Source organism: Rana temporaria, chromosome 1 (genome assembly GCF_905171775.1).
Source record: "Rana temporaria chromosome 1, aRanTem1.1, whole genome shotgun sequence".
In the NCBI taxonomy this organism is placed as follows: Eukaryota; Metazoa; Chordata; class Amphibia; order Anura; family Ranidae; genus Rana; species Rana temporaria.
In genome coordinates, this window is record NC_053489.1 from 646,638,299 (window position 1) to 646,710,387 (window position 72,089).

The window sequence follows — 72,089 nt, forward strand, 5'->3', positions numbered from 1 at the left end:
CTGACAAACTATGTAACACTGGCCCAAATTCGCAAAGCACTTACGCCAACGTATCTCGAGATACGCCGCGTAAGTGCAAATATGCGTCGTCGTATCTATGCGCCGTGCCCACAAACTGTGATGTACGCCTAAAAATAGGCTTTATCTGACCGACGTAACCTGCCTACGCCGGCGTATCGTGGGTGCATATTTACCTTGAACGCATGTGGCGCTCCCATTGATTTCCTATTCAAATATGGAAATGAGGGAGATACGTCGATTCACAAACGTACTTGCGCCCGGCGCATAATATACGCGGTTTGCGTAAGTCGTACGTCCGGCGTAAAGTTATTCCCAATATATGAGCCGCAACCCATGCAAAGTTATGGACCAGGGAACACAAGCCGTCGTATCTTTTGTCGTTTGCGTAGTTCGTGAATATGGCTAGGTGTAGGTTACGTTCACGTCGTAGGCAGTGATCCGGCGTATTTTAGGGAGTAGTTCTGACGTGATTCTGAGCATGCGCACTGGATGCGTCCACGGGACGGCGCATGCACCGTTCGTTATTTGTATCTTTATGGCGCTCGGCCCATCATTTGCATGGGGTCACGACTCATTTGCATGGCTAATGTCCACTTCCACTTACGATGACTTACGCCTAAGAAACCCAGCGCAGATTTGGTGGCAAGTGCTTTGTGAATTCGGTGCTTGCCTCTCTGCGCTGCGTCGGCGTAGCGTAAAGAAGATACGCTACGGCGGCATAAATATGCGCCGATGTATGTGAATCCGGGCCTATATGTTTGTTATTTTTTTTTTTTTTAATACAAAAATCCCATTACAATCTCTTTAATGCTGCATTTAGATAGCGCCATCCACTGTTTGTGTTCTTATGTTCTGATTCAGACATTTTTTCCATCTCTCTGGAAGTACTGCATCTTGTGATGGGAAGCTTACCGCAGTAATTCCTGATAAAGGCTGGTTTATTGGACTCTTGGTTATGCGTCCCGTTGTTTTTTCTCTGCTATCAGAAGGTTACCCATACACTACTTGTGCTATAAAGACATTTATTTTTTTTACCATGGATTTATTCAAGATTTATCTTGAAAAGATAAATGTCAGTTTAAAAATTGGACAGGTATGGTTGCTTGCTCAAAGTTAGTTCCAATACAATATTTTCATGTTTGACTCGAAATGTATTTTTAGTACAAGATAAAGCTAGAACAGAATAAAATCCCAAAGTAATAATCCAGACAGAACATTTAAATGGAGTCTGTTTGCATTCCATGTTGTGCAGTTATGGCTAATCAATAATGCATCCCATTGCGTTATGTTTTGTTCAGAAAAGCTTGCTCAATTGCCATTCTACACAGTAAATTAATTGGTCACAATAATGCACACTCCGGCCTTTTTTTTGGGGGGGTAATAAAGTATTTTTTCTATTCTTGCTCTTCTGTGATTTGGGGAATTCGGGGATGTTGTGCTCTTGATTACGGTGCTAAAACACAAGTCTCAGCTGCCGTATCTAGACAGCAATAACAATTATTGTAGTGAAAGATTGCTGTGTGGGCTAGCCTGGCCGTTCAGATTTCAGAGCAAAACAGAAAGAGGGAGAGCCGACATCTGGTGTGGGACACCCATATACAACCAGCATCTTGTAAAAACCCGCCTGGTGTCTTCATTCTCCAGCAACAATCCTGTAACAGCTCTCCATTGACGTTTCACTAAAAAAAAGTTAAAGAACTTTTGTCAAACTGCAGTCTTCTTGTAATCGAGCGTTGACCACTATTAACTGCCAGCAGCGGTGGCTGGTTCTTAACCACTTGCTTACTGGGCACATAAACCCCCTTCGTGCCCAGGCGAAATTTCAGCTTCCGGCACTGCGTCTCTTTAACTGACATTTGCGCGTTCGTGCGACGTGGCTCCCAAACAAAATTGGCGTCCTTTTTCCCCCACAAATAGAGCTTTATTTTGGTGGTATTTGATCACCTCTGCGGTTTTTATTTTTTGCGCTATAAACAAAAAAAGAGCGACAATTTAAAAAATATATATCTTTTTTTTACTTGTTGCTATAATAAATATCCCATTTTTAAAAAAAAAAAAACTATTTTTTTTCTTAGTTAAGGCCGATACGTATTTTTCTACGTATTATTGTATAAAAAAAAAAAATCGCAATAAGCGACTGGTTTGCGCAAAAGTTATAGCGCCTACAAAATAGGGGACAGAATTATGATTTTTTTTATGATTTTTTTTTTTACTAGTAATGGCGGCGATCTGCGATTTTTATTGGGACTGCGATATTGTGGCGGACAAATCGGACACTTTTGACACAAATTTGGGACCATTCACATTTATATAGCGATCAGTGCTATAAAAATGCACTAATTACTGTATAAATGTGACTGGCAGGGAAGGGGTTAACACTAGGGGGTGAGGAAGGGGTTAAATGTGTAGCCTGGGTGTGTTCTAACTGTGTGGGGGGAGGGGGCTGACTGGGGGAGGTAACCGATGCGGTGTCCCTATGTACAAGAGACACAGATCGGTCTCCTCTCCTCTAACAGCACGTGGAGCTCTGTGTTTACACACAGAGCTCCACATCCCTGCTGTCACCTGCTGTGTCACCGCCGATCGCGTGTACCCGGACGACATCGCGGCCGCCAGGTACACGCATCGGCTCTTCAGCAATACGCCGGGACAGTGGCGCGCGTCTTTTAAAAAGACGTCCAAAGACGTCCACTTGGCACTTGACAGCCGTGCTGTTGACCTCTTTTGTCAATAGCGCGGGTCTCAAGTGGTTAATATTTTTTTGGTTGTCTTTATTTAAAAAAAAAGGAAAACTGCACTACAAGTCACAGCACACAACACGGGAGTAAAACAGTTGACGCGTTTCGCACTATAAATTAGTGCTTAATCATAGTGCGAAACGCGTCAGTGGTTTTACTCCCATGTTGTGTGCTGTGACTTGTAGTGCAGTTTTCCTTTTTTTTTAAATAAAGACAACCATCAAGGTTTTGAGTACGGCTGTTCATATTTTCTTTTTCCATTTGTTGCCTTGTGCATTGCCAGCACCCTTGATCTCCTGAGACCATACTGATCATCCTAACACAATCCACCTGGAGCGGTAACTTTCCTTCTTTCTCTAATATTTTTTTGGGGTGGGAGCAGCAAACATGGAAGATGCTGTGGGTGCCACAGACCGAAATTGAAGCGGGCAAACTGGCGGCAGCATAGATAGACTGGATGCCTGGATGGATCAGGAGTAGGTAACATGCATACTTCAGGAGTCCTGAATGAGCAATGCTTAACATGCAGGGGTCTGGAGTATGTAACATACAGAGTGCAGGGGTCAGGAGGGCGTAACAGGCAAAAGCAGCAAATGGGGTATACAAAACGTATCCCTCTGTGTTGCATTTGATGGCCAAAAGCAACCCATACTATTGAAGGAAGGGAGTTTAACAAGACACTTGGACACATTAAAATTAGAAGAAAAGAGGTTTAACTTTAACCACTTAAGCCCCGATCCTGTTTTTCAGACTCAGGCCCAGATTCTCAAAGGGCTTATAATGGCGCAACGCCATTTGCGCCGTCGTAAGTCCTAATCTGGGCCGTTGTATCTATGCGACTGATTCTTAGAATCAGTTACGCATAGATATCCCCTTAGATCTGATAGGCGTAAGGCTCTTACGCTGTCAGATCTTAAATGCAATTTTTTTTCCGCCGCTAGGTGTCGCCTCATCGTTTTCCCCGTCGTCTATGCAAATTAGCTATTTACGCGAGATTCCCGAACGTACACGCGGACGACGCAGTGAATTTACGACGTTTCAGTAAGCGTAAACTTGCCCCTGCTATATGAGGGGCAAGTTTACGAAGGTCCCTCGTATACCATGTTAAGTATGGCGTCGGGACAGCGTCGGCTTTTTCCATCGTTTACGTCGTTTTCCTAAGTCGTCTGCGAATACGACTTTATGTCAATGACGCTCACGTCGGCGTCATTGACGTTTTCCGTCGTGAGCTGGAGCATGCGCACTGGGCTATTTTTCCGCCTGGCGCATGCGCAGTTCGATCGGCGCGGGGGTGCGCTTAATTTAAATACAAGCCGCCCCCTTTGAATTACGCGGCCTTACGCCGGGCCATTTACACTACGCCGCCGCAAATTACGGAGCAAGTGCTTGGAGAATACGGCACTTGCTCCAGTAATTTGCGGCGGCGTAGTGTAAATGGCTTACGCTACGCCGCCGCGGAATCTACAAGAATCTGGCCCTCAGTGTTTACACGTTAAAAACAACTTTTTTTGCTAGAAAATTACTTAGAACCCCCAAAAGTTATATATTGTTTTTTTTCTAAAACCCAAGAGAATAAAATGGCAGTCATTGCAATACTTTTTGTCACACCGTATTTGCGAAGCTGTCTTACAAGCGCACTTTTTTTGTAAAATATTCACTTTTTTAAGACAACAGTAAAGTTATCCCAATTTTTTTTGATTGTGTGAAAGATAATGTTACGCCGAGTAAATTGATACCCAACATGTCATGCTTCAAAATTGCGCCCGCTCGTGGAATGGCGTCAAACTTTTACCCTTAAAAATCACCATAGGCCATGTTTAAAAAATTCTTAAGGTTGCATCTTTTGCAATACAGAGGAGGTCTAGGTCTTGAATTATTGCTCTCGCTCTAACGATTGTGGCGATACCTCACTGTCGTTTGAACACTGTTTTGATATGCGGGCGCTACTCGCGTATGTGTTCGCTTCTGCCCGCGAGCTCGTCGGGACGGGGAGCTTTAAAAAAAAAAAAACATTTGTTCTCTTATTTATTGTACTTGATTTTATTTATTCTTACACTGTTTAAAAAAAAATGGGTCACTTTTATTCCTATTACAAAGAATGTTAACATCCCTTGTAATAAAAAAAAGCATGACAGGTCCTCTTAAATATGAGATCTGGGGTCAAAAAGACCTCAGATCTCATATTTATACTAAAATGCAATAAAAATAAAAAAATGACAACAAAAAAACGTGCCTTTAAGAGGTATGGGCAGAAGTGACGTTTTGACGTTGCCTCGCATGCTATGGTATGGAGACAGGTGGGGGCCATCTTGTCCTCACTCTTATCCATGCCACAGAGGAAGAAGGATCCGATTATATAGTCGTGTGGCAGGGCTTACGTGGTTAAACTACGTAGAGGATTCTTTACTGTAATGCCGCGAACACACGGTCGTTTTTTGGCATGAAAAAAAAAAATGTGTTCAGCATGTCCAAAAAACGACGTTTTTCCAACTTCATCATTAAAAACGATGTTGCCCACACACCATCGTTTTTGAAAAATGATGATCAAAGCGCGGTGACGTACAACACGTACGACGGCACTCTGAAGAGGAAGTTCTTTTCGCCTTTGGGCTGCTTTTAGCTGATCCCTTGTAAGGAAAAGACGATTCACGCTTTTTTGTCTGTTACAGCGTGATGAATGTGCTTACTCCATTATGAACGGTCGTTTTACCAGAACGAGCGCTCCCGTCTCATAACTCGCTTCTGGGCATGCGCGGGTTTAAAACGTCGTTTTAGCCCACACACGATCATTTTTTACAACACGAAAAACGACATTTTGAAAAAACGACGTTAAAAAATGCAGCATGTTAGAATTTTTTTTCAGAAGCCGAAAAACAATGTGAAGGCCACACACGATGATTTTAAATTAAGTTTTTAAAAACGACATTTTTTTTCATGCCGAAAAACGACCGTGTGTACGCGGCATAGGAGCAGCAAGAATGTGGAATTCCCTTTCGTTTCCCTTCCCTTCGATGTGGTCTCAGCCGGGAAGCATCGATAGTTTAAAAAAACGATTAGATAAGCACCTGAGCGACCACAACATACAAGGATATACAATGTAATACTGACATATAATCACACACATAGGTTGGACTTAATGGATTTGTGTCTTTTTCCAGCCTTACCTACTATGTAACTATGGGCCAGATTCACAGAGCAGATATGACGGTGTTTCTCCTGATACGCCGTCATATCTGTTGTCCTATCTATGCGGCTGATTCATAGAATCAGTTACGCATAGATAGCCATAAGATCCGACAGGTGTAATTGTTTTACACTGTCGAATCTTAAGATGCAATACCGCGGCCGCCGCTGGGGGGAGTTCGCGTCGTAAACCAGCGTCGGGTATGCAAATTAGGAGTTACGGCGATCCACGACAGATTTTTCGCGTTCGCTACGTCGCCGCTAGTCTAGTTTCCCGTCGCAAAGTTAGTCGTCGTTTTGGGTGCCCTAACTTTAGTCAGCAATCGTATTGCTGTCTAAAGTATGGCCGTCGTTCCCGCTTTGAAATTTAAAATTTAACGTCGTTTGCGTAACACGTCCGGGAATACGGAAGTACGCTACGCGCGTCGCCGTTCAAAAAAATGACGTCACGGCGCACAAAGCACGACTGGAATTGCGAAACTGAGCATGCGCAGTAGGTCCGGCGAGGGAGCGCGCCTAATTTAAATGGCACACGCCCATTTGAATTGGCCCGCCTATACTGACATATAATCACACACATAGGTTGGACTTAAAGGACTTGTGTCTTTTTTCAGCCTCACCTTCTATGTAACTATGGGGCAGATTCACGTAGAAATCTGTTACGCTGCGGGGGCGTAACGTATCCCATTTACGTTACACCGCCGCAAGTTTACAGCGTAAGTGCCTGATTCACAAAGCACTTACCTGTAAACTTGCGGCGGCATAGCATAAATCCGCTCGGCGCAAGCCCACCTAATTCAAATGGGGCGGGCACCATTTAATTAGGCACGTTCCCGCGCCGAACGTACTGCGCATGCTCCGTCCGTAAAATTACCCGACGTGCATTGCGCTAAATGACGTCGCAAGGACGTCATTGGTTTCGACGTTAACGTAAATGGCGTCCAGCGCCATTCACGGACGACTTACGCAAACGGCGTGAATTTTCAAATTTCGACGTGGGAACGACGGCCATACTTAACATTGGCTAGGCCACCTAGAGGGCACCCTTAGTTTTACGCCACGTATCTCTACGTAAATGACGTAAATTTAGAGCGACGGGCAAAGCGGACGTTCGTGAATCGGCGTAACTAGTCATTTGCATATTCTATGCCGACCGCAATGGAATCGCCACCTAGCGACCGGCCTACAATTGCAGCCTAAGATCCGACGGTGTAAGTCAATTACACCTGTCGGATCTTAGGGCTATCTATGCGTAACTGATTCTATGAATCAGGCGCATAGATACGACAATCGTACCTCAGAGATACGACGGCGTATCAGGAGATACACCATCGTATCTCTTTTGTGAAACTGGCCCTATGTCTACAATGAATGTAGTTGCAGCAAGGTGGTGCAGGTTTTTAGGGATTAAAAGAGGTGGTGAGGAGGCAATATATTGCATTCATACCGCTTGGCAAACACCCTCTGCAAAGAAAAAAAAAGAAAAAGATAAAGCAACTACAAGATGAGGGGGTGTATAAAGAAAAAGAATGTTCATAGGGAGACTATAAATTCCTTTGAATTTTACAGTTCTGACGTTGGTGACATCATACTTCCTTCACTCTACTTAAAACCCAAAAAAGAAATAAAAGTTCATCTTTAATGTTATTATGCCCACAGTCAGTGAGGTCAAGAATCGGACAGTCATGTCCGGAAATCCAAGACCGTTGAGATTCCATGCCGAGAATGTGACTCTTTGTGAAGGCATGCTTGTCGTGTAGCCAGCACGAGGTCATTCCATTGAGAAAGGTCAGCCAGTGAGAGACAAAGGCAGAGGGCAGCGGATGGGGAGGGTGAACAGGCCACAATGGACAGCGAAGGCAGGAGATGATTGTCTATGAAGGACACCGGCGTCTATTGTTAGACTTTGGTGCACAATGAGGAGGAAAGTCTAAAAGTGACTCGGAAATAGATGTAGAATGTTACAGATCTGCACATGGAACAACCCATAGAAAGCTACGTATAACACTTATGTAATTATCCTCTCCTTATCCTAATTACAAGGAGTAAATCAGTATTTGAACTCCCCGTGTAGAGATTGAATAAGGTTTTTTTAAAGTTACAATGTCACTTTTCCTACTATAGGTGAAGTGACAGTATCTCATACTCCCAATCTACGTCTAGTCACATTCCCCGTGCTGCTATTGACACGGTGATACTCAGCCTAATGTCTAATCCAGGAACCATAGCTTGCAAGAATGACTTCCCCCTTGAGCAGCCCATATTCCCTTAAGGCAAGCAGGTCTACCAGGACTTGGGTCCCCCCCCCCCCCCATCCCCAAGTTTTACTATGCAATGCTATAGTTCCTGGCCAGATGGCACAAAGACTGATAACAGTAAAGGGTACCTGTAGTCTAGGTTGGTCCGGCAAGGGCCAAGGTCACTGCAGAAGAGCATCTGTGCCACAGCCCAGAAGCTGGTAATGGTCTGGGAAGGCACTAGCCAACGGGTTGACGAAATTTCGAAGGAAAAATCCAAGTTCGAAGCATATTTTTATATTTTTCACTGCCTTACTTGGATTATGTGTGTTTACGGCCTGACCCACCACTCTGCACCTTGCCCTCAACCTGTCATCAAAATGTACCGGTGTTCAGCTACAGTGGGGATCGAAAGTTTGGGCACCCCAGGTAAAAATTTGTATTAATGTGCATTAAAGGCAAGGAAAGATGGAAAAATCTCCAAAAGGCATCAAATTACAGATTAGACATTCTTATAATATGTCAAAAAAAGTTAGATTTTATTTCCATCATTTACACTTTCAAAATCACAGAAAACAAAAAAAAGTTTGGGCACCCTGCAGAATTTATAGCATGCACTGCCCCCTTTTGCAAAGCTGAGACTTGCCAGTGTCATGGATTGTTCTCAATCATCGTCTGGGAAGACCAGGTGATGTCAATCTCAAAGGTTTTAAATGCCCAGACTTATCTGACCTTGCCCCAACAATTAGCACCATGGGTTCTTCTAATCAGTTGTCTAGAAAACTGAAACTGAAAATAGTTGACGCTCACAAAGCTGGAGAAGGCTATAAGGAGATAGCAAAACGTTTTCAGATATCAATATCCTCTGTTCGGAATGTAATTAAGAAATGGCAGTCATCAGGAACAGTGGAAGTTAAAGCAAGATCTGGAAGACCAAGAAAAATATCAGACAGAACAGCTCGCAGGATTGTGAGAAAAGCAATTCAAAACCCACGTTTGACTGCACGATCCCTCCAGAAAGATCTGGCAGACACTGGAGTTGTGGTACACTATTTCTCTATAAAGAGATACTTGTACAAATATGGTCTTCATGGAAGGGTCATCAGAAGAAAACCTCTTCTACGTCCTCACCACAAAAATCAGCGTTTGAACTTTGCAAATGAACATATAGACAAGCCTGATGCATTTTGGAAACAAGTTCTGTGGACCGATGAGGTTAAAATAGAACTTTTTGGCCGGAATGAACAAAGGTATGTTTGGAGAAGAAAGGGCACAGAATTTAATGAAAAGAACCTCTGTCCAACTGTTAAGCATGGGGGTGGATCAATCATGCTTTGGGGTTGTATTGCAGCCAGTGGCACAGGGAAAATTTCACGAGTAGAAGGAAAAATGGATTCAATAAAATTTCAGCAAATTTTGGATGGTAACTTGATGCCATCTGTGAAAAAGCTGAAGTTAAAGAGAGGATGGCTTCTACAAATAGATAATGATCCTAAGCACACCTCAAAATCTACGGGGGATTACATCAAGAGGCGTAAACTGAAGGTTTTGCCATGGCCTTCACAATCTCATGACCTCAACATACCGTATTTTCCGGCGTATAAGACGACTTTTTGGATGCAAAAAAATGCATCCAAAGTCGGGGGTCGTCTTATACGCCGGGTACGGTCTCCGTGCAGCTGCAATCGTTCATAATTTCAAAGCCGCGCCGTCTTCTTAGCTTGTCCTGTGATTGGCGGAACACAAAACTTCCCAGCAGCGCCTCTGTTCTGTGTTCCGCCTATCAGAGATGCCTTCTCATCCTCGGATGAGATGAGAAGGCATCCGTGATTGGCGGGAACACAGAACAGAGGCGCTACTGGGAAAATTTGTGTTCCGCCAATCACAGGACACGCTGAGAAGACGGCGCGGCTTTGAAATCATGGACGCTCGCAGCAGATGGAGACTGTCACAGCCTGCAAAACGTGAGTGATGGCACAGTGGGGGGGGGAAGTGGGGGCAAGTGATGGCACTGTGGGGGCAAGTGATGGCACTGTGTGGGCAAGTGATTGCACTGTGGGGGCAAGTAATGTGATGGCACTGTGGGGGCAAGTAATGTGATGGCACTGTGGGGGCATGTAATGTGATGGCACTGTGGGGGCATGTAATGTGATGGCACTGTGGGGGCATGTAATGTGATGGCACTGTGGGGGCATGTAATGTGATGGCACTGTGGGGGCAAGTAATGGCACAGTGGGGGCATGTAATGGCACAGTGGGGGCATGTAATGGCACAGTGGGGCATGTAATGGCACAGTGGGGCATGTGATGGCATAGTACGGCATGTAATGGCATAGTGAGGCTTGAAAAAAACCTGTTTCTGTCAGCGGTTGTTTCTGTCAGCGGTTGTTCTGGCTAACTAGTAGGAAGGGGGTAGTCTTATACGTCGAGTATATCCCAAAACCAAAACCAAAATTTTTCCTGGAAAATTAGGGGGTCGTCTTATACGCCGAGTCGTCTTATACGCCGGAAAATACGGTAATTGAAAATCTATGGATAGACCTTAAAAGAGCAGTGCGTGACAGACAGCCCAGAAATCTCAAAGAACTGGAAGACTTTTGTAAGGAAGAATGGGCAAAGATACCTCAAACAAGAATTGAAAGACTCTTGGCTGGCTACAAAAAGCCTTTACAAGCTGTGATACTTGCCAAAGGGGGCAGTACAAGATATTAACTCTGCAGGGTGCCCAAACTTTTGCAGACGCCATTTTTTTGTTTTCTGTAATTTTGAAAGTGTAAATGATGGAAATAAAATCTAACTTTTTTTGACATATTATAAGAATGTCTAATCTGTAATTTGATGCCTTTTGGAGATTTTTCCATCTTTCCTTGGCTTTGTTATGCACATTAATACAAATTTTTACCTGGGGTGCCCAAACTTTCGATCCCCACTGTAATAGATAAAGTAGGATGTTTTAAAGCGGTTGTAAACCGCATAAACTTTTTTTTTTTCCCCCCAAACCTGCAATGCAAAAGGCATAATAGGCTAGTATGCATCGCATACTAGCCTATTATGAAATACTTACCTCGGAACGAGGTGTGTACCACTTACCTGGTCCACGCCGAGCAGGATGTCATCTTGCTCCGGCGTGTCTTCCGGGTATCGCCGCTCCAGCGCTGTGATTGGCTGGAGCGGCGATGACGTCACTCCCGCGCGTGCGCGCGGGAGATTTAAAATCGGCAGGGTCCGGCGATGCCGGTCCTTCAGCCGTGGAGTCCCCCCTGCGCATGCGCCGCCCGCATTGCGGGGGTAATATCTCCTAAACCGTGCAGGTTTAGGAGATATTATCCTTACCTACAGGTAAGCCATGTTGTAGGCTTACCTGTAGGTAAAAGTCCAAATAGTGGGTTTACAACCACTTTAACTTGGCCATTCAGTGCTCATATTAAAACCTCACTCCGACCAAAGCTTTTTTTGTCAGTTTTGACTAAAGTTGGATAGGGTTAGGCCCTCTGCCACACTCTCATCATTGCCTATCTATGATGGGTATTAATGGGACATAAGTGGAAGCCTTTCCAATAGAGAAGAAAAATGTAAGAACATAATAAATTCTTATAGTGAGGTGGGGAAACGTTAGAACTTCTATCTGTTTTTATTTATTTATTATTATATAACCAGGCACTTAACTAAAAACAACGGCCCTCACAGCACAATATTTTATTGATTGCCACATCAGTGGCCTTTAACTTCTAAGGCCCTGTACACACGATCAGTCCATCCGATGACAACGGTCCGAAGGACCGTTGTCATCGGTTAACCGATGAAGCTGACTGATGGTCTGATGTGCCTACACACCATCAGTTTTTAACCGATGCTTTTGCGTACTAACCATTGGTTTTGACCTATCGGTTTGGCGTCCATCGGTTCAATTTTAAAGCAAGTTCTAAAATTTTTGACCGAAGAATAACTGACCGATGGGGCCCACACACGATCGGTTTGGACCGATGAAAAGGTCCTTCAGTCCATTTTCATTGGTTGGGACCGACCGTGTGTACGCGGCCTAACACAGCAAGCGGTTCACTGGTTCATGTGCTCACAATCTCATAGCTCCCAAAATTTTGAGATGGGAATGAGGGACACCTACTAGCAAATAGCAAATGTATGTAGGCATAGGACATGCCCCCTGCCACACCCCCTTAAAGGAGAATTAGACAAAAAAGGTAGTTAAATCCACAAGGGACTTTTTTTTAGCACTACTATTCCTTTATATTGGCTTTTAAAATTTACAAATGCAGCAATTTATAATTTGGATGAACGTTTTAGCACTGGGAAACGTTTGTTGATAGATAAAAACTATATAGATCAGACCAAAATGAGGGACAAATGAGGAGGAATGAGGGACATTGCTCCAAATTAGGGACAGTCCCTCGAAATCAGGGACAGTTGGGAGCTATGCAATCTAGTTAACATACATGCATGCTTTGAAGTAGAACCCTCAGTAAGGGTATGGAGAACATATGGGGCCAGATTCACATATACTTGCGGCGGCGTAACGTATCGTCTATACATTACACCGCCGCAAGTTTTCAGCGCAAGTGCCTGATTCACCAAGCACTTACGTGTAAACTTACGGCGGTGTAACGTAAAGGCGTCCGGCGCAAGCCCGCCCAATTCAAATGGGGCGTGTACTATTTAAATTAGGCGCGCTCCTGCGCCGGACTTACTGCGCATGCGTTTTTAAATTCCCGCCGTGCTTTGCGCGAAGTGACGTCATTTTTTTGAACGGCGACGTGCATAACGTACTTTCGTATTCCCGGACGTCTTACGCAAATAAAAAAAAAATAGAAATTCGACCCGGGAACGACGGCCATACTTTAACATGGCTCATCTAAAGTTGAGCCATTTTAAAGCAGCCGTAACTTTGCGACGGGAAAAAATTACTAGCGACGACGTAACAAACGCGAAAACCTTCGTGGATCGCCGTAAAACCTCATTTGCATACCCGACGCTGGAAAATGTCGCAAACTCCACCCAGCGGCAGGCCGAAGTATTGCATCCTAAGATCCGACGGTGTAAGTCAATTACACCTGTCGGATCTTAAGGCTATCTATGCGTAACCTGATTCTATGAATCAGCCGCATAGATACACTCAGAGATACGACGGCGTATCAGGAGTAGTGTTGCTCACGAATATTCGTATTGCGAATATTCGGCTCGAATATGGCATATTCGAGTATTCGCGATATATTTCGAATTTCGCGGTGAATATTCGCAATTCCGAATATTCGCATTTTTTCAATTTGATTTTTAAAACAGATCACATCCTATCGACGTCTAAAAGCATTGCTGGTATGATTAGAGACCCTGGGCCGAGTAGCTAAGCTGAGGCGATCCTTTTATGTTGCCAAATTGAAAAAAAAAAAAATTGCGATTTTTCGCTATTGCGAATGCGAAAATGATTGCGAATTTTCGATAACTGTGGTAGGAGAACTCTGATTGTCTCTGATGCAAAAGGGGGGGCTTTGTGTATGTTTCTGTTATGAATATTTGTATGTTTGATATTATTTTTTTTTGTAAGAAGGAAAAAATTGCGCATACCTTAAAAAAAGGGGAGAATACAGCAGCAACTCAAAAATGTTATACAACATAATTTAATACAAGACAGAAAATGGAGTCGCTCTACAAGAATAAAAAATATGTCTAGTGACAAGACATGTGGGCAAATTATAAAATAAGCAAGCGCAAATAACTTGTGAAATACACAGTGAAACAAATATATAAAGAAATATAGTCCCAATAATAGAAAAATAATCTTTCATAAAAATGTCTTTGATATGTGAAGTGAAAAAAAGTCCAAAGCATGCAGCATGAACGTGTTCAATCTTCAAGGTGTTTGATTGACAAACGGCTGTGACAGATGGATAGAGTAAAGAATCACCACCAATGCAAAACACTTTTTATTTTCTATTGTAAAATATCACGAATATTCTGAGCCAATCAGAGTGCTCCTTCTGCATTTGCCGAATATTCGCAATTATTTTGTATTGTAAAATATCAAGAATATTCTGAGCCAATCAGAGTGCTCCTTCCGCATTTGCCGAATATTCGCAATTATTTTGTATTGTAAAATATCAAGAATATTCTGAGCCAATCAGAGTGCTCCTTCCGCATTTGCCGAATATTCGCAATTATTTTGTATTGTAAAATATCACGAATATTCTGAGCCAATCAGAGTGCTCCTACAGCATTTGTCGAAATTGCGCAGTAAATATCGCATTCGCATGTTGCGATATTTCGATAAAATATCACGAATATTCTGAGCCAATCAGAGCGCTCCTCCAGCATTTCTCGAAATTGCGTAATAAATATCGCATTCGCATGTTGCGATATTTCGATAAAATATCACGAATATTCTGAGCCAATCAGAGTGCTCCTACCGCAGTTATCAAAAAATCGCAATTATTTTCGCATTCGCAATAGCGAAAAATCGCAATCATTTAATTTCGATAAAATATCACGAATATTCGAATTTAGCGAATATATCTCGAATATTCGAATATATATTCGAGATATATCGCGAAATCGAATATGGCATATTCTGCTCAACACTAATCAGGAGATACGCCGTCGTATCTTTTCTGTGAATCTGGCCCAAGGACTCCATGCAGATAGCATCCATGGTGGGAACTGAAACCAGGTGACCTCCATGCTGCAAGGCAATAGCGCTAACCTCTCCGCCACCATGCTGTATGATATGACACTTTCACATATCTGGCCCAATAGATGTATAATATAAAAGTAGAAAACAAGAGGTTGATTTTTTGTGAAAATGAGCAAGATGACAGATGGAACTGGAAGTGTCTGAAGTCCGAGACAAGTGAGAATTATGTGGCTTGTTAAGACCCAGAGTAAGGGGTTAATATCTGACTCCAGAGGGCCAAGTGACAGAAATTACAGTGATTCATACACTATTCAGACTTGAAATGGAATATGAATCATTGCCTTTTTTTTTGCTAATTCTAAAGCTCAAATAAAATGATGAAATTACATTATTATCTAAACATCCGCCAGAAAGCGAGCACATGATATACTGTAGGGAATTTTTCTACCAGCACATTTAGATTTATTCACAGCTTGCCTTTTGTAGGTCTAGGCAGCCATGCATGTATTGTTTAAGCATTTAGCCAGAAGCTAATTAACCCTTCATGATAATGTTGGACTGGAGCAATCCCTTGCCATACACATGGGGCCAGATCCACAGAAGAATTACGCTGGCGTATCTATTGATTTGAATCTACAAAACAAGATACGACTGCATCTGGGCTTGATCCGACAGGCATACGTCTTAGTACGCCGTCGGATCTTAGGTGCATTTCCGTCAAATTACGCGTCGAGTATGCAAATTAGCTAGATACGGCGATCCACGAACGTAAATCCGGCCGGCGCATTTTTTTACGTCGTTTGCGTTCGGCTTTTTCCAGCGTATAGTTACCCCTGCTATATGAGGCGTATTTAATGTTAAGTATGGCCGTCGTTCCCGCGTCAAATTTTGAATTTTTTACGTCGTTTGCGTAAGTCGTTCGCGAATAGGGATTTGCGTAGAATGACGTCACTGTCGTAAGCATTGGCTTGTTCCGGTTTAATTTCGAGCATGCGCACTGGGATACCCCCACGGACGGCGCATGCGCAGTTGAAAAAAACGTCATTTACGTCGGGTCAAGACATATTTACATAAAACACGCCCCCATCACATACATTTAAATTGTGCGCCCTTACGCCGCCTAGTTTACGCTACGCCGCCGTAACTTACGGCGGAAATCCTTTCAGGATACCAAAAAAAAAAATGTAAGTTACGGCGGCGTAGCGTATCATAGATACGCTACGACGGACGGAGGAATGCGCCGATCTACCTGGATCTACCCCATGGTGGTAGTTGAACCAAAAGTCCCATCACAATGCTAACCAGTGAGTGGCCATGGTGCTTATATTTTTCAGACTGACTTGTACATGTAGCGGTCCCTCATGAGGGCTGCTAGTAGACTCTACACCCCATTGGTTACCTTGATTCTGCAAATCCTCTCTTTTTTTTTTTTTTTGTGCGTGTACTCGAGAGAGGAGCCGGACTGCAGGAGTTGGGAGTAGGCAGGTCTCCCCCAGAGGCAATCTGCCACCTTTCTCCATGCCCCGGGTGGCAATGGCGGGTGTGTGAGGGGGGTCCTCCCACACAGCCCGCCCTACCTGCTCTGCTTTGAAGCCCAACGGGGCAGAGGGACTCCCTATAAGGGAGTGAGAGGATCTAGCCCGCTCAACCAGCCCCGTTAGTCATTCGCCTCTCTTTTTTTAGAGACCGCGTGGTCAAAGTGCGTGCATGTTAACCCAATTTCGAGTGCGTGTAAGTGTGGTGTTTTTTTGTGGGAGGGGGGTGGGCGTACTAAGCGCAGGCTTATCTCGCATAGCACACCCACCGGGAGCCGGGCTGAGACCACCAAACTCAATTCACATGCAAATCCTCTCTTAGCTCTGACACCTTGGGTTCCATCCTGTCACAGCTGTGATAGTAATTAACCACTTAAGCCCCAGACCAGTTGGCTGGCCAAAGACCAGAGCACTTTTTGCGATTTGGCACTGCGTTGCTTTAACTGACAATTGCACGGCCATGCGACGTGCTTTAGTCAATTGAAGGGCGGCTTTTTTCTATTTTAGATAAAAATTAATTTTGCACACTTGTTTGGCCATCGATAAAACTTCCGCCCCCCCACACTGCCCATCATTTTAAAATCCGCCCCCTTCATGAAACTATCCGCCCCTCTCCTACATGAACGGGGCTCACCCACGCAAGACAACAGCTGTTCGTCATCTCGGCTCCATGTACACTTCCACCCAGGCACTATTCGATAGCCAAGCACTTCTCGACAAAACACCGGGAAGAAGACTCTCGCACGCATTGCTGGGGATGTCAGCGTCCTCGGCGTGGACCACGATCATTTTTCGGCATGAAAAAAAAACGACGTTTTTTGGCATGTAGAAAAAAGGAGAGTCAGGACGCTCTCTACGTTGCAGATAGAGAAAAGAGCTGTGTGTTAGTGGGCGTCCTGACCAGGGCCGATCCTAGGGTCACAGGCGCCTGGGTGCAAAAAAAAATTGGCGCCCCCACATGGGCGTCATCATTTTACTAACTCCTCCCCTTTACAAATGTTTCTATGGCAATGACTCAACCACAGAGATGCTCCCCCCACAAAGTTTTCATTAACCTGGGATCCTTACATGATCTCTTAACAATAAACAAAATACAGGAAGAGAAGCAGAGTACTTTATTGGGAGCTGGAGGGGGACCTCTGTGATGGACACAGAGAGGACTTCTGTTAGAGAGTCTGTTGGATGTTCGGCGCCCCCACCCCTGCAGGCGCCTGGGTGCAATGCACCCTGTGCACCCTGCCTAGGATCAGCCCTGGTCCTGACTGTCCTGTAGTCCAAGGTAGGGGGCGAGCACGACACTCCACACCAGGGAGAAAGCCTTGCATTACTGTGTGGAGTTACAGACAGAAGAACAGGAAGTGAGGATTTCTCAGAAGAAATAAGGACATTTAAAAGCAAAATGGAAGGATGAGGTAAGTGAAGGAGGACTGCACTAAGGTAAAGGAAGCTATTTAGGAAAAAATAATTGTACCTTTACAACCCCTTTAAGATGGGTATACGATTCCACCCATGGCACATGCTGGGAGATACAAACAGAACATCTCATAATTACTTTAATAAAGCCAAGATCATACAGAAATGTGATATGACATAAAGATATTTGCCGCAAGTAAATTCCGGGAAAGTTTTTATAAGAGCTCTTCAGCCGCGTCTCTACGCCTTGGATCTATCTGCAGCCGTTATATGAACTCTTGATGAGAACATCTTAATGGAAGAGTAATTTAGCGCTGAATGGCGAGGGGCTCCATTACCTACTCCATCGGACACAAAGCACGGCACATACAATGGCGGAGAATTAAAAAGGTGCTTTTATGTAACAAATCTATCAACAGTAAAATAACTCGCATCGCAAAAATATCGGAATGTTTCTGTTTTATCCAAGCGATGAAGTCTAAAGCACATTTCAAAGATGATTGTGATTTCAAATAATGGCTCTTTTTATAAAGGAATCGTGTTATTTCATAGTGCTCAGCCAACACTTTATTAATTTTGTTAACTGCTGTTTAGTTAAACAATAGCTGTCTGCTTAGGCATGACAGAAGGAGACATTTCATAGACTTAATTGGTGTTGAAGCGAAACTTTTTTTTCAAAGTTAAACTCAAAGGGGGAAAAAAAAACGTCAGAATTACATCTTTTATGAAAGTTTTTGCAATGCCTGATTCTGTTCTCAAACTGAGACCAATTAGAAGGTCCTGCCGGTCAGTACAGAGGTTGTCACTCAGTAAAACAAATCACCATTGTGCTGCCCATACACTCATTCTTTTTTTATTTTTCACTTTGAGAATGTTCATTCCACTTTCTAATGGTGAACAGGATGAAATGACTGGCCCAGATTCAAGTAGAATTGTGCGATATTTGCCGGGGGAGCAGGGCAACGATTTTGCCCTGCGCCCCCGCAAATATTTTGCGCTGCCCTCGATTCACGGAGCAGTAGCTCCGTGAATTGCGAGGGCGCGCCGGCAAATTTGCCCGGCGTAAGCGCGCGCAAGTTAAATGATCCCGCCGGGGACGGGAATAATTTAAATTAGGCGCGCTCCCGCGCCGAGCGTACAAGGCATGCTCCGTCGGGAAAATTTCCCGACGTGCATTGCGGCAAATGACGTCGCAAGGACGTCATTTGCTTCTAAGTGTACGTGAATGGCGTCCAGCGCCATTCACGTTTCACTTACGCAAACGCCGTGAAATTCAAATTTCACCGCGCGGGAAGGCCGGCTATACTTTAGCATTGGCTGCCCCTACTATTAGAAGGGGGCAGCCTTGCGCTAAAAGTAGCCATACGGAAACTCCGTACCTGGCTTGCACAGGGTCCGCGCAAGCTTGTGAATCAGTGGTAGTATGCAATTTGCATACTACACGCTGATACACAATGGGAGCGCCCCCTAGCGGCCCCCGCAAGAATGCAGCCTAAAATCTGCGAGGCATAAGAGCCTTATGCCGCGCAGATTTTAGCCTGCAGTCGGTGTAACGAGGTTCCTGAATCAGGAGCACTCGTTACACCGGAGCAAGTAAGCACTTGCGCTGCGCAACCTATGGTTACACGGGCACAAGTGCTTCTTGAATCTGGGCCAATGTTCATTTTCGACCTTAGGGATAAGAAAATAAAAAATAAGCAGGAGAGTCAGGACACCCTCTACGTTGCAGATAGAGAAAGGAGCTGTGTGTTAGTGGGTGTCCTGACTCTCCTGTAGTCCAAGGGAGGGGGGCGAGCACGACACTCCACACAAGGGAAAAAACCTTGCATTACTGTGTGGAGTTACAGACAGAAGAACAGGAAGTGAGGATTTCTCAGAAGAAATAAGGACATTTAAAAGCAAAATGGAAGGATGAGGTAAGTGAAGGAGGACTGCACTAAGGTAAAGGAAGTTTTTTATGGAAAACAATTGTACCCTTACAACCCCTTTAAACATGTTTTTAGCTGGCTTCATCAGATTTTTATCAAGCTTAATTTTAGCTCCTTTAAACACTCATTAGACGTGCTTCTTACAAATGTTTCTAATCACTTTAGTGCCTATAAAAGGCAAATGAAAAATTTGGAGCCACAAAGGTGGCGGACGCCCCAGCAGCTCTTGTCGTCAACTTGTTATTACCGCGGTGAGCCAGTAAATGGCTCCATCCCGAGCACGGCAGGTGTAATTGTCGTTTTAGCGAAGACTGGGCACAAGCTGATGGCCATAAAACGTATCACCTTTACCCCTGGCCGATGAGACGTCTTCTGTAGAATCCGTCAACAGAATGATGATCTCATAACGTGCGCTGCCCCCTCTTTATGCCCAAATAATAGATGTTAGCGGGACGGAACTCTGAACTTTTGGCTGCGGACCTTTTTTTCAATAAAGCCTCTGTTTACTGTTTGATGACCATAACCCACCTTATAATAGGCTTGTGGCAATTTAGCTGCAGGAGAATGACTCAGGAGAAGAGGCCCATAAACGTTTATTGACTCAAGCATGCCAGCTTTAGGGTACAGGTTACCGCTTCGGAGGAAATTAGCCCCATCCAATTTATGGCTTCATTACAAGGCAGTTTGTGTGCTGTCAAATAGGGCTCAATGTATATATTTTACTGTGCTTCCCAGCTGTATCCAAGTCTTCCTAAGTAGGACCTGCTCACTGCACGGCTAAATCAAGCATAATTAATTGGAAATAAGAATAGTTGCCAACGTTTGAACAAATAGTTGCTATTAATTAGTTAATTTAAATTAATAATGCATAGCTTTTTATTACTGTAAGGAAAAAAAAATGGATCTGCTTTGGCTTACTGGATCCTTTCGTCCCTGCACCAGTTTTAGAAACATTCCCTCCATGTGTTTTTAAAGAGATAGAGAGAAAGAGATACGACGGCGTATCTCCTGATACGCCGTCGTATCTCTGAGTTCCGTCGGTCGTATCTATGCGACTGATTCAGAGAATCAGTTACGCATAGATATCCCTAAGATCCGCCAGGTGTAAGTGTCTTACACCGTCGGATCTTAGGCTGCAATTCCAGGCTGGCCGCTAGGTGGAGCTTCTGTATTTTTACGCAAGGAATATGCAAATGAGGATTTACGCCGATTCAAAAACAAACGACCACCCGGCGTTTGCATTCGGCTTTTTCCGGCGTATAGTTACCCCTGCTATATGAGGGGTAGCTAATGTTAAGCATGGCCGTCGTTCCCGCGCCGAGTTTTGAAATTTTACGTCGTTTGCGTAAGTCGTTCGCGAATACGGCTGGACGTAATTTACCTTCACGTCGAAAGCAATGACGTCCTTGCGACGTCATTTAGAGCAATGCACACTGGGATATTTTACGGACGGCGCATGCGCCGTTCAAATAATACGTCAAAAGCGCGGGGTCAAGTTAGATATAAATAATACACGCCCCCAACATCCCCATTTGAATTACGCGGCCTTACGCGGCCTTACGCCACAACACATACGTTATGCGGCCATAACTAAGGGCGCAAGTTCTTTCTGAATAAAGAACTTGCGCCCAATGTTAGAGCGGCGTAACGTATCAGAGATACGTTACGTGGGCCGGACAGATACGCCATTGTATCTGAATCCGGCCCATGCATTTTTTTAAGATGTACTAAATTCAGACAACTCAATAAAATTATGGAGGGTGAAAATTGAAAAGATAAGAACGGCACTTTGATTTGGACTCTTCTCAGCCTCTTTATTGGATCATCCATAATTCATACACAGCCATGGTGCCTCCACCCAAAGAAACCATCTCCTCTTTGATGCGTTTCATCAAATAGTGTCTTGATCACCAGTGGGATATGTTGATCAAGCCACTATGAGGTGAAAGGCTTCAAGGAGGAGATGGTTCCTTTGGGTGGAGACACCATGGTTGTGTATGAAATATGGATGATCCAATAACGAGGCTGGGAGGAGTGCATATTGGAGTGCGGTTCTTATCTATGTGGTTCTTATCTGGGATATGTGCGTCGCATATGCCAGGAGGCATTGGTCTCCATCCTTCAGACAAAGAAGAAAGGCAGGCCTGATGGCACATCTTCAGGGTCGGCTATCTGGCTCCTGATGCTATAAGTCAGGGGTCTCCAAACTTTTCAAACAAAGGGCCAGTCTACTGTCCTTCAGACTTTAGAAGGGCCGAATTGTGGCCAGCAGGGGTTGAAAATTTGCCTAGTCCAGCATCAGTAAGAATAAATATGGCCTCAGGGTTGGTGATCAGTAGGATGAGTAGTGCCCCATTATTGGTTTTAGTAGGAGGAATAGTATCCCATCATTGGTATCAGTGTAAAACATAGTGCCCCATTGTTGGTGTCAGTGGGAGGAATAGTGCCCCAAGGGCCGGATAAAGGCTAGCAAAGGGCCACATCTGGCCCTCGGGCCGCAGTTTGGAGACCCCTGCTATAAGGGAAAAGATGGGTGCATGACAGCTAAATGTGGATCATGGCAGGGCAACACTGGATTTGCTGGGCAGGTGAAAGTGTGTGAATTGAGGACAACCTAGCATTGGGTAAGAAGGGAAAAATATATAATATATAATGGGGATAAGGTTCCTCTTTAGTAAAACTGCCTGGTCACCTAACTGTCCCCAGCCTGTGATTGGATAGTGGTAGAGCAGCAGGAAACTGAGAAGCTCATCATTTTCCTTTAATCACCATCTTCCTTATGAGCACATACAGTATATACTATAGTACCTTCTTTGGCCCTAGTGATGCCCCTCTGCCTCACAGTGTGTTGCCTGTGTAGGGTATTTCAAGAGGCTGACATTAATTTAAATTCAAACACTGAGGCCCCGGTTACACACGACCGGTTTTCTCGGCAGAATCCAGCAACAAAACTCGATGTGTACACTTTTCACGGAGAAACCCGTCGGGAAACTCGTCGAGCCAAATAGAGAGCATGTTCTCTATTTCCTCGTTGGGCAATGGGAACATTTGGCTCGACGAGTTTTCTGACAGCCGAACAAGGAACTCGACGAGAAAAACAATGTGTTTTGCTCGTCGAGTTTCTCGGACGTGTGTACGGGGCCTTACACTTTTTGGCTTTTATAATACTTTTTTTTAAATAGATAACTGATTTTTATTTATTTTTTATATATGTACCTAGAGTTTAGCTTTAAACCCACAGTCAAACTTTTCCATTTTGGGCCATAAGCAACCCATTTACCAGCCTGAATGTTTTTATTTTTATTTTTATGTGACTATAAAGTGAGCTTCTATGTGCATTTTATTTTAACTTATATCAGATAATTGCAAAAAAAAAAATTGATTTTAAATCAAATACACATGAAATTCAACGTAAAGTGCCACTATGTACCGCGCATTAAAAAGGCTGTTAAAATCCACGGCATAAAAAGCTTACTTCAATTTTTAACACCATAAATTGCTCATGAATATTAATAGGAAAACCATAAGTTTAAATGCATATAAGCTAGAACCGAAAATGCAAATCGGACTTAAAAATTATATCAGAAAAGGAATCGTGCCTAAATTTCATGCCACAAATATATGATAATAATAATAAGGGTGTGAGTAAAGAGGTGTGATGTGGATTCTGCTATGTTTATGTTCACATAACTTTTTATTTATTTTTTTATTTTAAATTTTCTTTGAGAGCTGTGGACATAGCAAGGTGCTGTACCTGACAATGGGCTCATCCTTATTTCCATGTTGTGCATACCCTACTTCACCCAATATTGTGCATGAGTGCCCCACCCTCATTCCCATGTTGTGAAGAACAGTGGCCCACCCTCATTCCCATGTTGTGAAGGACAGTGGCCTACCCTCATTCCCATGTTGTGAAAGACAGTGTCCCACATTCATACCCATGTTGTGAAAGACAGTGACCTCCACCCTCATTCCCATGTTGTGAAAGACAGTGGCCCACATTCATACCCATGTTGTGAAAGACAGTGACCTCCACCCTCATTCCCATGTTGTGAAGGACAGTGGCCCACCCTCATTCCCATGTTGTGAAGGACAGTGGCCCACCCTCATTCCCATGTTGTGAAAGACAGTGGCCCCACCCTCATTCCCATGTTGTGAAGGACAGTGGCCCACCCTCATTCCCATGTTGTGAAAGACAGTGGCCCCACCCTCATTCCCATGTTGTGAAGGACAGTGGCCCACCCTCATTCCCATGTTGTGAAGGACAGTGGCCCACCCTCATTCCCATGTTGTGAAAGAGAGTGACCCCCACCCTCATTCCCATGTTGTGCAGGAATGGCCCCATCCTCATTCCCATTTTGTGCAGGAATGGCCCCATCCCCATTCCCATGTTGTGTAGGAGAGTGATGCCGCCCTCATTCCAATTTTGAACGTAACAGTGACCCAACCCTCATTCCAATGTTGTGCATAAGTGGCCCCACCCTCATTCCCATGTTGAGTAGGAGAGTGATCCCACCCTCATTCCCATGTTGAGCATAACAGTGGCCCCATCCTCATTCCCATGTTGTGTAGAACAGTGCCCTCATGCCATTTCCCAGAATAGGGTTTGGGGCTGGACTCTCAGTATACACAGGGCTCTGGGCTGGGTTTGTATTCATTTTCTTATTCTTGCTCCTTAACCAATTAAGCCCCGGACCATATTGCTGCCTAAAGACCCAAGGTGTTTTTACAGTTTGGGACTGCGTCGCTTTAACAGACAATTGCGCGGTCGTGCGACGTGGCTCCCAAACAAAATTGGCGTCCTTTTTTCCCCACAAATAGAGCTTTCTTTTGGTGGTATTTGATCACCTCGGCGGTTTTTATTTTTTGCGCTATGAACAAAAATAGAGCAATAATTTTAAAAAAAAATGCAATATTTTTTACTTTTTGCTATAATAAATATCCCCCAAAAACATATATAAAACATTTTTTTTTCCTCAGTTTAGGGCGATACGTATTCTTGTACCTATTTTTGGTAAAAAAAATCGCAATAAGCGTTTATCGATTGGTTTGCGCAAAATTTATAGCGTTTACAAAATAGGGGATAGTTTTATTGCATTTTTATTATTATTTTTTTTTTTTACTACTAATGGCGGTGATCAGCGATTTTTTTCGTGACTGCGACATTATGTCGGACACTTCGGACAATTTTGACACATTTTTGGGATTTTTGTCATTTTCACAGCAAAAAATGCATTTAAATTGCATTCTTTATTGTGAAAATGACAGTTGCAGTTTGGGAGTTAACCACAGGTGGCGCTGTAGGATTTGGTGTACACTGTGTGTTTACAACTGTAGGGGTGTGTGGCTGTAGGAATGACGTCATCGATCGAGTCTCCCTATATAAGGGATCACTCGATCGATGCAGCGCCATAGTGAAGCATGGGGAAGCCGTGTTTACACATGGCTCTCCCCGTTCTTCAGCTCCGGGGAGCGATCGCGAGGGAGCGGCTATAAACAAATAGCCGCGCCGTCGTCCCGGATTGCTCCGCGAGGGGACCCGACCGCCGCAAGTCGCGGGGGGGGGTCCCGATCGGACCCCCGACCCACGTCTAGGCAGGGACGTACAGGTACGTCAATGTGCCTGTACGTGCCATTCTGCCGACGTATATGTACATGCGGCGGTCGGGAAGTGGTTAATGTAATTCATGCTGAATGCTGCTGGCTGTCTATCTAGAGTAGAGGTCTCCAAACTGTGGCCCTCCAGTTTCTCAGGAGCTACAATTCCCATCATGCCTAGTCATGTCTGTTAATGTCAGAGTTTTACAATGCCTCATTGGACATGTAGTTCCACAATAGTTTGAGGGCCGTAGTTGAGATCTGTGGTCTAGGGGAACCTAGAGACCAGGCAGGGAAGACACCTGTGCATTAAGGTGAAAAAACACCTTGCACTCTCAGGCACTCTCAGGCCCCCCAGCCCCCCCGTTTTACGTATCTGAACCACGAAACTCCGTGGTCGTGATCCCGGGATGCTCTCCCCCAGCTCAAGACAACTCTTAATTGAAAATTGATAGCAGCGCAGCCATTGGCTCCCGCTGCTGTCAATCAAATTAATGACGCGGCGCGCCGGGGCGAGTAATATTATTGGCGGCTATGCCGCCACTGTATCACAGAGGAGCGCGCCCGCAAGCTAACTCCTTTGAGAGAGCTCTTCTCAGAACGGGGGTTAGCTCTTGCGGGGAGGAGCCGAGACAGCCGCCGAAGGACCCCAGAAGAAGAGGATCAGGGCCACTTTGTGCAAAACGAACTGCACAGTGGAGGTGAGTGTGATATGTTTGTTATTAAAAAAATAAATAAAAACCTTTACAACCCCTTTAATAAAATATTATGGAAACGAAAAATTGGGCTGTTGATGACATTAGAGCTTGGGATCTCTTGGCCCAGACACTCAGCAAGTTGCTATCAGACAAGGCAAACCCCCTAGGTAAGGGGACAATTAAAAATCTTTAATAGGTTAGCCTGCACAAAAAAAATGGAAATTCCTCCATGATCCCAACTGTGACTGTTTCGCTTTAAATACTTGTTTTATTTGTTGATCCTGACGGTCTGTGCCATGGCGCGTGTTCTCCACATCCCGTTTCATTTGCACAGCATTGTTTATTTTCTCTTTCCTGATACATACATTACCCATGAGAAAGAAGCAGCAGCCATCCCATGCAGACCATGAATCCAAGCTGCCAGGGTCTGCTTATCAATCTAGTTTAGACTACTCAAGCAGAGCAGGGATTACCTCCGTCATGCTAATGAGGATTCTGTACCCTCTAATTTAATACACATTTTTAATTGCCTTTGTGTGTCACCAGCAAAAAGTCCCTTAACATCACGCCTTTGCCTGAGCGACTTCTACTTAATAATGAAGAAGGGAACTTAGCAAAGGTGTTTTTTTTGGCTTTGCCATGCATTTTATCATAAGACAAAGTGCCTTTAGCGGCTCATCCTTCACGTAGGGGAAAATGAGGATTTGGGATAAGGGAAACATACTGAAACCTGCTATTAGCAGCCTGGGATAATTACACTTTTTGTATAGATCCAGTCTGCTATAGGCAGTTGTTTGTCTTTGAATGATCTATGTGACAAAACTGCAGATGTGGAATCTTCCTACTGTTTTGCGTGTTTGTCATAATTTGTCCTTGATACACTGTATTAATTAATGCATATTTTTAAAGCCAAGTCGAGCGTGCCTCCCACACAATAATATAGCACCTTTAATCACAGTTATATGAACTTGTTAATAAAGTTGCTTTGATTGCTGAAAAACTCTGCTTGTCTTTTTTATTTATGTATGTTTGTCCCCTGGGAAGGATTGGGTTTTTCTTTGTATATGTTTCCAGAGGCGTTGCTAGGGGGGTGCGGTCCGCACCGGGTGACACCATCCCGTTTTTTTTTTTTTAGCTGACATGCCCAGCCTGCCCTGTGCAATCCTAGCCTGCCCTGTACCACCCCAGCCTGCTCTGTGCCACCCCAGCCTGCCCTGTATCACCCAGCCTGCCCTGTACCACCCCAGCCTACCCTTGACCACCCCAAACAGCCCTATACCACCCCAGCCTGCCCTGTACCCCCCCAAACAGCCCTGTACCACCCAGCCTGCCCTGTACCCCCCCAAACAGCCCTGTACCACCCAGCCTGCCCTGTACCACCCAGCCTGCCCTGTGCCACCACAGCCTGCCCTGTACCACCCCAGCCTGCCCTGTACCACCCCAAACTTTCCCATGCCACCCCAACTTGCCCTGTGCCACCCTAACTTGCCCTGTACCACCCCACTCTGCCCCATGCCACCCTAACTTGCCCTGTACCACCCCAATCTGCCCTATGCCACCCTAACTTGCCCTATACCACCCCAACCTGCCCAATGCCACCCTAACTTGCCCTGTACCACCCCAACCTTTCCCATGCCATCCCAACTTGCCCTATGCCACCCTAACATGCACTATACCACCCAACCTGCCCTGTACCACCCTAACTTGCCCTATACCACCCCAACCTGCCCTATGCAACCCTAACTTGCCCTATACCACCCCAAACTACTCTATATCACCCCAACATGCCCTATACCACCTTAACCTGTCCTATACCACCCCACTACACCAACCTGCCACCATACCACTCTATACTACCCTAACCTGTCACTATACTGCCCTATACTATCATTTCCAGGGGCTGGTTTGGGGTGCGCCCCGTGCCCGTGCGCTGCCTGCTTGGTGCTGGGCAGCCTAGACAGAGGGGGGGGGGGTGACACCATGTTTTACCGCACCGGGTGACACCAACCCTAGTGACGCCACTGTATGTTTCACTTATGTATTATTATAAGGAATAGGAAGTACATTATGTTTTTATCAGCTACTGTTCATGTTTACCACTTGCAGCCAGCAGTTGGCAAGTCTTGAGCAAGAGCAGTCATTTGCTTGGCCTGGAAAAAAACATGATATCCTTCCAAAAAGTTAAAACCGGGATCAATGGCATAATGAGAAATGAGAAGCTAACCAGCAGTTGGCAAGTCATGTGCAAGAGCAATAATCTGCTTGGTCTGGAAAAAAAACAATTGTACCTTTCAAAGGCATTAAAACCAGGATCAACGGCATAATGGTAAACGAAAAGCTGACCTGCGTTCTTGGAGACACTAAAGCTACTGCTTTTGGGAACGTGCACAAAATCACGCACTTTCCCGACACACACTGAAACATAAATTTTTAGTGGATCCCTACGCATCTTCAAGTGCACGCATTCTTGCATGCGCCAAACTGCAGTATGGTGCGGTGCATTGTTGGAAAAGAGTCAGGGACTTCTTTTCTGTGTTACTTGCACGTAGCACATCCTATTGAAAATGAATTAGAGGCCCTACACACTATGCAATGAAATGCCCACACTTGGTAACACCTAAAGTTGTGAACCAAGCCTTATATTAAAGTGATTGTAAAGTCTTGTTTTAAAAAAAATAACAAACCTGTTATACTTACCTGCTCTGTGCAGCGGTTTTGCACAGGGCAGCCTGTATCCTACTCTTCTCTGGTTCCTCCTCGGTGCTCCTGGACCCTCTCTCCCGTTGAGTACCCCCACAGCAAAAAGCTTGCTATGGGGGCACCCGAGCTGAGTCACAGCTCCCTGTGTCCATTCAGACACAGAGCTGTGGTTTGACCACGCCCCCTCCATCTTGCCTGATTGGCTAACTGACTTTGATTGACAGCAGTGGGAGCCAATGGCGCTACTCCTGTGTCTCAGCCAATCGGGAGGGAGAGTCCTGGAGGGCCGAGGGACTCATGATAACACTGGATAGAGTGGGGCTCAGGTAAGTTTTAAAGGGGCTGAGGGGGGCTGCTGCACACAGAAGGCTTTTTATCTTAATGCATGGACTGCAATAACATAAAAAACCTTCTGCCTTTACAACCCCTTTTTGAAGGTATTGTGACCCTGGATAAAATATGCCCACCCATACAGTAAATCCCCTACATACAAACCTTCAAGTTGCAAACTTTCAAAGATGTAAACATCTGGGCTGAAGGAAAAAAAACTGACAGATCACTGCACAGGGCTGGGACAAGAGGTGGGCAAGAGGAGATGCTGCCCTGAGCGCAAACTTGCAAGGAGGCAAAGAATAGACGCAGAGTGGCACACCCATTCTATGGAATGTATTAATAGTGAGGGATGGGGTGCAATTCTGGATCCTTGGCCTAGATGCTGGACAACCCTGTCCTGGTACTGTCGCCATTCCAACACAAGCAATGTTGGTGCAGCGATCTCCCCAGCTGTGCTATTGTGTTCTGACTCCCCCCACCAGATATCACAAATATCACTATTCTGGCACCAATTTCACCATACACTGTGTGTGATCCCTCCACCTTCAATCCAGTCCTCTCGCCTTACTCTTTGACTTACAAGAATTATGTCTGATTTAGGTCTGAGAATTAGCGCCTTCCCCTTTAAGTGGGGTCTCTATTACCACGATTGGTCTTCTCTCCAAGTTCACTACTCTCTCGGTCCACATCCATCCATGTTGATTCTGCAGGTACGTTAATGCAACTTTACATAAACTGAAAATAATAAATAACTGTAGTGCCTCCTGCCTTAATTATTCTGTAATTAAAAACAGCAAAACACTCACATTATATAGTGCACTGTACTGATGCACCTCAGAAATCACTTGTAATACCCCTTTAAGGTTTTCAAGACACTCGGCAGCTTACTAAATGGTGTTCCACTCACTTCTTGTAATGTGGCATTACTTCATCGGCTCTTCCCTGCACGTTGTGTCACCATACCACGTGACTTTGTCAATCTAAGACCCACTATGGTAGGATGGGTGGGGTAAACCCCCCTTTTTTTTTCTTCCTCCCTATCTTCTCTTTGGTCCCTCAATGCTGTCCATGCTTTTCCTACTTCTGCTGTAACCCTTTCCAACTTTTTCTCTGCCAACTTGGTCTTATTTTCAACAAGAAATTAGCCCTATATACCACTTGAGCTCAATTTCCCACGTGTTCCTGCCTCGTCTGGTACATACCATGTAGCAGGTTTAACTCCTACTGATAAACAAACTTTAAAGTCACAACATTAATGGTCGCAATACCATATGACCAACGGGGGACTTGTGTTCTCTCACTTTGCAGTAGTAAACTTGCTATACCTGACGATAACCCCTCATGCACATAATGATAAGCCTCTATGTACCCTTGACTTATTATATGTAAGTGCTCTGAATTGACAAGTTTGGTTCTTTGAATATTGATGTAACCCGTGTCCTCCTGTGTAAGGAAATGGTACCAATTGATGTTTAATTCTTGTAACCTACCTCTTCTAGAAACAAATAAAAACAATTAAAGAGAGGCTTATTTAACAGACGTGATGAGAAAAAAGACCTGAATTTAAGGAAAATCAAAAAACACCGAATAGAGTGGAGAAGCACATTCTCTTTTCTTCCTTACAAGTATAGTTAAACAAAATAGGCAAAGCAATAGGTTCGCATGTAAGGGCTTTATGCCTTTCATCCCTCCATACTCACATTGCACATCCCAGTGCCCTGGTCCTCAGAAAACCAGTGCTCTTGGCAATGTAGAGCATGTGCCCTCCTCTCAGGATTGTTCAAGCCTGAGCAGCCTATCACCTGCACCAAATACTGTAACCTGACAAAGAGAAGTAAGAAGTTAACCCTTTGTTAACTCCAACACCATGTAAAATGAAGCTTACATGAGGTTAGGATGTGCCACTCCCATGGAGAATGGGGAAGTGTTGAGAAGACGACTAATAGACACGAGCGGGTGGTTTCTTACAAGAGAACTTGTTATTTTGCCCTAAATAGACAAAATGGCAGACACTCTGATGTTAGGCCCCGTACACACAACCGGTTTTCTCAGCATAATCCAGCAAGAAACTCGATGGGAGACGTATTCTGCCGAGAAAACCGGTCATGTGTACACTTTTCGCCGAGAAACCCGTCGGGAAACTTGTCGAGCCAAATAGAGAGCATGTTCTCTATTTTCTCGTTGGGCAATGGGAAAATTTGGCTCAACGAGTTTTTTGACAGCCGAACAAGGAACTCGACGGGGAAAATGATGTGTTTCGCCCGTCGAGTTTCTCAGTCGTGTGTACGGGGCCTTTGACTCAGATATCGGAGTATCTCCAAACAACAGTATTCAAAGCCCAGCGTGTTCTGTGTAACATGGAGGCACCTTTTAGGTTTTATATAATTTAAGAAAATACTGTTTATAATCTTTGAAACTTGAAAACAAAAATGTTGTGAAGTAAAACTATTCCACTTTCCCTTTGAGGTCTGAGATTTGGAAGCTTGTTGTAAAGTAAACAACTTGACATTTTCACTTCTGTCGAGAATCCATTAGAGTTTTAAAGGTGCTTTCCAGTTAATCTTGAACATTTTACATTAAAAATACTCAGAAGAATATAACCTGTCCATGAAATCACAGTAATAAATATCTTCCTGACATACTGTGCATCACCTGCACCTGGTTGATTCACTATTTACAGTTTATAATTCTGCCCCCCCCCCCCAAGCTCTAAACATGGTTGACTTATCTGTCTTTTCTCCACTGTGAATGGTGTCTTTAGTAACCAACAGGAAGTAAATAATTGCCACTGAAAAAAAGGAAGGCAACCCATTAGGAAGATATAGAGATCACAAAGAATGAATATGACATCAAGGGACAGGGTGCGCTAACCAATCCAGACAGTGTGGCACATGAGTGAAGGGTATTCTTGATCCAGCCTCCCACCCTTTTTTTTTGAGTTGGTCTTCTGGTGAAGGACAGCCTACCCAAGACTGGTATTTTAGTTTTTGTAGATACTTTATTGTGTATTTGTTACATCACCTTGGAGATGAGACCTTCTGAGTTCCTGGATCTGTACAATCACCGTGGCTATTACAGGGGAGTAATATTCAATGGGAATAGTGGAAACACCCCAAACTGGGCAGAAATATGCAAAGCTCCAAGGCTTGCAATGACAGTGCATGGGACAATTGTTGCTGAAACCCACTGAAACTAGCTGAGACCTAAATATTTGGGTGGGCAGACTCTTTCCCTGGGCATCTTTCCACCTCATTCTGTCCCTTTGATGGGTTTCTTTAGTTGCTTGAAAGGGCGTCCTAGACAAATTGTGGAATGGTTTTAGGCAAGAGCACTAATATTTTTGACCTGGAAAAAACTGTTTGTACCCCTCCCAGACATTAAAACTAGGACCAGTGGTATAATGGTAAACACAAAAAGGTATAAGTTGGGTTCACGGCATCCATGTACGCGGAGTAACACAACCCCCCAAAAGGCGTGCTCACCAGTGCATGGGACCAGGTGGAAGCTGCGGTTATGTGAGAAATCAATCATTAAGCAGTCCCCCTCGCTATCTGGTGGACCTGTCACCCAACCAGGCACCATGCCATATGACTGTTTGCTGTAGCTGTTCTTGCTTTTGGTTACTCATGGCAACTAACTTCTCTTCCTTGCCTTGCAATTTAATATTTTGTAGCCGTATTACCAGTGTGTTACCAGACCCAGGTTCATAGGACTATGCCAGAATCCAACTTGCACCCCTTGACTAACTTCAGACCAGGTTTATAGCAGTTAAACAACTTTTACTAAAAGGTCAGCAGAACATGTATAACATGAATAAACATAATTTCCCTATGTACCACTAGTTGGGGATGCCTCAGTGTACCTGCAAGTCTTTTTGGGTGAACTCCATAGTTGGAGAGTCTTGAGTAGAGGTGCCCATGGTTATGGAGATCCCAATGGGTCGTTGCTCCAAAGGTAGACCACAGATCCCAGCAAGTTTCTGCAAACTCCTAAACTCTTGCCTGCTCTACTCCTGGGACCTGTACCTCTACCCTTTTATATGTCACAGAAATAGAGGCCAGACCCCAAAAAGCCCACGAACAAGACCAGGGAAGGTGGCAAGAAATATTAACCCCATTCCCCTTACCTGAACTAAACATAATAGTTAAACCTGCCTACAAGCCGACAAGCATTCTTAGAGATACTTATATTATGTTTCTATTAGTATGGTATTCCCAGATAGAATATGCCCACCCACACCTGGAAACAAACTACCTAACCAACTTGTAAAAGCAATCCAGTGTGAATCTTATGCCGCGTACACACGATAATTTTTCGGCATGAAAAAAACGTCGTTTTTCAAAAACTTCATTTAAAATGATCGTGTGTGGGCTACACATCATTTTTCATGGAAAACATGGAAATCGATGGACAGCTGCACTCCGGATAAACTTGAGGAAGTTGTCTTTATTGATAAAAGTAAGACATGTACATCCAAAGATACAGTCACATAAGGGAACAGCCGGATGTACATGTCTTACTTTTATCAATAAAGACAACTTCCTCAAGTTGATCCGGAGTGCGACTGTCCATCGATTTCCATGTTTTCCATGTTTGCCTAGTGCATTGCCAGCACCTTGGACTCCTGGGAGGTTCCTCCAATTGTCTGCTAAAGATCCACCTGGAGCGGTGACTCCCTTCCCTACATCATTTTTCAGGTTCTGAAAAACGACAAAAAAAAAATCGAACATGCTGCATTTTTTAACGTCGTTTTAAACTATGTAGTTTTTCGGGTTGTAAAAAATGATCGTGTGTGGGCTAAAACGACGTAAAAAAAAAGCAAAAAAGAAGCAAGTTATGAGACGGGAGCGCTCGTTCTGGTAAAACTACCGTTCATAATGGAGTAAGCACATTCATCACTCTGTAACAGACAGAAAAGCGCAAATCGTCTTTTACTAACACGGAATCAGCTAAAGCAGCCCAAAGGTGAATGGAACTTCTCCTTTATAGTGCCGTAGTACGTGTTGTACGTCACCGCACTTTGCTAGATAATTTTTTTAAAACGATGGTGTGTAGGCAACGTCGTTTTAATGATGAAGTTGGGAAAACATTGTTTTTTGGACATGCTGAGAAACGTTTTTTTTTTTCATACTGAAAAATTATTGCGTGTACGCGGCATAAGACATGGGGAGATGAGTGGGGTAAATGCTCCTCTCCCCTATTTTTTTTTATATTTTTCTCCCAACCTTCTTTCTACTGTAACCACCATTTTCTCCACCAAATTGGAAATATTTCCATCAAGAAATTAGCCTAATAAAACAGTTGTACTCAATTTCCCGAATTATCCTTTTTACTTTGATACATACAATATAACTTGTTTAACTCCCACTGATAAAAAGACCTTAGAGTCACAACATTATCAGTCACAACACCACTTGACTACTGAGGCACATTTCAAGAGAGTCCTACCCAATTGGATTAGTGGGAACACCCCAAAGTGGGTGGAAATACCCAAAGCTCTGAGGCTTGGAAGGACTATTTCATAAAGGTCTTATTGCGGAAATCCACTATCGAATGAAACTAGCTAAGACAACTAGACCCACATCTGACATTTTTCGGTGGGCAGACTCTTTCCATGGGCATCTATCCCAACACATTCTGACCCCTTCACTTGGTTTCTATAGTTGGTAGAAAAGGCTTCCAAGACATTCTTTTTAAATGGTTTTAGGCCTTTGACACTATGTCTAAAGCCCTTCCAATACAATGACATTCAGGAAACATTAACCTTCTTCCATCTCTATGCTGTAGTTGTCACCACTTGTTTTTCTCCAAGTCTTCTGTGCTGTAAAAACTTGAAGGATTCTCTGTATATTTAGTCATCTGTGTGATTTTGCTATGGGCAATTAATGTCAGAAAGCTGCATCCAGCCTCCAGTACATAAAGTGCTCTGAAGATGTCTAATTTACTTTGTGACATGGACTTGGAATACAAATGCGCTGCAGCTGCGTGTCTTCGACAGCCTCGGTGTCGGTCCCTATAAGAAGTTCACAAATACAAACCATTTTGTTGAATAATTAATTGGAATCCAGAGCTAAAATACTAATTGCAATTAAACTGAAGAACATTTTATGTTATCTTCTGATATACCTGTCAAGATCTCATGCTGTGATTGTTAAATTGTCCTACGCTGCTTTCTAGAAATGTAGAAATTCAATTTCTTCTTCTTACTTGGTATCTAGGTGCCAAAAACAATATCAATATCTGTGTGAGTGATTCATATTACCTGATCCAGCTAGCTGTGGTAGGCCTGAGTTGCCTGGTGCTTGGGGTATTTTCCTGCAAAATAGGATCCTATGACATTACTATGAAAATGTTGCTCACATAACGCATACGCGTGGCTGTTAACAGGGTGGGCTTTAACTTAAGGTGACCAGATTTTTAAAATGAAATCCGGGGACATATTCTTTCTTTACTAGTAATGGCAACAATCAGCGACTCTCTGCCCGTTGCCTCCCGCCTCACAGCCCCGGCTACTACTGGATGGGGAGCGGATGAAGATCACTCTGCCAGGGAAGGCAAGTAGATAGGCAGGTGGCTGGCCAGGATTTGAGCCAAGGCAGAAGAACATTGGAGTGGAGCTGAATGGGCATGCGCCCCGAAACTGAAGAAATATTCCCTCCCTCCGAAAGATGATCAGAAAGGGGCACAGATAATGGGAAAAATACAACCCCCCTATGCTAGTAGGCATGGCAGAGCGGGGGTGTGTAATTCTATTTTTTTTATTTTAATTCTGCACTGATTGTCTTTGAAATTGCCCCTGCCCCCTATTAAATCCAATCTGGGTACAAAACCAGGGACAGACTTGGTCCGGGGACAGTGTCCTCAATCAGGGGACTGTCCCCTGAAACTGGGGATGTCTGGTCACGCTACTTTAACATCCACATACCGTACATATGCATCCAGAGGCAGCAAAGACCACGGAGACTGTTTCTGGTCTCTGGTAATGATCAGGAGCTGGAAAGACTGGATTCTGATCATGTGACCACCGTGATCATAGCTCCCAACTGTCCCTGATTTTGAGGGACTGTCCCTCTTTTCTCCTCATGTGTCCCTCATGTTGGTGTAATTTATATAGTTGTATATAAAATGCAAATTTTCAAAGCCAGTATAAAGGAATAGTAGTGGTAAAAAAAGCACTTGCGGGTTAATCTAAAAAAGAGGAAAAAGGCGAGGGATCTAACGCATGGATCAAATTGATACAGTTTATTAAAACCAAGTAGATAAATAAATAAAAATAAATTACTACATATTCATAGAGACTAGGTTACAAAATGTTCATTTAAAATGAGTAGTGCCCATGCAATTTAAACCGGCCCTAAAGCAAGGCTTAAAGGAACCCCATCCCTGTATTAGCTACCTGTGTTCCCTTACACAGCGGGACTAGCAGAGGGAGGGCCAGAACAGTGCACCAGACTTCATCTACTGATTGCACATTGCTGTCAGTCTGACAAAGAGAATCTGATGACAGTTCATGTAATCAAAATGTAAATGATTTTCTCATAGGATTGCTCGGAGTTAACATGATAGAAAGAGATTTGTAATTTATGTCTTGGTTCACATTTGCACTGTTTACACATCTCCACCCATCACTTAGTTGCTGCGCTTATGTCCTGCTATTTTTGCTGCAGGCAAAGATACTAAACACTTAGAGAGAGATGGAGAAGGATGCAGAAAGGCATTGCAGTTTTAAGCAGAAAATTGAATCACAGATTTGAACTTCCTAATCCCCCTTTCAGCAAATATCATGTTACCACAGGCCGAGGGCTTTTGATTATGCAATGAGCACCGAAGGCAGCACCGAGCAGTATTTTCTCCAGAAAAGGTAATTATTTAGTGTTTCAGTAACCCTCTATTTCTTTCAATAAAACTATAGAAATAAAATGCAACACTTTTAAATATATGAGTACTTCAAAATCATCCATATAAATCCAAGGAGAACCCAGAGTGTATATCAAGAATTCTTCTATAAGTGGTAAAAAGATCCTCCACCCGCACCAGAGCACACTGGGCCTCTTACCATTTAAAATGGACCACCAAGTTGTAAGCCGTCTAACAACGCTCAATTCTCCACCAGATATGGTCAGGTTCCCAATAGACTTCACAAAAGTTATGGCTCAATCTTGATATCCCCTCTAGAATCGTCTCTCCAAAGGTCAGTTCACCGTACGTGTGTGTCAAAAGGAGACCAAAAACCGCCCCATGGTATAGTATGTAAAAGCACTTCAAAGTTTATTAAGATATTCCAGAATACCCACACAGTATATGGTCAATTTGGACATATGTGATTAGTATCCTTTGGGGGTTTCCAAACAAGAAAATGGCTGCGGTCCTTGTACGCAGTGATGTCCCGTGTCCAGGCTCCGCCCAGCGCGTTTTGACATAATTTCACAACCCTGATGGGTGCCTGCTATGAACCAGCAGTTTGTGTGCTGGCAATGTGTTAATACTGAACAAGAATTGTGGACAAGGAAAGTCTTATGCCGCGTACACACGATCATTTTTCAGCATGTAAAAAACAAAAGTTTAAAAAAAATTTAATTTAAAATGATCGTGTGTGGGCTTCAAATCATTTTTCGGGGTTCTGAAAAACGACAAAAAAAATCGAACATGCTGCATTTTTTAACGACTTTTTAACCACTTAAGCCCCGGACCATTTTGTTGCTAAATGCCCAGGCCAGGTTTTGCGATTCGGCACTGCGTCGCTTTAACAGACAATTGCCGTGCGACGTGGCTCCCAAACAAAATTGGCGTCCTTTTTTCCCCACAAATAGAGCTTTCTTTTGGTGGTATTTGATCATCTCTGCGGTTTTTATTTTTTGCGCTATAAACAAAAATAGAGCGACAATTTTGAAAAAAATTCTATATTTTTTACTTTTTGCTATAATAAATATCCCCCAAAAACATATATAAAATGTTTTTTTTCCTCAGTTTAGGCCGATACGTATTCTTCTACCTATTTTTGGTAAAAAAAATCGCAATAAGTGCTTATCGATTGGTTTGCGCAAAATTTATAGCGTTTACAAAATAGTTTTATTGCATTTTTATTCATTTTTTTTTTTTTACTACTATTGGTGGCGATCAGCGTTTTTTTTTGTGACTGCAACATTATGGCGGACACTTCGGACAATTTTGACACATTTTTGGGACCATTGTCATTTTCATAGCAAAAAGTGCATTTAAATTGCATTGTTTGTTGTGAAAATGACAGTTGCAGTTTGGGAGTTAACCACAGGGGGCGCTGAAGGAGTTATATTTCACCTAGTGTGTGTTTACAACTGTAGGGGGGTGTGGCTGTAGGACTGACGTCATTGATCGAGTCTCCCTATAAAAGGGATGACACGATTGATGCAGCCGCCACAGTGAAGCACGGGGAAGCCGTGTTTACATATAGCTCTCCCCGTTCTTCAGCTCCGGGGGGCGATCGCGCCGTCGTCCCGGATCGCTCCCCGCGGGAATCCGACCGCCGCATGTAGCGGGGGGGTCCCGATCGGACCCCGACCCGCGGAAAGGCAGGGACGTACCTGTACGCCCATCTGCCTGTACGTGCAATTCTGTGGACGTACATATACATGCGGCGGTCGGCAAGTGGTTAAACAATGTTGTTTTTCGGGTTGTAAAAAATGATCGTGTATGGGCTTAAACGATGTGAAAAACCCGCGCATGCTCAGAAGCAAGTTATGAGATGGGAACGCTTGTTCTGGTAAAACTAGCGATCGTAATGGAGTAAGCACATTCATCACGGTGTAACAGATAGAAAAGCTCGAATTGTCTTTTACCAACACAAAATCAGCTAAAGCAGCCCAAAGGGTGGCGCCAGAGGAGGCTCTAGGCTTTGTGAGGCCTTAGGCAAAACTTAGACATGAGGCCCCACTCACACCCATATTGGGAAAAATAATTCAAGCAAGAAAAATGGCTGAAGAAAATGCACGGATCTAGCACACAGGTGATTAGCACCACTTCCAGGGCACCCTCCTCACCCATGAGACATATTCAGCCAATGCAAGAGGGGGGGGGAGAGGGGGAGGTGAGAAAGAGAAAGGGGTGATAGAGATGCGATGGCACCGACATTAGTATTGATCACGGGCAAAATAGGCGACCGCGAGGCCCCTGTGAGTGCGAGGCCTTAGGTGACCGCCTAATTAGAGAGCCGCCTCTATGTGGCGCCATCCGAATGGAACTTCCCCTTTATAGTGCTGTCGTACGTGTTGTACGTCACCGCACTTTTTTCTAGAGGCTAAAAAACGTTGTTTTTTTACAAGCCGAAACATGATCATGTGTACGCGGCATTAGGATTCAATGCACTTTAAATTGTTTGTTTGCATCAAGCTAGCAAATGCAAATTAACTATTTCCATTTCTGCTGATTGGTGGAGAATTGATCACAATTTGGACACGTTTATTTATCAGTCTATGGACTTTTTCACACTGTGCACTGGTGTCTATCATGTGTTATTCACTAGTACTAAGCACTTATGGACTATGGGGGTAATCCACAAAAGGGATACACCGGAGTATCTACTGATACGCCGTCGTATCCCTGTTTCTATCTTTGGAACTGATCCACAGAATCAGTTTCCAAGAGATAGACAGAAGATCCGACATGTGTAATTGAATTACACTGTCGGATCTTAGGGATGCAATTCTAGGCCGGCCGCTAGGTGGCGAGGCCATTGCGGACGGCCTAGAATATGCAAATGAACACTTACGGCGATCCACGAACGCTCCGACGGGCCCGTCGCTCTAATGCTACGTCGTTTACATCGAGTTACGCCGTGTAAAAATAGGGCTGAGTCCTATTTGACTAAGCCCTATTAAAGCGGTGGTTCACCCTGCAGAACAACATTTCAGCATAAAATTCGGCATAGTAGCGCGAGCTACACTATGCCGGTCTTAATTTTTTTATCCCCGTACTCACGGTTATATCGTACATAGACGATTCCGTCTGCCGCGGGGAATGGGCGTTCCTAGCAAGAGGGAGGGTGATTGACGGCCGGCTCTGGCACGTCACGCTCCCCGAAGACAGCCGGAGTAGGTCTCGGCTCTTCACGGCGCCTGCGCACAGGCTATGCGCAGGCGCCGTGAAGAGCCAAGCCTATTTTGGCTATTTCCGGAGAAGCGTGACGTGCCAGGGCCGGCCGTCAATCACCTTCCCTCTCCATAGGAACGCCCATTCCCCGGAATCTTCTATGTACGATATAACAGTGAGTACGGGGATAAAAAAATACAGACAGGCATACTGTAGCTTGCGCTACTATGCCGAATTTAATCCTAGAGGGAAAATTTTTTTTTTTTTTTATATAGGGTGAACCCCCGCTTTAAGTATGGCCGTCGTTCCCACGTCGAAAATTCAAACTCTACGTCGTTTGCGTAAGACGTCCGTGAATGGCGCTGGACGCCATTTACGTTACCGTCTAAGCAAATGACGTCGGAGCGACGTCAGTTAGCGCAATGCACGTCGGGTAAGTTATCCGACGGAGCATGCGCAGTACGTCCGGCGCAGGAGCGCACCTAATTTAAATGGGACTCGCCCCATTAGATTCGGCACGCCTTACGCCGGACAGATTTGAGTTACACCGCCGCAAATTTCCAGGTAAGTGTGTTGTGGATCGATACCTAACTTAGGAAATTTGCGGCAGTGTAACTTAAATCACTTAAGTTACGTTGCACTGCGGGGCTGTGGATTTGGCCCTATATTATTTAGGGATTTTTGAATTTTATTATTGGTCATCATTATATGCACTATTTCATTAATTGTTATGAGATTGCTACAATTATGTTAATTGATGCATTTTATGTCATTGGTCATATATCACTGTAATATTGTTTATGTCACTGGATTTTCATTAGTTCATCACTAGCCTTATTTTGGTATTTATGATATTTTGTGACTCATTTTTCACATCGTTATTATATATATCATATGGTTAGGGGATTAGCGCGATTTATCTTCTTCCCATGCTTTTTCTGTACTAATTGTTTACATGTTAATCGCAGCTCCCATTTGATCAAGCTGCAACTTTTAGCACTTCTAGCGCAGTTTTCCAATTTTTCCAAACTATTTCCATTACTTAGCTATATGGCCCCTATGAACACTGTGGTGGCAGGGTATAAAAAAAAACATACATGCTCACTTATGCTGCATCTGTCCCCTGTCGCCTCCAGACCGAGAATTGAGCGATCAATCACAGCCGATCGCTCAGTTCTCATTCTTCAGTGAACAGAGAGTCAGTGACTATCAACCACTGCTCTGCCCCTCCAACACTCACTGGAGCACCAGGCTAAGGAGGGGGCAGGAACGGTTGTCTAATACAAGGCTATCAGATAATGAATGGCCTCGTGGACAGCCGGCATTGGCAGGCGAAGTGATGTTACAAGTTTGTGAACGCATCCAACGCCTTTCACGTCAGACAGCACATCGTCAGGAGTAACCAGAGCAATAACTTTCTTGCTCTGGTTACTCCTGATGATGCGCTGTGATGTGAAATGCATTGGGCGGGGCCATAAAATGATGACATCATCACATCCATCGATGCTGACTATCGGAATGGCCATTCCTTATCTGATTGCCTTAGAACTACCAACTACTTTTGTTTTTCTCAAAGACTTTTCATTACAGTTGTTTTTTGTTTTTGTTTTGTTGTTATATGAACTGACCACTTTGGAACCTACCACATTCATGAACTTTTAATGGTCATTTTGTTTAATATGTCTATGCATAGCACTGATAATTACGCTGTATATATTATAAAAGATGCACTATTTTCTGTATATGTACTGTATATGTTATTAAACCAGGAAGGGGATTTTGGAATGAATTTCAAGATAAAAGGCATTCTTTCAGATCACATTGAAGAATGACTTATGCCGCGTACACACGATCGGTTAAACCGATGAGAATGGTCTGATGGACTGTTTTCATTGGTCAAAACCGATCGTGTGTGGGGGCGCCATCGGTTATTTAACCATTGGTTAAAAAAAGCAAACTTGCTTTAAATGTAACCGATGGATTCCTAACCGATAGTTCAAAACCGATCGTTAGTAGGCACGACCATCGGTTAAAAATCCATGCATGCTCATAATCAAGTCGACGCATGCTTGGAAACATTGAACTTCATTTTTTTCAGCACGTCGTGTTTTACATCACCGCCTTCTGACATGATCGGTTATTTAACCGATGGTGTGTAGGCGTGACAGACCATCAGTCAGCTTCATCGGTTAACCAATGAAAACGGTCCATCGGTCCGTTCTCATCGGATGGACTGATCGTGTGTACGAGGCTTTAGGTTAAATTTAAGATATACAGAACTCAAACTATACTGGAAACAGAACATTATTCTTGATGAATTATAATGACTATGAACTATACGATACGCAAAGAAACCCCAACACCTATAAATATGATGTTCAGTTTGTTCTACGTTCTTTATTAAATTGGCTGTAAAGATTGTCAGCTATAATGATGTATTGCTTTCTATAAATTAAATAGAGATTAGCAATGACCTGGAGGGTCCCCATCCTGGAAAAAGCCAATTAGCCTTCGGCCTTGAGGTTTTTATATTGTCATAGGAGGCCTGCTTCCTAATGTACATGAAGGAAAATAGAGAACATCATCTTACAATAATAGACAGAAAAAATAGGATTTCAAACGTTTTTGGCTTGCATCAAATGGCATGCAGCTTCTACAGATTTCAGGTGTCCAGCAGTTGTGCACAGTGCAAGTTTATCCCCTTCTCAGCCATGTCATTCCTTTTGTTAAAGCTTGCTCTCAGTTGCTATAAAGCGCTTTGAAGTTAGGTACAGCTGCAGATTACAATGCAAACATACGCTATATTACCAAAAGTATTGGGACACCTGCCTGTACACGCAATGAACTTTAATGACATCCCATTCTTAGTCCGTAGAGTACAATATTGAGTTGGCTCATCTTTTGCAGCTATAATAGCTTCAAATCTTCTGGGAAATCTGTCCACAAGGTTTAGGAGTGTGTCTATGGGAATGTTTGACCAGAAGCGCATTTGTGAGATCAGGCATTGATCTGGACGAGAAGGCCTGGCTCACAGTCTCCGCTCAAATTTATCCCAAAGGTGTTCTATCGGGTTGAGGTCAGGACTCTGTGCAAGCCAGTCAAGTTCCTCTACCCCTAACTCGCTCATTAATGTCTTTATAGACCTTGTTTGTGCACTGGTGCGTAGTCATGTTGGAACAGGAAGGGGCCATCCCCATACTGTTACCACAAAGTTGGGAATATGAAATTGTCCAAAATGTCTTGATATGCTGATGCCTTATGAGTTCCCTTCACTGGAACTAAGGGACCAAACCCAACCCCTGAAAAACAACCCCACACCATAATTCCCCCTCCACCAAATGATTTGGACCACTGCACAAAGCAAGGTCCAGAAAGACATTAATGAGCAAGTTTGGGGTGGAGGAACTTGATTGACCTCCACCCGATAGAACATCTTTGGAATGAATTAGACCAAAGACTGCAAGCCAGGTCTTCTCATCCATAATCAGTACCTGACCTCACAATTGTGCTTCTGGAAGAACGGTCAAACATTCCCATAGACACACTCCTAAACCTTGTGGACAGCCTTCCCAGAAGAGTTGAAGCTGCTATAGCTGCAAAGGGTGGGCCAACTCAATATTGAACCCTATTGAACGGACTAAGACTGGGATGCCATTAGTGTAGGTACAGGTACTCCCCCATTCCAAGTCACCCCTTGACTTCACCCCCTAGCCACCTCTGAACACCGTCCCTTGGTTTCACCCACCAATCCATCTCCCAGTACGACCCCTTTTAGAGAATACAGAACCAAGAATCATTTTGTGGCGCTAAGTAATTTGTATGGAATTTGTTAATGATAAGAAGAAAAGCAGTAAAATAGATCCCCACCCTTTGCAGATAGCTGCAAAGGGTGGGCCAACTCAATATTGAACCCTACGAACTAAGACTGGGATGCCATTAAAGTTCATGTGTGTGCAAAAGCAGGTGTCTCAAAATAGTGTGTGTATATATATATATACTGTATATATATATTTATATATATATATATTAGGGCTGTGCAAATTAACTTTTAATTAATCGATTACTCTTAAATTTTTTTGATCGATCAAAATCTTTTTGATAGATTACAATTCTTTTGATTGGTACTCACCTCTCCGCTGGCTTCTGGGCCTTCAGGGATGTCCGTCGGAGATCCAGTAACGTCACGGACACCGGTGGGGCTTGCCGTATCCCATCTGAAGGGCTCCTTTGCTGTGCCTTCATATCTGCATGCCGGCGGGACCTTTCTATCTGCCACACGCAAGGGCTGTTACACTTCCCTCTATCACTTCCCTCTATCAACCTGGGATTCTACAGCCATCCACTGGGAGTTGTGATAGTTCCCTTCATGGGACATCCACATGCCGACGGACTGATGTTAACCTCTCCTCATCTGGATTCAGCAGTGGTATCGTTGTACACATTTTTATACCGGTATCATACTTGGCCACATGTTTTTATGACTGCTTTTGGTACCGTTTGGTATTACTCGCACCATTTTTACAGTTTATGTAGCTGCATCGATTTTATCTCCAGTGCAATATTTATTTGGTTACCTACTTGAAGACTATAAAAGTTTTAATGTTATTCCCATCGAGCGCTGCCTTTGTGTGTTTTTTGTATCCTGCTATCCATTTTTCCAGTGGTTAGTAGCTGCACTGGGAATCAGCCTGCAAGGAGATCAGCTAAAAGTAGTTGGATCTGTATGTACGTTATAATTAATCGAAATTAGTCGATTAATCGATAAAAAAAAACGATTAATCGAACAGAAAATTTTTGATCAGTAACAGCCCTAATATATATATATATATATAAATATACAGGCAGAGGAGGATCAAAAACAGCAGTGTTTTTATTGTTAACATTTCGATGAAGCTCAGTCTATCTTTCTCAAGATATATATATATTTATTTGTTTATTAATATAAATACATTTATATATATATATATATATATATATATATATATATATATATATATATATATATATATATATATATATATATATATATATATATATAGATTTTATATATATATATATATATATATATATATATATATATATATATACATATATATATATATATATATATATATATATATATAATGCAATAAAATGGTAGCCCCTCCAAGTACATCAGATAGCATTTAACTATAAATAATAAAACACTTAACACATGCATATCAATAAAGAAGGCCTCTCTACGTGAATGATTGCCTTCCTAATACCAACAAGTACTTTGGAGAACATCAAATCCCTTGATAGATGAATGTTTCTACAAGGATTTATACTCTTCAAGCTTTAACTAAAATAGCTTCAGTTGCTTTCTGCTATTTAAGGATATTGAAATGGAAGGTTATAGCGAGATGATTTACAGATAGTAATTGCATTTCCCAGCGTACCTATTTCCATAAATGAGATCACAAATCCAATCTGTGTACAGCCTTTAGCAGAATGCTGTCAATATTTTCACCACTCCAAGCGAGCGGCATCTCCTCTCCCAGGCCACCGCTTTGGGGACTTTCAAGAGACGAACTGCCGGAACTCGAGCTTACTTGACAAAATTGTGCGGTTTTTTTTTGTGTTTCTTCAAGTGGTAAATGTTACTGCTTTGCAGGATTGCAATTCTTCTTTTTTTTTTTTTTCAGATAGCTAAATAGTAACAATAGAAAAAAGAATATTTCCTCTATACTCAGTTCTTGGTGTTTAGTGATCCATGTTAATACAGCGACTTAAATATATGTGACGCCATATTAAAAAATGTTCTGTATGACTCAGTTCTGCCTTTTGAAGCGTGATGTTTGTGGACACCTGACCACAAACACAACCGCGTAGAGCAGACTTTCTCAATCTTTTCAACACAGAGGAACCCTTGAAATAACCCCTACTAAAAAATGTTGTATTTACAAATGATGATACATTAGTGGCTCCCGCTGCTGCCAAAAGCCAATCAGCAGTGCAAGTCCCCAGAGAGGCAAGACTCTAATGGACATCGCTGGATTGAGAGGGGGCTCAGGTTAGTATTAGGAGGGGTCTGGGGGCTGCTGCTCACAGAATGTTTTTTACCTTCATGCAGAGAAGGTAAAAAAAACCTTATCCCAAAATACCAAATCACTTGTCTGCAAGTTGTTCAAAATACGGCCGCTCGACTTGTGACTGGGAAAAAAACATGGGAATCAATCTCACCTTCGTTGAGATCCCTTCATTGGTTGCCCGTAAAAGACAGAATCACTTTCAAAGCACTCTGTCTAACGCATAAGTGTATTCTGGGAAATGCCCCCCAATATCTATGCGAGAAACTAAAAGCTCACAACACCAATCGCATTCTGCGATCCACCAACCAAAATTTACTCCAGATACCCAAAGCCAGATACAAGTCCAAAGGAGATCGAAGATTTGCGGTCCAAGGACCCAGACTATGAAACGCTCTACCAACCACCATCCGATTGGAGGTAAACCACCTGGCCTTCAGGAGAAAGATCAAGACCCATCTCTTCTGAGGGCCCAGGGAATGGATACCAAGCGCCCAGAGGCGATTCAGTTCGCATGTGTTGCGCTATATAAGTTTCTCACTCACTCACTCACAACCACTTTAACCACCTCAATACAGGGCACTTTTACCTCCTTCCTGCCAAAGCCATTTTTTAGCTTTCATCGCTGTCACATTTTATATGACAATTGCGTGGTCATGCAATGCTGTACCCAAATTACATTTTAATAATTTTTCCCCCACAAATAGAGCTTTCTTTTGGCGGTATTTGATCACCTCTGCGCTTTTTGTTTCTTGGGCAATAAACAAAAGAACAGTGACAATTTGGGAAAAAAACACAATATTTTTTACTTTTTGCTATAATAAATATCCCAATTTTTTTTTGTTTGTTAAACTAACTTTTTCCTCAGTTTAGGCCGATATGTACTCTTCTACATATTTTTGGTAAAAAAAAACGCAATAAGCGTATATTGATTGGTTTGCGCAAAAAAAGTTATAGCGTCTACAAAATAGGGGATAGATTTATAGCATTTTTATTATTAGAATTTTTTTTACTAGTAATGGCGGCGATCTGCGATTTTTATCGTGACTGAGATATTGGGCGGATATATCGGACATCTGTAATGTCGATGCTATAAAAATGCATTGATTACTGTATAAATGTGACTGGCAGGGAAGGAATTAACACTAGGGGGCAATCAAGGGCTTAAATATGTGTCCTAGGGAGTGATTCTGACTGTAGGGGAGAGGACTCACAAGGGGAGGAGACCGATTGGTGTTCCTCTGTACTGAGAACACACCATCGGTCTCATCTCACCTGACAGGACGTGGATCTGTGTGTTTGTACACACAGATCCACGGTCCTGCTCCATTACTGGGCAATCACAGGTGCATGGCGGACATCGCAGCCCCCTAGTGACTTGGGAAGGCGACGATGTCATATGACGCCCACCCAGAACGTGAGCTGCACCATCCGCCCCTCATATGACGGCCAGCGGTGGGCAAGCACTTAAAGGGGTTGTAAAGTCAGAAGTTTTTTATCTTCATGCATTCTATGCATGAAGGTACAAAACCTTCTGTAAGCAGCAGCCCCCCCAGACCCCCCTAATATTAACCTGAGCCCCCTCTCAATCCAGCGATGTCCGTGAGAGCCTTGCCTCTCTGGGGACTTGAACTCCTGATTGGCTGAGACTCAACAGCAGCTAAATTGGCTCCTGCTGCTGTCAATTAAAGGCAGGCCTATCTAGAGAGAGAGGGGGTTGGGCCGAACCACAGCTCTGTGTATGAATAGACACACAGAGTTGCAGCTTGGTCCGGGTGCCCCCATAGCAATCTGCTTGTTGTAGGGTTACTCAACAGGAGGGAGGGGACAGAATCACAGAAGAGGTACCCGAGAAGAGGGGGATCCAGGCTTCTCTGTGCAAAACCACTACACAGAGCAGGTAAGTATGACAAGTTTATTTTTTATATAAAAAAAATAGACTTTATAATCACTTTAAGGAACAATTCCAGGCAAAGATTCAAAGAGCTGCTAACACACATTCACTTGACTTATTGTCATGAATATGCATCAAGTCTGTCTGCTTACCTGATCTCCATGTCTTCATTAGAGGCTGACCCTGTTCTGGTTTCCCTTTTTATCACTTCCTCTTCCTGTATGGCTCCACCCTAGTCCATCCCAGGAAGCCTATATTAACCGTTGCTCTACAGGTCTGCAGTGCTGTTCAACAGTGTTCCTATGCTTAGTTCCTGTCTGCAGTATAGTTGCTACTTCCTGTTTGCAGAGTGCTTCGTTCATCTTCCGTGTACCGTTTTGGCTTGTCCCCGACTTCCCTGTCTGCCTGTGCCCCTGACTATTTGCATGTCCCACGGTTATCCTTGTCTGCCTGTTGCCCTGACCTCGGCTTGCCCAGCACCACTGTTTGTCCTGCTGACTGCTTCCCCTTTCTCCCTGCGGAGTGTGACTTGAGGAATCTCGGGGATGCGACCTGGACCCAGTCGCGGCCAAGACCATCCTTACCATCAAAGGCTCTGGTGAATACAAGACTGGGTCTTAGACTCCGCGCCCTGGGTGATCTTGGGTTACGCTTCCTCCCTGCCAGCAGTAGTCGGCTATAGGGTTCACTTCCCTGTGGTGCATCCCTGACCCCTACGGGGTGCACTTGTCACCTGGCCACAGGTGACCTGACAGTTTGAACAGCCATGAACCCGGCCGACGTGCCGCTTCCTGCAGATGATCCATTACAGTGCATTGTTCGCAGACTCGAGACGCATGAAGCTAATCAGGATCAGGTGATGCGTTTCCTTCAGGATCTGGCTTCCCGCTTTGATCAGCTTCAGACCTCGCTGGGAACCCCGAATCCGCAACCCCAAGTACAACCAGCAGCTGCACCTGTTGCACCAGTCGCAGAGTCGCATTCACTGAAGTTATCACCTCCAATCCGCTTTTCTGGAGACTCCAAAGCCTGCAGGGGATTCCTTAGCCAATGCACTATTCATTTTGAGCTCCTGCCCCAGTACTTCTTGTCTGATCGGGCCAAGATAGCCTATATCATTTCTCTCCTCTCCGGGGAAGCCTTAGCCTGGGCTGCCCCTCTGTGGGAATTGAATGATCCAGTGGTTTCTAGCCTGCCTGTTTTCTTGAAACTTTTTCGGAATATCTTTGAAGAACCGGCTCGTGTCTCTTCAGCAGCCAGCACCCTTTTACGTCTCCGCCAAGAATCCCGTTCAGTGGGACAATATTCTCTTCAGTTCCGTATCCACTCAGCTGAACTGAGCTGGAACAATGAGGCCTTAGTCGCAACCTTTTTGCATGGCCTATCTGATAGAGTGAAGGATGAACTAGCAGGAAGAACCATCCCCACTGATCTGGACGGAGTGATCTCCTTGTGTAATCAGATCGATATTCGCTTTCAGGAAAGGACCCTAGAAAAGCGACGCCAACATCCCTTGGCCCTTAGTCAGCCTGAGTTCCCCTCTCTTCGACCCGTGGAGCATCCCTTGCCAACTGAGGAACCCATGCAGCTGGGTCGGACCAGGCTATCCCCTGAGGAACGTGCCAGGCGCAGAACTCTAGGCCTGTGTCTATACTGTGGGGGCAAAAGTCATTTTCGTGACACTTGCCCTCTTCGCCCCGAGAAACGCTCGGGTTCAATACATCTGGAAGGTGGAGTATTGGATCCAGAAATATCTCCTTCACCTTCTCGTCTTTTTCTTCCTGTGTCCCTTCATTTTGGTGCTTCTTCTCTTTCAGTCTCGGCATATCTGGATTCCGGAGCCGCTGGCAATTTCATAGACTGGGAAATCGCATCGTCCATGAGACTTACCCTTTTGCCCCTCACCACACCATTGGTGGTCTCGGCGATTGATGGCACTGTTCTCCCGGGGGGTCCTATTCGCTTCCAGACAGTCCCTGTTAAGATGTCAGTAGGCACACTTCACCAGGAGTGGATATCCTTCCTTGTTCTACCTAAGACCTCAGCTCCTATCGTTTTGGGTCTTCCTTGGTTAAGACTCCATTCTCCTCACATTGACTGGACTGCCGGACAGATCCTGGCTTGGGGTCCCTCCTGTTCCACGTCTTGCCTACCCAAGGTTGCCCCAAAAGAGAAACTTCCTGTTGCCACCATTCCAGAATCTTTTGCTCGTCCTACCACATATAGTGGTGTCCGGAATGTGTCCTGCAATAGTCAGGCTGATGCACTTTCTAGCCAATGTAGCACTCTGGATGAGGAGCCTGTCTGTGAACCTGAGCTGATCATTCACTCCAGTTTACCGGTGACAGTCCCTAAAACGCACAGCCAGGCTAACTTGTCTGCGAGTTCTGCAGTCACTACGCCTTGTGATACGATTCGGGTAATCACTACACCTGACTATGCTATTCAATCGGCCCCTGCATCAGCTATGCCAGGTCAGCCCATGCCCAGTGAGCCTCCTACCTTTTCTTGTTCAGGCCCTCCTGCAACCCGTCTAAGGGGCTCAATCCATCCTTTGGATAGATTGCCTCATTCGGCCAAATGGGGTTTTCTACCTTGTTTTCAGGGCTCTCTGCATTCTGCTGATTTCCCTGCTATCCAGCTTGACTCCTGTGCCCTGTCACCTTCTAACCAACCTGACTTCAGGGTTCCTCTGACCTCTGCCCAGTCTGATGGTCCTGTGCTTAATCCCCAGTTCATCTTTAAGGGTCTGCTTGATCCTCCTCGGATTCCTGTTGACCCTCTCATGCCCTTACTTATTTCTAAAAGGCCTTTGGTCCTCAATAAATCCTCTCCTCCTGTCCCTACTTCGGTTCTGGTCAATGAGGATACTCAAGTTCTGGATTCTCGTCTCTGCAGAGGCATTCTTCAGTACCTTGTGCTTTGGAGAAGATTTGGTCCTGAGGAGGCGTCTTGGATTTCTGCATCTGAGATCTTTGCGCCCCATTTGTCAAGGAGGTTTCTTCTGGGATTCCCCTTTAGCCCTGGCTCCAGGCTGGGGAGGGGGAGGGGCCTTAAGAGGGAGGGTACTGTCATGAATATGCATCAAGTCTGTCTGCTTACCTGATCTCCATGTCTTCATTAGAGGCTGACCCTGTTCTGGTTTCCCTTTTTATCACTTCCTCTTCCTGTATGGCTCCACCCTAGTCCATCCCAGGAAGCCTATATTAACCGTTGCTCTACAGGTCTGCAGTGCTGTTCAACAGTGTTCCTATGCTTAGTTCCTGTCTGCAGTATAGTTGCTACTTCCTGTTTGCAGAGTGCTTCGTTCATCTTCCGTGTACCGTTTTGGCTTGTCCCCGACTTCCCTGTCTGCCTGTGCCCCTGACTATTTGCATGTCCCACGGTTATCCTTGTCTGCCTGTTGCCCTGACCTCGGCTTGCCCAGCACCACTGTTTGTCCTGCTGACTGCTTCCCCTTTCTCCCTGCGGAGTGTGACTTGAGGAATCTCGGGGATGCGACCTGGACCCAGTCGCGGCCAAGACCATCCTTACCATCAAAGGCTCTGGTGAATACAAGACTGGGTCTTAGACTCCGCGCCCTGGGTGATCTTGGGTTACGCTTCCTCCCTGCCAGCAGTAGTCGGCTATAGGGTTCACTTCCCTGTGGTGCATCCCTGATCCCTACGGGGTGCACTTGTCACCTGGCCACAGGTGACCTGACACTTATTTTGGTCTGAGTCCTCTGCAGGCAGAATTTACAGATGGTCTTATAGGGTCTCTGGGATTGGACTTCCCAAGGCAGTATAATTTTCTTTCTTTTTAATTCCTACATCACCAGTCATATTGTCAATTACAAGACAAGGCTGAATCTCATTGGTGGATATGAGAATAGTTTTATTGGTGGCTGTAAGAATAGTCTTAGCATACCTCCCAACGTTTTCAGATGGGAACGAGGGACACCTATTAGCAAAAGTATGTAGGCATAGGACCCCCCCCCCTCCCCCGCCACGCCCCCATAAAGGAGAATTATACAAAAAAAAAAGATTAAACCCACAAGGGCTTTTTTTACCACTACTATTTCTTAATTCAATCTTATTTTATTCAATAGAGAAGCAAAGAAAGATAGATATTTTCTTAGACATTACAGGTAAACTAACAAAAGGTATCATGTGTTTCGGAACAATACACTACTATTTCTTCATGGTTTTTGAAATGTACAAATGCAGCAATTTAGAAATTGGATGAAAGGTTTAGCACTGGGTAACACTTTTTGAAAGATAAAAATCTAGTTTTGTTAAATACAACTATATAGATCAGACCAAAGTGAGGAACAAATGATGAGGAAAGAGACACAGAGTGACTTTGTTCCAAATCAGGGACAGTTCCTCAAACTCAGGTACAGTTGGGAGCTATGGTCTTAGTACTGGCCTTACTGTCACAACCCTAATCGCGTTCTCCGTTCTACTAACCAAAATCTACTCCAGATACCCAAGGCCAGATATAAGTCTAAAGGAGAACGAAGATTTGCAGTTCAAGGACCTAGACTGTGGAACGCCCCTACCAACCAGCATCCGAACGGAAGTGAATCACCAGGCCTTCAGGAAAAAACTCAAAACCCATCTATTCTGAAGGCAAAAAGTATCTTCAAAGTTCACAACAGAAATCATATATATTTTTTAACCCCTTTACTTTCTTTGGAGAGCAGTGTAACACAGCACAGCAATTGAAATGAGCAGTAGAAGTAAGATGTTAAGATATTTTAGAGTCTGTGATTTTTAAAGATGAATTACTTCACAGTACCTTCAACTACAGAGATCAGGAATGGCTCTTTGCAAGCTCTCTTACCTGCTAGGAATTTAGGAAGTATATGTATTTAAAGTACAACCTGATAGTATGCTATGAAATTTTGCCTAAATAATTCTATCACCCACTGTATATGTCAACATAATCTTCTGGCGTGATGAAACTTTGACACTGTATTTCTCTTGATACATGATATCACGCGTTGTACCACTATTTTGTACCTAATAAAAAGTTTGTAAACAAAGAATAAGTAAAATGCTAATGTCCATTGTTTCATCACAGCTGCAATTTAATTGTGTATTTTGTTTAAATGTTTGTGTGATAAATATTCATAGTAATCATTTTCTTTTTTTTTTCTGTCTTTCCTCTTTTTCCGTACTGGCCAAATAAAGGTAAGTCAATTATTTATTCTTCTCAGTTTTTTTTCATACTTAGTACAACATTTATATTTTAATATGAGAAACCCAACTGTCATATAATTTTCTGCTAGAACCTACATGACAGGTGTCACCTTGTCCTGATGGAGTCTGCTTTGATATATGCCTAATTTTACAAGATATTACAATGAGGGCTGGCAATGTTCCCTACTGAAAATGCCTCTAATGCGTTATATAATGACCAGTACTGGGGCTCATTTATCAGTGTCTGAACTAAAAACGGTTGTGCTAGCAAGGGTAATCAATCTGATTCTGATTTTTTTTTTTCTGTTGAAGTTGTCTTTTGGACACCTAAAGCCTGTCTCCAGGTTTGCTATGACTTTAGGTTTGCCAAATTTTAAATATTTTATTTGGACCAAGATGGCCCAAACAATTTTCTTTAGTTATACATGCAGCTACTGTCAGCATTGTACTCTATATACTGCTGTAATGTATTACATTGTTGTTCTTAGATTTGGTTATTCTTTAAAGCAGTGTTTTTCAACCCTATCCTCATGTACTCCATGCACAGGCAATGTTTTGGGAATTTCTCTTAGATAAAATAACTGTCTAAAATACCAAGCCATTGACTCTGATTTAACCACTTAACACCCACCGCACGCCTTATTTACATCCACAGAATGGCACGTACAGGCAGATGGGCGTATATATACGTCCTTGCCTTCTAGCGGGTGGGGGGTCCGATCGGGACCCCCCCCCCCCCCCCCCGCTGCGTGCGGCGGGCGGCTTACCTCGGGGAGCGATCCGGGACGACGCCGCGGCTATTCGTTTATAGCCGCTCCGTCATGATCGCTCCCCGGAGCTGAAGAACGGGGAGAGCCGTATGTAAACACGGCTCCCCCGTGCTTCACTGTGGCGGCGTATCGATCGAGTGATCCCCTTTATAGGGAGACTCGATCGATGATGTCAGTCCTACAGCCACACCCCCCTACAGTTGTAAACACAAACTAGGTGAACCCTAACTCCTACAGCGCCCCCTGTGGTTAACTCCCAAACTGCAACTGTCATTTTCACAATAAACAATGCAATTTAAATGCATTTTTTGCTGTGAAAATGACAATGGTCCCAAAAATGTGTCAAAATTGTCCAAAGTGTCCGCCATAATGTCGCAGTCATGAAAAAAATCGCTGATCGCCGCCAATAGTAGTAAAAAAAAAATTAATAAAAATGCAATAAAACTATCCCCTATTTTGTAAACGCTATCAATTTTGCGCAAACCAATCAATAAACACTTATTGCGATTTTTTTTAACAAAAATAGGTAGAAGAATACGTATCGGCCTAAACTGAGGAAAAAAAATAATTTTATATATGTTTTTGGGGGATATTTATTATAGTAAAAAATATTGCATTTTTTTTCAAAATTGTCGCTCTATTTTTGTTTATAGCGCAAAAAATAAAAACCGCAGAGGTGATCAAATACCACCAAAAGAAAGCTCTATTTGTGGGGAAAGAAGGACGCCAATTTTGTTTGGGAGCCACGTCGCACGACCGCGCAATTGTCTGTTAAAGCGATGCAGTGCCGAATTGCAAAACCTGGCCTGGGCATTTAGCTGCCTAAAGGTCCGGGGCTTAAGTGGTTAAAGTATCTGTGCAAGATAATGGAAAATCTGCAAACATGGCCTGTTGGGGGTACTTGAGGACAGGGTTGAGAACCACCGCTTTAAAGGACACAATAGTGATGAAGGTACTGATTGATGGAACCACCATGCTCAACAGGGACCCAGGCTTCCAACACACCCAGTGTCTGATGTATAAGACCCTGTACCGGCAGTAGAGTGGGAGAAGAGAGCATTAAATGTCTTCATTTATAGGCACTTCTATCTTTAATTTAAATGTTTTATTTTTTGGGAAGTGGCAGAGTTGCACGAAACCCCACTGGAAAGAGTCATTGCGATACCCATTGCTGATATCTTACTCTTCTTAGCTAGCTGCTCGCTGGCCCAGACCAAGTATGCAGATAATGACTTCTGACAATTAAGGCCCAAGTTCAAATGTCCATCAGAGTTCTACTTCTTTCAATTAGTTCACTTGCCAAATGCATTTAATTTATAAACTGTATAGATGTCTATGTGTCGGATACTCCTGTTGGCATTCATATTCTGAGAAATACAGCATAACCAATTGTTAGCTAAAGTATTTCCAGCCAAGTCATTGATTTAAGGGGACAATTGGAACATCACTATAGCTTTCAAGAAAAGTACGGTAAGCATTCACATAACAATTAAGGTAGATAGAGTTATTTCATGGCTGCTACACTGCGCTATTTCACATAATTCCTCTTTGTTGGGCTCTTATTTCCCTTTTATGATTTGCATATAGACTATTGTTTGATTGACTTTGGCGCCTCTATGTTCTGATCGTTAGACCAAAATATTATTATATGCAATCAATCTGGTTTCCATATACAAAAGTATGTTTATTTCATAGGATCATTTAACAGAGCGTGAACATTTTAGACTTATCTGTACTCTATATACTGTGTGGCTAAGCCAATATCCTGCTACTTGTCTTTTTTGTAAATTATCAGTTTTTGGACTATTGAGTAATTATAATTATCATAAGTAAACATTCTGATGCAACTCTGATGCCCCGTACACACGTGCAGGATTTCAGACGGGAAAAGTTTGCCGGGAAAAAAGAGAGCTGGTTCTCTTTTTTTTCTGGTGGTTTTGGGCAGTTTTCCTGTCTGAAAAATCCCGTCTGAGCATATATACGGCCCGGTATTCCCAGCCAAAAACTCTCCTCGCAGTTTTCCAGTCGGTACGAGGCTTAACTCGAGAAACAAAACTGAAGAAAAAACTGACTTTTAAAACTTGTTTATAATTGCGGTTAGGGGGCAGATATCATAAAATTAGGTAGTTGAGCTAAAGTCAAAGGCAGCTGGACAGGGTACTGTGCAGGGGTCAAGTCCTGGGGAAAAAAGTGTGGGAACTCACACCCAAGATCCACTCCCCCACCAAAAAAAAAAATGACACTAAACCGTATGTTTTTGTTTTTTTTCGAAAAAAGAAGCAAGTTTATTCTAAATCCCACGATAACTCGCGGCAGACCTCCGCAATGTCTCCTGGGAACAATGACAAAAGCTCCAAGGAGACATTGCGGCATCGAGGAAGTGACAGAATACCCGCACACTACCCAATGAATCCATATACAGGAAACGGCCAGTAACATAAAGGATTACTAAGGTTCGCCTGCCCCTGACAGTGACTCGAGCTGGGCATCGCCGCTTAGTGAAGGATTGGCTCGGGCGGCTCGGCTTCTCTAGTCCTGCAAAGGGAACTGAGTTCCTGCTGTGAAAAAAGTGCAGGAACTCCGTTCCCACGCGTTCCCGCAGGACTTGAGCCCTGGTACTGTGGCATATTGTGAATGAGTTGCTTATACACACATTTGTATACAGGGCCAAAGAACGATGGCCTCAAAGAGTCTTGGGTTGGACGAAGCCCTCACTCCTCTGCCCGGGTCTTACTGGACACCAGTAGGCTGTGCGAGTGTGTAGGTGTACACTCTCGTTATAAACAAGGCTTTGGCAGAGTTTAGGGGTCCATCCAAGATACAGATGTGTTCCTGTCAGGAGACAGAGGTGTGTGCTCGTATTTGGGGAAAGGTTAGAGCTACCTGTTAGAAGACAGAGGTTCTCTACTTAAGAAACAACACTTCATGGTGGAAGAGATATTCCATGTCCATCGCGCTAAGAGAGTTTAGACAGCTAAGAAAATCTGGGATACCGAGAGAAAGTTTGGCTGGCCATACACCATACAATTTTCTTATTCAATGTTCTTTAGATTTACCTTTAACTGTGTAGTGCAAGGGCCTGCATGATTGCATACAACGTGAAACTGTTTAGGTTTCACCTAAATATAAAGGAAAGTAGTTGTACAAGAAAATTGTATAATGTATGGCCAGCCTTTGGGAAACTGGGAGATACAAGACAACTAGCTGAGTCCAGGGGATTGAGGAAATCTGTGTGTATCAGAGGAGTAAGAAAGCCTGGGGTGCTAGGAGAACACCTACTGAGAGGGCAGAAGTGGGCCTGGGTGAGCCAGGAAATCCCAGAGAACCAGGAGAAGCTGAGCGAGATGGTCTGAGGGTCCAGTGATAAGAGCAGCGCCAGGTGGTTTAGCATGTCCTGTTATATTTTGCTGTGTGAAGCCCCCTGCATGGGCAACCACTTTGTGAACTTTAATTTTGGTTTGAAATAAAAGTGGGCTGGTAAGCCTTAAGACCACAGATAGGACTGGCCTGGGGTCACTACAAAGCCTAGCTGCCACTGAGCTTATTAACCCCCATATGACTAGCTATATATATATATATATATATATATATATATATATATTTACAATAATACATAGCAAATGGTGATGTGGGGAACATATAGTGGGGACATATGGTATTGTGTGTGTGTTATATGAATTAGCTGTGCTGCTATGGTTTTATACATGTTTTTCAATCAAATAGTTAAAAGAAATGTGTATGATTTAAGGAGTGTTGTGTAAAGTCACATATTTCTTCAGATCTTTGCTAGATTTAATATTGTGCACCTGCACCTAATTTGTCCCCTCTATCTTAGTGTACTAATGAATCTGAGTCATGTGAACAGGCTAGAATTCAGTCTTGTGAGCTGCTGTGACATCATCTACCCATTCCCTGTGGAAATATATAGTTATCCAGCCAATCAAACCGGGCCCCTGGGTACCTCCCGGGTACCTTACAGGTGTACTGCCTGTACCCCCCTGATGGTGGCCCTGACGATGGGGTAAGTGCTGGACCGACCGGCAAACAGTGGTTGTCCTGTACTAGCAGGAGATAGATTGGGGACAGTGGGAGAAGGGGAGGATAAGAGAAGAGAGGATCAAACAGCCTTTTTACTCAATGTATAGGATTAACCCCTTAGGTTCCACAGTGAGTTTAACAAGCATTGTTTACTGCATATACAGACTGATTTGACTGTTGTGGGTTTTAGTAACACTTTAATACTCTCACAACAGCTGTTCCTATTGCACGGTGTGACATGCAATTACTCTTCAGCTACTTGCTCCCGTATACATTACCAACATAAAGGCTATGGCACAGCAAGCTAGTAACAAGATGTAAAAATATTTTTTCAGATAAATGATTAATTAACAACACAAATGATTGCTTCCCGTCCCCAACTGTCATCTTGTCAGGTGCTGACAGTAAAAAGACATATAATAATTCCCGTACACAAACAGAACCCCGGAGCTGTGAAGGTACTGAGCTTTGTTAAGTAACATGTTGGGATGCAACTATTTAAAGCATGCAATATTTATGAAGCTTACTCAACCAAACAAGTTTACATAGCCGCTGACACTGATTTCATTTAACTGCTTTGTATAATTTATGTGACAAACATGTTGTCACCTTGAACTAATTAGGGACATTTAAGGCAAATTGCTGTAGCATGTTTCTAATAAAACACAGTAGACAGCGACAAACGTTTCACCTCCACGCACATTCCATAAGACGAGACTGAGGAATTAAATAGATATGACAGGACTAAAAAAAAAAATACAATTTCAAAATAAGACAAGGAAATAAAAACATTCTTAAACCATTTGACCTCCAGAAGATTTATGCCGCGTACACGCGATCGGTTTGTCTGATTGACCGTTTTCATCAGAAGAACCGATCGTGTGTGGGCCCCATCGGTTTTTATCCATCGGTTAAAAAACTAGGAACTTGTTTTAAAATGATCTGATGGTTAAAAAACCGATATAAAAAAAACGATCGTTAATAGGCACGACCATCGGTTAAAAATCCATGCATTCTCAGAATCAAGTCGACGCATGCTCGGAAGCATTGAACTTGATTTTTCTCAGCATGTCGTTGTGTTTTACGTCACCGCGTTGGACACGATCATTTTTTAACTGATGGTGTGTAGGCAAGTCTGATGAAAGTCAGCTTCATCGCATATCTGATGAAAAAATCCATCAGACCGTTTTCATCGGATGAACCGATCGAGTGTACAGGGCATCACTCCCCTCATGACTAGGCCATTTTTTGCGATACAGCGTTACTTTAACTAACAATTGCGCGGCCGTACAACGCTGAACATTAAAGCGGAGTTCCAACCACAATTAGCATTTTTTAAATGTATGTCCTTTCATCCTGCATTTTTATAATATAAATCTTACTATTTTACAATCCGCCGCCGATCCGCATAGATATTCAAAAAAGATAGTTTATAAAACTATGTCCACACCGTTGTCATTTTGCTTGTGGGCATTGTGAAGCCTACAGGCACTTAGGGCCAGATCCACAAAAGGGATACGACGGCGTATCTACTGATACGCCGTCGTATCCCTGTTTCTATCTTTGGAACTGATCCACAGAATCAGTTTCCAAAAGGTAGGCAGAAGATCCGACATGTGTAAGGGACTTACACTGCCGGATCTTAGGATGCAGTACCTCGGCTGCCGCTGGGGGCATTTCTCGTCGAAATGCCGCTTCGGGTATGCAAATTAGCACTTACGGAGATCCACAAAGCTTTTACGCTTCGTTTTTTCTCCGTAAGTATTAGTTTGCAAACGCAAAATTAGGGCTGCTTTTACAAGGCCTAAACTGTTTAGGCCTTGTAAAAGTAGACCCTTCTATCCCGCGTCGCCATCTTTTTTTTTTTTAATTTTTTTTTTTTTTCCCGCCGCAACTCGTATTTTTTTTTTACGCCCGTCGTGATTCTCAAAACCCGGCGCAACGTAAAACCGCGCAAAGCACGTTGGGAAAATGACATCGTGAGCATGCGCAGTACGTCCGGCGTGGGAGCGCGCCTAATTTAAAGGGGACTCGCCCCATTTTAATAGGAACGCCTTTCGCCGGCCGGATTTAAGTTACACAGCCGAAAATTTCTAGGTAAGTGCTTTGTGGATCGGGCACTTAGGTAGAAATTTTGCGGCAGTGTAACTTAAATGGGAATATTTAAGTTACGGCGGCTGGCTGTGGATCTGGCCCTTACTTCCTGGAAGTCTTGGATGGGGAGTGATAATTGGGTAGCGCACTGCATCCTGGGAAATGATGACACACATTTCCCAGGAGCATTAGAGGGAGATGATGTCAGAATCCTAGATGAGTAAAAAAAAAAAATGTTTCTTTTTTAGTCGTAAGATACAGTTTAAAGCAAAATTGTTTTTTTGATGGAACCTCCACTTTAATTAAAATGTCCTTTTTTCCCCACAAATGGAGCTTTCTTTTGGTGGCATTAAATCACCTCTTAGGTTTTTATTTTTTGCGCTATAAACAAAAAAAGGGCGGCAATTAAAAAAATAAAAAAAAAACAATAAATATGTTTTACTTCTGCTATAAAACATATAAAATAACAAATTGTACAACCGTTATTGTGATATCTTGTATTGCAATTTCGTTCAATAAAATCTATTGAAAAAAAAATATTTGATTTGAAAAAAAATCAAATTTCTTCATCAATTTAGGCCAATATTTATTCTGCTACATATTTTTGGTGAAAAAAAATCCCAATAAACGTATATTGATTGGTTAGCGCAAAAGTTATCGCGTCTACAAAGTATGGTATATATATTTTTTATTAATTTATTAGTAATGGCCGCAGTCAGCTGAGAAATCGAACAATAACTGACACCTTTGACACTTTTTGGAGACCAGTGACACTCATACAGCGATCAGTGCTAAAAAATCTGCACTGTCACTGTACTAATGACACTGGCTGGGAAGGGGTTAACACCAGGAGCAATGAAAGGGTTAAATGCGTTCCTAGCAAGTGCTTGCTCACTGTGTGGGAGGTGTTTCTACTAGGGGAAGTCATAGACCCGTGTTCCTGCTTAGCAGGAGCACAGGATCAATGTCTTCCCTACTGACAGAACGGGAGTCTGCCTTCTTTACATAGGCAGATCGCCATTCTGCCTGTTTACTAAACAATTGGTGGTTGCTGGTGGGCATCAAGTACACGGTACCCGCCGCTGGGCTCCCGCTGTGTGTGATCATAGTGGGAGCGGGTCGCTGGCGGTGCGTGCGAGTGCGCCCTAGACCCAGGAGTGTCAGATCACGTAGTAGGTACGTGATCAGGTGCAGAGCAGCCGCCCGGCCGCAGCATATGTGGCGGCAACTGACACTTTTGACACTTTTTAGGGACCAGTAACACTAATACAGTGACCAGTGCTCTGCACGTTCTCTCTCTGTACTGAACGATCGGCGGACATTGAGTTCACGGTACCCGCCAATCAGCTCTCACTGTATTTTATCACAGCAGGAGAGGGCCACCGTTGGCGCATGCATGCCCCATACCGGGAAGTTTTAAATCACATTCCATAGGTCTAAGTTATATGGACGGCAACCATTTTCGGGGGGGGGGGGGGAGCTCTGGTTTTACTCATCCCTTAGGGCCACCAGCCTAACTTATTAGTACTGGCCCAAATGATAAATGCCCCCTGTCCCACAGCCTTGCCCTCACCTGGGTGTTAGGGTTAGGGTTAGGGTTTTCCCTTGAAGAACAAGGCCAGAACTCAAGCCTCGTACACACGCTCGGTTTTCTCTGCAAGAACCAGCAAGAAAACTGCTGGCAGAGCTTTCTTGCCGAGTATACCGTGCGTGTGTACGAGGCTTTGAGTTTTTTTTCTCGTTAAGAAAACTGCCCAAAATCTCGACGAGAAAACTAGAGAACCCGCTCTCTATTTTCTCGTTGTGATTCTCGGCAGTGTTTTCCTGCCGAGAAACCAGAGCGTGTGTATACTTACCTGTCGCCATGGAAACCCGCGCATGCTCGAAATGATTTTGACGCATGCGCGGTAGCTTCCAAGGAATAGGTAGGGTGAAGCAAGATGGCATAGAATGTGACGAGCGCATGCTCGTCGTACTTAATGACGTCACTGCGTTCTTGCCATTCAAAGAACGGCGGTACTTTTGAATTGAGTGGGCCGGATTCAGAAAGGAGATACAACGACGTATCTCCGAATACGCCGTCGTATCTCTGAGTGTGTGTGGTCGTAACTATGCGACTGATTCAGAGAATCAGTTGCGCATAGATTTCCCTAAGATCCGACCGGCGTAAGTGTCTTACACCGTCTTACACCGTCGTATCTTAGGCTGCATATTTACGCTGGCCGCTAGGTGGCGCTTCCGTATAGTTACACAATGAATATGCTAATTAGATAGATACGCCAATTCAGAAACATACGTCTGGGCCGGCACATTTTTTTACGTTGTTTACGTTAGGCTTTTTTTGGCGTAAAGTTACCCCTGCTATATGAGGCGTAGCCAATGTTAAGTATGGACGTCGTTCCCGCGTCGAGTTTTGAAAATTTTACGTGGTTTGCGAATAGGGCTGTACGTAAGTTACGTTCACGTCTAAAGCAATGACGACTTGCGGCGTAATTTCGAGCATGCGCACTGGGATTTTTTCACGAACGGCGCAGATACGTGGGGTCACAGTGAATTTTCATAAAACACGCCCACATCATCCCCATTTGAATTAGGCGGGCTTACACCGTCACACATACGTTACGCCGCCGTAACTAAGGGCGCAAGTTCTTTCTGCATACGGAACTTGCGCCCTAAGTTACGGCGGCGTACCGTATCTGAGATACGTTACGCCGCGCCGACAGATACTGCAATGTATCTGAATCCGGCCCAGTGTGTGTACACTCGGCCGGCAAGAGATTCTTGCCAAGAATCTCGTCAGTAAAAAACAACGTTTTTTTCCTGACGAGATTCTGGCCCGTGTGTAGAGGGCTTTAGGGATTGTTGAGTCATTTTGACAACAAAGCATGCCGTAACTTGTACATCCACGATGGAAGAAGAACAATGGGTGGTCTACACTTGTTCTCCTTAGTACTGACATATTCCTTGAATAAGAATAATAATGTGTCATTATGCTGCCATAGAAATTGATATTTAATCCTTTAGCAGTTCATTTTCATAAAGGTGGTTGGAAAACGAGGGGATAATTCAATCCGGTTTATTCATGCACAGGGATGGAAAACACAACGCGATAAGGTGCCATGTCCAGGATTACCCTATCTCTGGCACCTGCCTCCTCCTCTCCCCCCGTCGCTCCCAGCTCACGCCGTTTATGTTTGCGCTGCTGTCGCTGGAAATGTACATGCACTAAGATTGTGGAAGCAGGGAAAAGAAAAAAATATTATAATAATAATGCGGCTTATTAAGCTCCAGGCTCCAGAAGTCTTTATTGTGCTTTCCAAGCACGGGCCGGAGACGTGGCTGGTGCCTTTTATAGCAATTAGAGCTGAATTTTCCCTTTGCCTTCCTCTAATTTGTTTAATAGTTTTTAAGTACTGTATGTAATACTGAGAGGAAGAGTCATTTTCTTTTCTTTTTTCCTGTGTGTGAAGGCTATTCTTTTCTACAAGACAATCGATGGACTAAGTCCAACATTAAAAGCATTAAAATGTAATGTGTGCTACTACACGTAGTGCTGGGGATTTGCCTGCACAGCACACTTTTTAAACAAGCAGGACATTCATGAATTCTTTGAGGATTATACATGTTCCATTGTAGTAAATGGTTACAGCCAAACTCTATGCAAATAGCTTGATATGTAGATGAAATACTTACATTAATGCATGACAAAATGCATACCCTGTTTCTCCGAAAATAAGCCCTACCCTGAAAATAAGACCTACAGTAGCGTGAGTTTCTGGGATGGCTGCAATATAAGCCCTACCCCAAAAATAAGCCCTAGTTAAAGTCCTTGTAAAAACATGTAATCCGTTCTGTAAAAAGATTATATAATGTGCAGTGTGTCTCCCTTTTGTAACTTTATTGTGGAAAATACCTTATTTACAGCACTGCTGGATGCTCACGTGACCCGCCGGAGCTCTTCTCTCCTCCCGGCTGATGTCAGCTGTTTTTTTTTTCAATAAAACTTTATTAAGCCCCTCCCACTGCAGTACTCAGAGTGGGGCTGACATCATTGGGGATCTGGCCCCTCCCTCTGCAGTATTTGGAGTAGGAAAGAAGAGCTCCAGTGGGTCACGTGAGCGCCAAGCGGCTCTGTAAATAAGGTATGTTCCACAATAATGTTACACAAGGAGACACACTGCACATGATATTATCTTTTTACAGAACGGATTACATCATTTTATGAGGTCTTTAAACAAAGGTTTATTTTTGGGATTACAGAATTTCACAATGCTGACTCCAGAGCTGACAGGGGGAGAAACCTTTTTTGTACATACCATAAATAAATAAGACATCCCCTGAAAATAAGCCCTAGTGTGTTTTTTGTAGACAGAATTAATATAAGACCCGGTCTTATTTTCGGGGAAACACGGTATTATATTAGCCATGAAGCCTGCACCATTCTTTCTTAACCACTTAAGCTCCGGACCAAAATGCAGCTAAATGCCCAGGCCAGGTTTTGCGATTCGGCACTGCGTCGCTTTAACAGACAATTGCGCGGTCGTGCGACTTGGCTTCAAAACAAAATTGACGTCCTTTATTCCCCACAAATAGAGATTTCTTTTGGTGGTATTTGATCACCTCTGCAGTTTTTATTTTTTGCGCTATACACAAAAATAGAGCGACAATTTTGAAAAAAATGTAATATTTTTTACTTTTTGCTATAATAAATATCCCCCAAAAACATATATATATATAAAAAAAAAGAAAAATCCTCAGGTTAGGCCGATACGTATTCTTCTACCTATTTTTGGTAAAAAAAATCACAATAAGCGTTTATCGATTGGTTTGCGCAAAATTTATAGCGTTTACAAAATTGGGGATAGTTTTATTGCATTTTTATTATTTTTTTATTTTTTACTACTAATGGCGGCGAGCAGCGATTTTTTTCGTGACTGCGACATTATGGCGGACACTTCGGACAATTTTGACACATTTTTGGGACCATTGTCATTTTCACAGCAAAAAATGCATTTAAATTGCATTGTTTATTGTGAAAATGACAGTTGCAGTTTGGGAGTTAACCACAGGGGGCGCTGAAGGAGTTATGTTTCACCTAGTGTGTGTTTACAACTGTAGGGGGGTGTGGCTGTAGGTCTGACGTCGTCGATCGTGTCTCCCTATAAAAGGGATGACACGATCGATGCAGCCGCCACAGTGAAGCCGCGCCCTCATCCCGGATCGCTCCCTGAGGCTTACCGACCGCCGCATGTACCGGGGGGGGTCCCGATCGGACCCCCGACCCGCGGAAAAGCAGCGACGTGCGGGCACGTCGTTCTGCCTGTCCGTGCCATTTTGCCGACGTATATGTACATGCGGCGGTCGTTAAGCGGTTAAACAAGCATGACATTCATGAATTCTTTGAGGATTATACATGTTCCATTGTAGTAAATGGTTACAGCCAAACTCTATGCAAATAGCTTGATATGTAGATGAAATAGTTACATTGATGCATGACAAAATGCATATTATATTAGCCATGAAGCCTGCACCATTCTTTCTTAAAGTGGTTGTACAGGTTCGATTTTTTTTTTTTTAAATAACAAACATGTCATACTTACCTCCACTGTGCAGTTAATTTTGCACAGAGTGGCCCCGATCCTCCTGTTCTTGGGTCTCTTGGCAGCTCTCTCAGCTCCTCCCCGCTTCAGATAACCCCCTCTAGGAAGCGGACTCCCAAGGAGGTTACCTTGCGGGTGCGCTCCCGAGTCCTGCATTTGGCATCCATAGCTGCCAATTGCAGGACTTGGCCCTGGGGGGGGCTGGGGGGCCGGTATTTCGTCAGATGTTTTTTCACCTTAAAGTAAGGTGAAAATACATGAACCTCTACAACCCCTTTAATTCCCTCACATTGTGTTTACATTCTTTGTTGTGCTGGTGAAAACCCCAGCATGGGGAACCTTAGCTCCTGCTTTGAAAATGTATTATTTTATTAAAATGGGTGCTTCTGGAAGAACGGTCAAACATTCCCATAGACACTTCTAAACCTTGTGGACGGCCTTCCCAGAAGAGTTGAAGCTGTTGTAGCTGCAAAGGGTGGGCCAAATTAATATTGAACCCTACGGACTAAGACTGGGATGCAAATAAAGTTCATGAGTGTGTACAGGCAGGTGTCCCAATACTTTTGACAATGTAGTATACAGTATCTCAACCAGGTGAGGAGTACAAAGACAAGTGTGTCTTGCCTACAATCAAGCATGGTGGTGGGAGTGTCATGGTCTGGGGCTGCATGTGTGCTACCGGCACTGGGGAGCTACAGTTCATTGAGGGACTCATGAATGCCAACATGTACTGTGACATACTGAAGCAGAGCATGATCCCCTCCCTTCAGAGACTGGGCCGCAGGGCAGTATTCCAACATGATAACAACCCCAAACACACCTCCAAGGTCTCTAACATTCAACTTCTCTGTGATGTCGTCATGGAGGAGTGGAAGAGGACTCCAGTGGGAACCTGTGAAGCTCTAGTGAACTCAATGCCCAAGAGGGTTAAGGCAGTGCTGGAAAATAATGGCGGCCACACAAAATATTGACACTTTGGGCCCAATTTGGACATCTTCACTTAGGGGCAGGGCTCAAAATTTCAAGTCTTGAGCTACTAGCCACGCCTCAAGGGTTACTCGCCACCAGTTGCCCCACCCAGCCCGCCCGCCCCTAATTTCGCCCCTAAAGACGCCCTCATAAATTATCTCATGAAATGACACTTAAATGTTTTAACAACAACTGTATCCGTGCCCACCAATGCAGGCTGCCTATGCCCACCACATGCAGCCTGTGTCCACCACATGCAGCCCGTGTTCACCAAATGCAGCCCGTGCTCACCAAATGCAGCCGTGTCCCCCAAATGCAGCCCGTGTCCACCAAATGCAGCCCGTGCTCACCAAATGCAGCCCGTGTCCACCAAATGCAGCCCGTGTCCACCAAATGCAGCCCGTGTTCACCAAATGCAGCCGTGTTCACCAAATGCAGCCGTGTTCACCAAATGCAGCCCGTGTCCACCAAATGCAGCCCGTGCTCACCAAATGCAGCCCGTGTCGATCCACCAAATGCAGTTCATGCCCACCAAATGCAGCCAGTGTCCACCATGAAGCCTGTGTTCACCATGCAGCCTGTGTCCACCAAATGCAGCCTGTGTTCACTATGCAGCCTACCTGTGCAGGGGAGGAGAGGAACAGGAGAGCCGCCCAGGTGATCAGAGCGCAGCGCGGGGAACACAGTAATAACAGTTTTCATTTTAATTGCCATGTTCCCGCCTCTCAATGTCATATTCAGCCCCGCCCCCTGGCGGGGAACTTTGATTGACAGATCACCCGTCACCAGGATTGGACGGGTGATAAATGATATTTATATTTATAGATAGATAGATAGATAGATAGATAGATAGATAGATAGATAGATAGATAGGCCCAGATTCACAGAGTTGTGGGCGCACATTACGCCGCTGTAGCGCAAATGCCATACGCCACGCCGGCGTAGCGCAGAGAGGCAAGCATCGAATTCAGCAAGCCAGTGCTCCCAACGCTGCGCCAGGGTGGCGTGGGATTCAAAGGCGTACGCCGGCGTAGGTGGAAGTGGACGTGACCCATGCAAATGAGGCGAGACCCCATGCAAATGATGGGCCGAGCGCCAGACAGATACGTATCACGAACTGCGCATGCGCCGTGACGTGGACGCATCCCCCTGGGCCTGCGCACAACCACGTCGGAACAACTGCCTAAACTACGCCGGGATCACTGCGTACGCCGTGAACGTAACCTACGCCAAGCCAGACACACGTCCAACGTAAAATACGCCGGCTTGTGTTCCCTGGTGCAGACCTTTGCATGTCTGCTGCTGGGTTGCACCTCCTTTATGGGGCATAACTTTACGCCGGACGTACAACTTACGCGCACCTCTCGTAGCCTGCGTCGGGGGCACGCAGGTTCGTGAATCGCCGTATTTACCTCATTTGCATGTTTGAATGGCTAATGAATGGGAGCGGCACCATGCACCCAGCCTAAATGTACGCCCACCCTACGCCGGCGTAAGCAAGATACGTCGGCAGGGTGTAGCCTGTTTATAGGCGCATCTCTGTTCGTGGGTCTGGCGCACAGAAACGACTGCGCACATTTGCACTTACGTCAGCGTAACTTGTTATACGTCGGCGTAAGTGCTTTGTGAATCTGGGCCATAGTATATAATTATTTCCTGAACATATCTGTTAACATCACAGCTTATGTCCATGAGCAGTCCATTTATGTCCATTGACCACAATGCATGTCTGACAAAATGCGCATGTCACCGTCCATCACAAAGTTTATCCATCAACGTCTTTATGTGTCCATACATCATGCGTTGTACTGCTGCCGGTATCTGCCTGTTTGTGTCTCTCCATCACTGCCTGTCTTTAGGTTGTTCTTTATAACATACCATAAGGAGTGAGTTACTCCTTGCAATAAATTCTTAAAGATATTGGGATTTACTTCAGAGCTCTATGACCTTTATAAATGCACAAGGCCACTATTGGAAACGCCATAATAAATCCATAATGCCCTCTCAATACACAGTTCACTGTATCCTACATGTATGTATGTATTAAATCTGTTATTAATAATCGGAAAGCCCAAGAACAATAACCTATAGCTCTGTGGGCTAGATTCACGTAGAGTTACGCCGTCGTAACTCTGAATCTACGCCGTCGTAAATTTAAGCGTATTCTGGAAACCAGATACGCTTAAATTAGGCTAAGATACGAGCGGCGTAAGTCTCCTACGCCGTCGTATCTTAGGGTGCAATATTGAGGCTGGCCGCTAGGTGGCGCTTCCGTCGTTTTCGGCGTAGAATATGCAAATGACCTAGATACGCCGATTCACAAATGTACATACGCACGGCAAATTTTTTTTACGTCGTTTACGTTAGGCTTTTTCGGCGTAAGGTTACTTCTGCTATTAGGAGGCGCAGCCAATGTTAAGTATGGACGTCGTTCCCGCTTCGAAATTTTAATTTTTTACGTCGTTTGCGTAAGTCGTTCGCGAATAGGGCAGGGCGTAATTTCCGTTCACGTCGAAAGCAATGACGATTTGCGGCGGAATTTCAAACATGCGCACTGGGATTCTTTCACGAACGGCGCATGCCGTAAAAAAACGTAAAATACGCGGGGTCACCATTCATTTAAATAAAACACGCCCCCCTCATCATCATTTGAATTAGGCACGCTTACACCGGCCCCATTTACGCTATGTCGCCGTAAGTTAGGAGGCAAGGGCCAGATTCACGTAGAATTGCGGCCGTGTAATGTAACCTGTTTACGTTACACTCCCGCAAGTTTTCAGTGTAAGTGCCTGATCCACAAAGCACTTACCTGTAAACTTGCGGCGGTGTATCGTAAACACGTCCGGCGCAAGCCCGCCCAATTCAAATGGGGCGGGTACCATTTAAATTAGGCGCGCTCCCGCGCCGGACGTACTGCGCATGCTCAGTTTTGAAATTCCCGCTGTGCTTTGCGCGATGTGACGTCATTTTTTAGAACTATTAGTCCATTCATATTCCCGGACATCTTACGCCAAAACAAAAAAAAAATTGAAATTCGACCCGGGAACGACGGCCATACTTTAACATGGCTCGACTAAAGTTAAGCCATGTTAAAGCAGGTGTAAATTTGCGATGGTAAAAAATTACTAGCGACGACGTAACGATGGGAAAAAACTTCGTGGATCGCCGTAAATCCTCATTTGCATACCCGACGCAGGAATACGACGCAAACTCCCCCCCAGCGGCGGCCGAAGTATTGCATCCTAAGATCCGACGGTGTAAGTCAATTACACCTGTCGGATCTTAGGGCTATCTATGCGGAACTGATTCTATGAATCAGCCGCATAGATACGACAAGAGATACGACGGTGTATCAGGAGATACGCCGTCGTATCTCCTCTGTGAATCTGGCCCCAAGTGCTTTGTGAATACAGCACTTGCCTCTCTAACTTACGGCGGCACATTGTAAATGCGATACGCTGCGCCACTGTAATATTGCGCGCAGCTACCTGAATCTAGCCCTGTGACTGTTCTTCCTAGGCACTGATTACACACATATTAGCATAATATCATATAAAATAATATAATATAGAAAAAAGTTGGGATATTAGTTCCTCTAACTCACTTGTGCTTTGATTAGTGCTTTATGGTTCGTACAGAGCCGTTGTCTGCGCATAAAATAGGAAAAAAAAAATTCAGAGGAAATGTGAATTCTCGCCAAAGATCTGTGTCCCAGATTCAATATGATTCATTATGTCTGGGCAAATCACATGATATTATATAAAATAGGAACCTAAATCTATTCTTCTATTCTTCCTAGTCACAAACTTTTATTATTTCTGGGATGGAGAGGAGAAAAAAAAAACGACTTTCGGGTCATTTAACCACTTAAGCCCCGGACAATATGCTGCTAAATACCCAAGGCGTTTTTACAATTCGGCACTGCGCCGCTTTAACTGACAATTGCGCGGTCGTGCGACGTGGCTCCCAAACAAAATTGGCGTCCTTTTTTTCCCACAAATAGAGCTTTCTTTTGGTGGTATTTGATCACACCTGCGGTTTTTATTTTTTGCGCTATATACAAAAATAGAGCGACAATTTTGAAAAAGAATTAATATTTTTTTACTTTTTGCTGTAATAAATATCCCCCAAAAATATATAAAAATTTTTTTTTTCCTCAGTTTAGGCCGATACGTATTCTTCTACATATTTTTCGCAATAAGCGTTTATTGATTGGTTTGCGCAAAAAGTTATAGCGTTTACTAAATAGGGGGTATTTTTATGGCATTTTTATAAAAAAAATTTTTTACTAGTAATGGCGGCGATCAGCGATTTTTTTTCGGTACTGCGACATTATGGCGGACACTTTTGACACATTTTTGGGACCATTGGCATTTTTATAGCGATCAGTGCTATAAAAATGCATTGGATTACTATAAAAATGCCACTGGCAGTGAAGGGGTTAACACTAGGGGGCGGGGAAGGGGTTAAGTATGTCCCTGGGTGTGTTCTTACTGTGGGGGGGGGGGGGGGGTGGACTCACTAGGGGAAATGACTGATCGCTGTTCATACATTGTATGAACAGAAGATCAGCATTTCCCCCCCTGACAGGACCGAGAGCTGTGTGTTTACACACACAGCTCCCAGTCCTCGCTCTGTAACGAGCAATCGCGGGTGCCCAGCGGCGATCGAGCCCGCCGGGCACACGCACGGGAGTCGGGGGCGAGCGGGGGGGCGCGCAAACGCCTCCGGCGGCGCGCACGCGCCCCCTAGTGGCGGCTCAAAGAGAGGACGTTATACTACGTGCTCTCGCATAGGAGAGCCAACTTGCCGACGTAGAATGGCGGTGCGCGGTCGGCAAGTAGTTAAGACATTCACACAATTTATTTTATATATAGACCCCAAAATGCTTTCCCAAGCTAAATATAATTCAATTAGGTTTACATTTACTTTAATACAGCCGAGAATTTACACAGAATATAAAAAAATTGTAAAGAGAAATAGGAAGAAGTTTTTTTGTCAGAAGAGACTTTGCGTGAAGACCCTTCCTCCTCGCAATTTCTAATATTAGTGGGTTGGTTCTGTTATCTGCTATGCTTTTCATCTACTTTAATGATTATATCAATCGATGAAAGGGATTTGTAATTAATCATTAAATAAATTTCAGCTCCCAAAGCATTAATCAGAAAGCAACCGCTTAACGGCCATCTTGACGGTTTTCTTTGAAGGTATACCCAAGTGTGACCCTTGACCGCAGATCACATGACCAAAGCCGCCACATACATAAAAACACATAAATGAATGCCATAAGGTCTTGCTTCATTGACATTTGCTGCTGTATTCCGAGATTTATGCGTGCTTAAGCTGGTGCAGTAATTACTCGTGAACTTTAAGAATGGAGTGGCACAGGAATAAACATAAC